This window comes from Coregonus clupeaformis, chromosome 11 (genome assembly GCF_020615455.1).
Source record: "Coregonus clupeaformis isolate EN_2021a chromosome 11, ASM2061545v1, whole genome shotgun sequence".
In the NCBI taxonomy this organism is placed as follows: domain Eukaryota; kingdom Metazoa; phylum Chordata; class Actinopteri; order Salmoniformes; family Salmonidae; genus Coregonus; species Coregonus clupeaformis.
In genome coordinates, this window is record NC_059202.1 from 37,375,766 (window position 1) to 37,447,854 (window position 72,089).

Below are 72,089 nucleotides of genomic sequence, written 5' to 3' on the forward strand. Positions count from 1 at the left end.
AAGAACCCTACAAAAGGGCTCTATATAGAAACTTTAGGGGTGCCATATATGAAACAAGCAATAGAACCCTTTTGGCGGTTTTTTAAGTGTGGGAAATAGTTTGTCAAAGCCAATTTTCCTGAACTACGCAGATGTCACATACTTTTGATTTATTCTTTAACCAGGCCAGTTGACATGGACAACATAAGAGTTCAAATACCATTAAAGTACATGGTGAGGACATGGGAACAATGCATGCATCTCAATCAGACATAGGCCTACACTTCTCCAGGGTGGGGAAGAGGTGCCCATGGTCCCATCAGCTAACTATCTGGGATGGCACTTGGGATCTACTCTCTCACACTCATATCAGGTCCAATGGAGATTAAATACTGTAGAATTTATATAGAATCTGTGGGAGATGGCATCAATGTGTCGATGCGGATGACACACCATTCAGTGGATGACCAGTTGGTTCACTACCCTTATCAGATCTGTGGAGTATGGTCATGTTCTGCTTGTGTGCTGTATATTCCACACATTAAAGCAACTCTGATTTTACTGTAATCAGAATTTTTCCTGTGTTTTTGTCTCTTGTAATGACTGTGGCGGCAGGTTATGGTTCTGAAGTCTCCCTTATATCCTCCAACCATTGCCTCTGTTGACTGACTTTGTGTGGCAGCTACTCCCTCTAGTGGCATTGACTTGCTGACCAGCAGGATCCTCACTTATCTTGAACTAATGATATTGGTGTTCATACTTCCGATGACTAACAGCAGAGCAATGGAGCTCCTTGTAAAATGCTGATGAAATCTGAATATGAGGGGAATACCGGAAATAAATACTGAATGTTTTTACATGCACTTGTAGAAAGCTTAGAAGGATACATGAGCCAGCTAACAGTCCAGAATAACTTCATGTTTTGGAGAAATATAGATTACCAACAACCCATATTAAAGCTTTGCGTTCTAAATGAAAGTGAAAAACAAACTTCACTCTCCATGGTTCTGAAAGACTAGGCTATGGTAAAAGGCAAGAAGCAAATCAAGATTGTGTGTTGTATGGGAGAGCACTTAACCAATAGGAACGAGACGCAGGTTTCATTGTACAAAGACAGAGCAAGACAAAAGGTGAGAATTAACAAAAAAGGCTTCATTCAATTTAGAATAGGAACATGCATAAAGCTCTCTGCAAGCATGCAAATAATCATCTTCTCCAAGCAACCTTCACAACAATGGTCAAATATATCAACATTGCCCTAGTGGAATAATTAACACCCACATGATTTACTTTCTTGCCTTCATTTTATGCGTAAAAATAATGAAATGTTCATTTATTTCCATTGATTTACACAACCAGCTCTACACTTTTAAAATGAAAGACAAAATACACAAAATTCATATGAATTAACACTGAAAGAAAACAGATGTATGAACTGCAATGTTCCCTCTAAACTGAGATTGAACTTCACTTGGTTCGCCCCATAAGTTTGCAATATATAGATAAAGGTTTCTTGTATCGAAGCAACATTTTATCAGCCCCTTTTTAAAGCAACAAAAGAAAATAAATCTAACTTTGCAAGATTGAGTCTATGATTTTGTTGTAGAAAGAGCCAGAGCGCAACGGAGTACAATTCTATTGCTGGGTAGCCCACAAGCGTCTTTCAATCACCCTGAAGTGAATTTGCTTCTCAGATCAGAGCGCAGAGCCATGGGTGTGCACATTTGTTGATATTCTTTGCTAGTTAGCGAGTTATAGGTACAGTGCATTCGGAAAGTATTCAGGCCCCTTCACCTTTTGTTATGTTACAGCCTTATTCTAAAATGGATTATTGTTTCATTTTCCCATCAATCTACACACAATACCCCATAATGACAAAGCAAAAAAAAGGTTTTATAAAGCACATTTATAAAATTAAATGGAAATATTACATTTACATAAGTATTCAGACCCTTTACTCAGTACTTTGTTGAAGCATCTTTGGCAGCAATTACAGCCTTGAGTATGACGCTACAAGCTTGGAAAACCTGTATTTGGGGAGTTCCTCCCATTCTGCTCTGCAGATCCTCTCAAGTTCTGTGAGGTTGGATGGGGAGCGTCGCTGCACAGCTATTTTCAGGTCTCTGCAAAGATGTTCGATCGTGTTCAAGTCCAGGCTCTGGCTGGGCCACTCAAGGACATTCAGAGACTTATCCCGAAGCCACTCCTGCGTTGTCTTGGCTGTGTGCTTAGGGTCTTTGTCCTACTGGAAGGTGAACCGTCGCCGCAGTCTGAGGTCCTGAGCACTCTGGAGCAGGTTTTAATCAAGGATCGCTGTTCTTTGCCCCGTTCATCTTTCCCCTCGATACGGACTAGTCTCCCAGTCCCTGCCGCTGAAAAACATCACCACAGCATGATGTGCCACCCCCATGCTTTACCGTAGGGATGGAATTGGCCAGGTGATGAGCGGTGCCTGGTTTCCTCCAGATGTGACACTTGGCATTCAGGCCAAAGAGTTCCATATTTTTTTTCATCAGACCAGAGAATCTTGTTTATCATGGTCTGAGATTCCTTTAGGTGTCTTTTGGCAAACTCCAAGTGGGCTGTCATGTGCCTTTTCCTGAGGAGTGGCTTCCTCTGGTCACTCTACCATAAAGGCCTGATTGCTGGAGTGCTGCAGGGATGGTTGTCCTTTTGGAAGGTTCTCCCATCTCCACAGAGGAACTCTGGAGCGCTGTCAAAGTGACCATCGGGTTCTTGGTCACCTCCCTGAACAAAGCCTTTCTCCCCTGAATGCTCATTTTGGCCTGGCGGTTCCAAACTGCTTCCATTTAAGATTGATGGAGGCCACTGTGTTCTTGGGGACCTTCAATGCTGCAGAAATTTTTTGGTACCATTCCCCAGATCTGTGCCTCGACGCAATTTTGTCTCAGAGCTCTACGGACAATTCCTTCAACCTCATGGCTTGGTTTTTACTCTGACATGCACTGTCAACTGTGGGACCTTATATAGACAGGTGTGTGCCTTTTAAAATCATGTCCAATCAATTGAATTTACCACAGGTGGACTCCAATCAAGTTGTAGAAACATCTCAAGGATCATCAATGGAAACAGGATGCACCCTGAGCTTAATTTCGAGTCTCATAGAAAAGAGTCCGAATACTTAAGTAAATAAGGTATTTCAGTTTTTTTATTTTTTATAAATTTGCAAAAATGTCTAAAAACCTGTTTTCGCTTTGTCATTATGGGTAATTGTGTGTAGATTGATGAGGAAAATAATTAATTTAATCTATTTTAGAATAAGGCTGTAACGTATTGATTTCAAACATACAAAGAGGAAAATGTATGGTGTGACTGTGTGAAAGGCTGGTGGACTCGCCTTTTATGCACAAGGTTCGAATCCAGCCAGGCCTCTCGGAAATTCTTGTTTGCTTTTAAAGTGGCAAGCAGCAGTTGTTAAATACATTTTTGGACATAATGATACCTACCCATTGATTCTTGAAGAATATAACCTTTCAATGCCTCATGAACTTATTTCAACTGTCGTACCCCATCAGAACCCAGAATATAAGCTTGTTTTACTCCAATGTTTGTCAACAAAGTAAATGTAAACAAACACTGTATAGCCTCAACATGGTTGAAACTATCATTTTGATACTTATTTTGTGTGCAGTTACTCCCTCTAGTGGCTTTGACTTGCTGACCAGCAGGGTCCTCGTTTATCTTGAACCTATGATATTGGTGTTAATATTACTAAATGCAGAGCAATGGAGCTCCTTGTAAAATGCTGCTGAAATCTCTGAATATTTGAGGGGAATGCCAGAAATAAATACATGGCTATGTTCTGAGTGTTTGTAGATTCATTTGTGGAAAGCTTGTAGAAAAGGGGGCTCACTGAAAATTTGCTCAGTATAATTTACCCATACTCAAATTTAGCTTTCTAAATGAAACAGAAAATCAAGAAGTATATCTAAATGTTCAGCTGGCTAACTTAATGATCCTGCTTTATGGAACAGCCAGGACATTGGGAACTGATGTCCTACACAGTACACACAAAACAATAGGACATAAAACACTTCACTCCATGGTTCTGAAAGACTAAGCTATAGTAAAAGGCAAGAAGCAAATCAAGATTGTGTGTTGTATGGGAGGGCACTTTACCAATAGCAAGGAGACGCAGGTTTTATTGTACAAAGACAGAGCGAGACAAAAGGTGAGAATGAACCAAAAAGGCTTTATTCAATTTAGACCAGAAACAACATGCATAAAGCTCTCTGCAATCATGCAAATGATCATATTCTCCATGGAAATAAAAAAACAAGCAACCGTCATAACAATGGTAAAATAATTTCACTAGGAAATGTATTCAAACCCACATTTGCCTTTAAATATAAAAATGCATTAAATTATGCTTTTTATCATTGTTGTACACATCTAGCTCCAACATTTTGAAGTGACATTTTATTTTTAGAAAATTGTAATTAATTAAACTAAAAAACATGTCTTGACATAAGTAACTGCGACCCTTTGTCAGTACTTTGATGGGGAAATTATTGGCGAATTCAGCTGTGAATGTTTTGACTTATTTCTGACTTTGTGACATACCCCTGATGTCAAATAAAGTGACAACCTTTGCAAAACAAGCAATCTAGCTCTGCTAGCTATAAAAACGCTAAGAAAATGACCAAATGTTCATCTATGTCAGGGTCTAACACAGAAATCCCCCCAGGTCATGCACCTGTCCTCATTCATGGTGACGTGAATGACATGGTCTTGGTTCAGCCCGCCAGCATCAGTGACCGTCAGATCAATGTAGAAGTTTCTCTGCTCCCTCATGGCCTTGAATGTCAATTCAACCACAGTTCCTGGGACAGAAGAAAAAGGGGACATATTTCAACCTTGAATGTGAAGAATATGTTGATGTTGTCAAAAGAACATGTAGACAAAATGACATACTTGGTCTGTTGATATTATGAATAAAATTGAACAGACTAATGCAGAGTGAATATGTGAAAAGCAATGAACTGTGCACCTGCAGTGCAGTTTTGACACTAAAGGTTGCAAAACCATTAAAAGACATGTCCCCCTATTTCTCACCTGTTTTGTCCATTTGGGCAGTGCAATACATCTTGGACCCTTTCAGAAGTTCTACACTGAAGGGTTCAGCAAAGTTTGGGCCATCTCTGTCTGTCACCGCCAAATGCACTAGACGGGGGTCTTGGTTGCAGAGCTTCAACGGGGTGTCATCAATAGTCGGAGCATTGTCGTTTACATCTTCCAGTTCTATCAGAATGGTTCCAGTTGCAGTTGCAGGGATTTCATCTGATAACCCAAAGCAAGATACGTTCATCAAAAGGAGTAATGAAGAAGTCACAACTAAATTAACCTTGTTCCCAGGCTGAAGCCTGCTGGTGAACGATATTACAACGAAATCAAAATACCACTTTCGATTGCGAGAATGAGAACTCTGTATTTGCCATCTTTGACAAAGGGAGATTCTCTGTCCAGAGGGTGTTTGGTTTTGATCATTCCAGTCTCGCTGTTGATGTCCAGCCATTTAGCAGGATCTCTGTACATGCGATACCTAGAACATACAGTATATTGAGTTAAAACATCGCCATTCACAAGTCTTCTTGAAATCTTAATGCATATGCATCTGATTGTACTTCATCATAAAGTGCTTGTTATATAATTGAATTGACTTATCTGCATAATGTATCTCTCTCCATTTATATACCAGGGCCTCAACTCAATTTAATCAATTGCAGATAAAAGAAAGATTCATGAACTCACATGAGTTTATGTGCCATGATGTCTGGATCAATAGCTGTATACAGAACCAAGTCACTGTCCACTGGCAGGTGTTCAGATATGGAAACAACCTTTTCCACTGGGTCAAAGACAGGGGCATCATTCAGATCCTCCACATTCACCTGGACTGTGGCAGTGGAGGTGGGCAGGCGGATGGCAAATGGGACCTCGTTCTCCACAGTCACCAACAGGGTGTAGCGATTGTTCTTCTCAAAGTCAAGGGGCTAAACGGGAACGAGATACAGCCAGGTTCATGACACAATGACAAAAACATCAACAATTTTGTCAAATATTTGTATGGTTTGGCTTCTACGATGAAATTCAGACCTCGGTCAAATACATATTTGCTGTAACTCAGTTCCATTCACATACTCATCTGAAAAAAGAAACAAAAAACCAAGCAGGTACCTTGGCTGTAGTAATGATTCCTTCCAGTCTGCTAGGCCCGGTGTTAACAGTGAACAATCCACCTGGGTCTCCATCTACAATCCTGTACTTGGTGGCCCAGTTGAAATAGTGTGGCTCATCTCCATCACTCACTGGCATTTTGACCACCAGAGCATTCACTTTATTCTCTGGGACAGACACCGTGTTCTGAAAAGAAAATACATTTTGAGAACATGTGAGAAGATGTGTTGTATGCCATTTATCAAGTTCATCATATTTTCCTCAAGTCAGATCCTTCAATCAAAATATTTCCCTCTTTAAGTCACCTTTACTGTTTAATGATCAGTACTGTTTGCTGATTGTGCACTTACCGAAGACATCACAAATTGAGGAGCTATGTCATTGACGTCCGTTACCGTAATTATGGATTTTCCGAAAGATGTCAGACCATCTCCCTCCATATCAGCAGCTTGGATTTCCAAGGTATATTTTGGAATTTTCTGGAAAATGACACCAGATGGAGCATGTTGAGAAATGTAGCGGTTAAGTTAAAATTGCATGCTAGTAGTATAGCCACTAACCTCTCTGTCCAGTCCAGCAGCATTGACCCGAATCGAGCCTGTGACACGGTTGATGACAAACATGTTGGGACTCGGCAGTTCAGGTTCTTGACTTATAATAGTGTATCTGACATCAGAATTGGCTGAGCCACGCTTATCTGCATCGGTGGCTGTTACCATCATGACCTCAAAGCCTGAGAATAAAATATTTCAACATAATACATTATTTTCATGGATGACATTAAGAAAAAAAAAGATTGAATATTGATACATTACTTTTATCCTAAACCTCAGCTTATGATATCTGACTAAATGTTGACTGAGACACACCTGGTAGGGATGCATCAGGGACAATCCCTGTTAAAGGATCTTGGGTGAATACCGGCTTGTTGTCATTCATATCAATTACTTTAACAATAATCTCCATGGGTTCTTCTGCTATACCCGAACCAACTGCAACAGCATAAGCTTCAAGCTAAAGGGGAAAATATTTAATCATTTAATCAAAATAACACATGCATTCAAAGTTCTAGAATTCAAAAGACAAAACACAAACAGACATTACCAGATATTTGTCTTGTTTACAAACATTAACATATATTTGTCTTGTTTACAAACTTTACTAGATATACGTCTTGTCTCTCTCTGTCCAAAGACTGGGTCACATAGAGAACCCCAGAGTTTTTGTCCACAGTGAACAGTCCCACAGGGGGTTGATCTGCTCCACTACCAGTGATGCTGTACTGGATCTTCACCTCTTTATCATTGCTGGACCTGATCTGAATGTAAATATTAACAATGTTAAAACCAGAGCAAAATCCTGAACCAACCATATTTCCTGCCAACATAAACCTACAATCACTCACCTTCGCCATCATCTTGGGGAAGGGGCCTCTGTCGTTCTCTGGGAAGTAAATGGGAGGAATGACCCAATCCCTTTTCCTTCTCACCAGACCTACCAAAGACTTTGGAAACTCCAGAACTGGAAGACTTGCAGGATATTTAGGCTGTCCGAAAAATATATTTACAAATTAGAAAAATAAGACCACCCCTATGGCACTTATGCAGATGGATGACAACAATGATTAGTTATTGAGGAATGAAACGGACACTAAGTTGTAAGATCCACATTCTCACCTGAGAGACAATGCCAGCATCCTCATGCCCGAAACCCTCTGTGAGGAGATCAAATGAATATTAACACTTTTAAAGCAAACAATGCCACTACAGTATGTTGCTACTACTCTGCATAATGCATATTAAAATAATCTTGATTTGACAAATCTCCTTTATTAGCCAATATTCTAAACAGTAAAATAAGTCACCCTCAGTTTCTTCCCCTCCTGTCAGTGGATAGTCAAAGCCATTGCCTGACTTTAAAGTCTCAGACATTCTCCCCAGGGCCCAACCCTGAGGTTTGAAGGAAAACAAATATTGTAAAACATGATCTACACTTCCCTCCATATGTTATTGTACAGTGAAGTTAAACGTTTTTATTTGGCTCTACACTCCAGCCTTTTACATTTGAGAGATAATGTTTAATATTAAGCGACAGTACAGAATGCCAGCTTTTATTTGAGGATATTTTCATACACATCTGTTCCACCATTTAAAAATGAAAGCACTTTATGTATCTAGTCCCTCCATTTGAAGAAGTCATAAGTATTTGGACAAATTCCCTTATAGTGAATTAAAGTAGTCAAACTGACACTACAAACTTGATGGATGAATTTGAGGTGTCTTTTGGATAATGTTTTGCCCAATAGGAACTGAAAAATATGGCTAGGTTGTAGAATCGAAAGATCATTTAAATACGTGGGTGCTGGTTTTAGGCCGGTAGCAACCACCACAGGGTGTCCATCCAGAACACGAGGAACCAACATTTCAGTTTCAGGGGGTTTAATAAATGATCCACACACACACACACACATCCAACACCAGCCTGAAACTAATTGTGTCGGACAATGATTGTGGTTCTGAAAACAGAGGTAAAACTTAGACTATAGCACTGATATGCTTAAAATGACTAACAAGCTAGAACAGGCTTGTGTATTAAAGAATGGGCTATACACTGTAGCAGGAAATGTGTGTTTACAGAGGCTATGGAACTTGTAGACATGGTAAACTTAGTAAATATACTAATGTAAACAGTGCAGTATTGTAAGTACATCTACACAACACCAGCACACCCCTTTCCTGCAGTCAAATGGCCAAATCGCCCTCTAGTGGCCTCATGGGTGTAATGTTAATATTTTCATTATTTCATAATGAATAAACAATGTTTCTGTATCAAATCAAATCAAATTTTACTGGCCACATGCGCCGAATACAACAGGTGCAGACATTACAGTGAAATGCTTACTTACAGCCCTTAACCAACAGTGCATTTATTTTTAACAAAAAAGTAAAAATAAAACAACAACAAAAAAAGTGTTGAGAAAAAAAGAGCAGAAGTAAAATAAAATAACAGTAGGGAGGCTATATGTACAGGGGGGTACCGGTGCAGAGTCAATGTGCGGGGGCACCGGCTAGTTGAGGTAGTTGAAGTAATTTGTACATGTGGGTAGAGCTAAAGAGACTATGCATAAATAATTAACAGAGTACCAGCAGCGTAAAAGGATGGGGTGGGGGGGCAGTGCAAATAGTCCGGGTAGCCATGATTAGCTGTTCAGGAGTCTTATGGCTTGGGGGTAGAAGCTGTTGAGAAGTCTTTTGGACCTAGACTTGGCACTCCGGTACCGCTTGCCGTGCGGTAGCAGAGAGAACAGTCTATGACTAGGGTGGCTGGAGTCTTTGACAATTTTGAGGGCCTTCCTCTGACACCGCCTGGTATAGAGGTCCTGGATGGCAGGAAGCTTGGCCCCAGTGATGTACTGGGCCGTACGCACTACCCTCTGTAGTGCCTTGCGGTCGGAGGCCAAGCAGTTGCCATACCAGGCGGTGATGCAACCAGTCAGGATGCTCTCGATGGTGCAGCTGTAGAATTTTTAGAGGATCTGAGGACCCATGCCAAATCTTTTCAGTCTCCTGAGGGGGAATAGGCTTTGTCGTGCCCTCTTCACGACTGTCTTGGTGTGTTTGGACCATGATAGTTTGTTGGTGATGTGCACACCAAGGAACTTGAAGCTCTCAACCTGTTCCACTACAGCCCCATCGATGAGAATGGGGGCGTGCTCAGTCCTCTTTTTTTTCCTGTAGTCCACAATCATCTCCTTTGTCTTGGTCACGTTGAGGGAGAGGTTGTTATCCTGGCACCACACGGCCAGGTCTCTGACCTCCTCCCTATAGGCTGTCTCATCGTTGTCGGTGATCAGGCCTACCACTGTTGTGTCGTCGGCAAACTTAATGATGGTGTTGGAGTCGTGCCTGGCCATGCAGTCATGGGTGAACAGGGAGTACAGGAGGGGACTGAGCATGCACCCCTGAGGGGCCCCAGTGTTGAGGATCAGTGTGGCAGATGTGTTGTTACCTACCCTTACCACCTGGGGGCGGCCTGTCAGGAAGTCCAGGATCCAGTTGCAGAGGGAGGTGTTTAGTCCCAGGATCCTTAGCTTAGTGATGAGCTTTGAGGGCACTATGGTGTTGAATCCTGAGCTGTAGTCAATGAATAGCATTCTCACGTAGGTGTTCCTCTTGTCCAGGTGGGAAAGGGCAGTGTGGAGTGCAATAGAGATTGCATCATCTGTGGATCTGTTGGGGCGGTATGCAAATTGGAGTGGGTCTAGGGTTTCTGGGATAATGCTGTTGATGTGAACCATGACCAGCCTTTCAATGCGCTTAATGGCTACAGACGTCAGTGCTACGGGTCGGTAGTCATTTAAGCAGGTTATCTTAGAGTCCTTGGGCACGGGGACTATGGTGGTCTGCTTGAAACATGTTGGTATTACAGACTCAGTCAGGGACATGTTGAAAATGTCAGTGAAGTCACTTGCCAGTTGGTCAGCACATGCTCGGAGTACACGTCCTGGTAATCCGTCTGGCCCTGCGGCCTTGTGAATGTTGACCTGCTTAAAAGTCTTACTCACATCGGCTACGGAGAGCGTGATCACATAGTCATCCGGAACAGCTGGTGCTCTCATGCATGCTTCAGTGTTGCTTGCCTCGAAGCGAGCATAGAAGTGGTTTAGCTCGTCTGGAAGTATTGTGTCACTGGGCAGCTCGCGGCTGTGCTTCCCTTTGTAGTCTGTAATCGTTTTCAAGCCCTGCCACATCCGAAGAGCGTCAGAGCCAGTGTAGTACGATTCAATCTTAGTCCTGTATTGACTCTTTGCCTGTTTGATGGTTCGTCGGAGGGCATAGCGGGATTTCTTATAAGCGTCCGGGTTAGAGTCCCGCTCCTTGAAAGCGGCAGATCTACCCTTTAGCTCAGTGCGGATGTTTCCTGTAATCTATGGCTTCTGGTTGGGGTATGTACGTATGGTTACTGTGGGGACGACATCATCGATGCACTTATTGATGAAGCCAGTGACTGATGTGGTGTACTCCTCAATGCTATCTGAAGAATCCCGGAGCATGTTCCAGTCTGTGCTAGCAAGACAGTCTTGTAGCTTAGCATCTGCGTCATCTGACCACTTTTTTATTAACCGAGTCACTGGTGCTTCCTGCTTTAGTTTTTGCTTATAAGCAGGAATCAGGAGGATAGAGTTATGGTCAGATTTGCCAAATGGAGGGCGAGGGAGAGCTTTGTATGCGTCTCTGTGTGTGGAGTAAAGGTGGTCTAGAGTTTTTTTTCCTCTGGTTGCACATTTAACATGCTGGTAGAAATTAGGTAGAACGGATTTAAGTTTCCCTGCATTAAAGTCCCCGGCCACTAGGAGCGCTGCATCTGGATGAGCGTTTTCCTGTTGATTTATGGCCTTATACAGCTCATTCAGTGCAATCTTAATGCCAGCATTGGTTTGTGGTGGTAAATAGACAGCTATGAAAAATATAGATGAAAACTCTCTTGGTAAATAGTGTGGTCTACAGTTTATCATAAGATACTCTACCTCAGGCGAGCAAAACCTCGAGACTTCCTTAGTATTTGATTTTGTGCACCAGCTGTTGTTTACAAATATACACAGACCGCCACCCCTTGTCTTACCGGAGTCAGCCGTTCTATCCTGCCGATGTAGCGTATAGCCCGCTAGCTGTATGTTATCCATGTCGTCGTTCAGCCACGACTCGGTGAAACATAAGATATTACAGTTTTTAATGTCCCGTTGGTAGGATAACCGTAATCTTAGGTCATCCAATTTGTTCTCCAATGATTGAAGATTGGCTAATAGGATTGAGGGAGCGGCAGTTTACTCGCTCGCCGTCGGATCCTTACAAGGCACCCCGACCTACAGTGGGGAAAAAAAGTATTTAATTGCAAGTTCTCCCACTTAAAAAGATGAGAGAGGCCTGTAATTTTCATCATAGGTACACGTCAACTATGACAGACAAAATGAGGGAAAAAAATCCAGAAAATCACATTGTAGGATTTTTAATGAATTTATTTGCAAATTATGGTGGAAAATAAGTATTTGGTCAATAACAAAAGTTTCTCAATACTTTGTTGTATACCCTTTGTTGGCAATGACACAGGTCAAACGTTTTCTGTAAGTCTTCACAAGGTTTTCACACACTGTTGCTGGTATTTTGGCCCATTCCTCCATGCAGATCTCCTCTAGAGCAGTGATGTTTTGGGGCTGTCGCTGGGCAACACGGACTTTCAACTCCCTCCAAAGATTTTCTATGGGGTTGAGATCTGGAGACTGGCTAGGCCACTCCAGGACCTTGAAATGCTTCTTACAAAGCCACTCCTTCGTTGCCCGGGAGGTGTGTTTGGGATCATTGTCATGCTGAAAGACCCAGCCACGTTTCATCTTCAATGCCCTTGCTGATGGAAGGAGGTTTTCACTCAAAATCTCACGATACATTCTTTCCTTTACACGGATCAGTCGTCCTGGTCCCTTTGCAGAAAAACAGCCCCAAAGCATGATGTTTCCACCCCCATGCTTCACAGTAGGTATGGTGTTCTAGGTATGGTGTTCTCTGTCCTCCAAACACGACGAGTTGAGTTTTTACCAAAAAGTTATATTTTGGTTTCATCTGAGCATATGACATTCTCCCAATCCTCTTCTGGATCATCCAAATGCACTCTAGCAAACTTCAGACGGGCCTGGACATGTACTGGCTTAAGCAGGGGGACACGTCTGGCACTGCAGGATTTGAGTCCCTGGCGGCGTAGTGTGTTACTGATGGTAGGCTTTGTTACTTTGGTCCTAGCTCTCTGCAGGTCATTCACTAGGTCCCCCCGTGTGGTTCTGGGATTTTTGCTCACCGTTCTTGTGATCATTTTGACCCCACGGGGTGAGATCTTGCGTGGAGCCCCAGATCGAGGGAGATTATCAGTGGTCTTGTATGTCTTCCATTTCCTAATAATTGCTCCCACAGTTGATTTCTTCAAACCAAGCTGCTTACCTATTGCAGATTCAGTCTTCCCAGCCTGGTGCAGGTCTACAATTTTGTTTCTGGTGTCCTTTGACAGCTCTTTGGTCTTGGTCATAGTGGAGTTTGGAGTGTGACTGTTTGAGGTTGTGGACAGGTGTCTTTTATACTGATAACAAGTTCAAACAGGTGCCATTATTACAGGTAACGAGTGGAGGACAGAGGAGCCTCTTAAAGAAGAAGTTACAGGTCTGTGAGAGCCAGAAATCTTGCTTGTTTGTAGGTGACCAAATACTTATTTTCCACCATAATTTGCAAATAAATTCATTAAAAATCCTACAATGTGATTTTCTTGAAAAAAATGTGTCTGTCATAGTTGACGTGTACCTATGATGAAAATTACAGGCCTCTCTCATCTTTTTAAGTGGGAGAACTTGCACAATTGGTGGCTGACTAAATACTTTTTTCCCCCACTGTACGTCCACGATATCTCCGTCTCTTCCTCATGCGAATGACGGGGATTTGGACCTTGTCAGGTGTCTCTAGGATATCCTTCGCGGCCGCCTCGTTGAAGAAAAAATCTTCATCCAATACGAGGTGAGTAATCGCTGTCCTGATATCCAGAAGCTCTTTTTGGTTATGAGACGATGGCAGAAACATTATGTACAAAATAAATTACAAATAACGCGGAAAAACACACATAATAGTACAATTGGTTAGAGGGCTGTAAAACGGCAGCCATCTTCTCCGGCGCCGTTCAGATTTTATCAAACGGTTTTGTTATGTTTCAGTTTTCTGTGATGTATATAAAGTGTAATATTGGTGAACAGGGAACTGAGGGCTAAGATGCTCTGGACCTACTGGGACTATAGGGGCTATAGACTGAGGACCTAGTAGGACAGAGGGTGAGGTGTCACCTACGACAGGATACTGAACACCTCGGTGAGGAGGGTCCTCCACGGGGACGTCAGGCTGGTCTTCCACGGGGACGTCAGGCGAGTCTACCACGGGGACGTCAGGCGGGTCCTCCACGGGGACGTCAGGCGGGTCCTCCACGGGGACGTCAGGCGGGTCCTCCACGGGGACGTCAGGCGGGTCCTCCACGGGGACGTCAGGCGGGTCCTCCAAGGGGACGTCAGGCGGGTCTTCCACGGGGACGTCAGCAGGGTCTCCTAAGGCTGGAACTAGCAGGACACAGTTCAGAGGGGCTAGCATAAACCCCAAGACTTGGACAGGCAGGTCACACCAGGCAGAGATTGACAGGGCCTGGACAGCAGACATGGACCGAGCCACTGCAGCAGAGATTGGAGGGGGCTCCCAGGGCGTCTTTGGACAGCAGCAGGCTGGATGTCAAAGGTTGGACTAGGTGGTTCCCACCAGACAGGGACCAGAGAGGTCTGAGTGGCAGGGCTGGACTTGTTGCCTTCTGCAGCTGCAGCAGGACTCCCACATTATGGACCAGCTGACATTCAGAGGCATCGGTTGAAGCACAGTGGTAGGGTGCTCTCCCAGGGTGAGCTCAGGTAGCTCCTCTGTTCATAGATAAGGCTGTAGGTCTTCCTGCTCCCGATCGGGCAGGGAGGTTTGGATTGATCTTGGGCACAGAAAAGGGGTCGTCAGAATCTCTGTCGCTGGAGACAGCGACGTCACCACTGTGGGAACCATTTGAGACTGCGGCAGTAGCTTGTTGTACCACGGTGGGGTGCTCCCCCAGGGTGAGCTCAGGTATCTCCTCTGTTCCTGGAGGAGACTGTGGAACCACTCTGGAGACTCCGTGGAAGGAGCTGGATGAAGCACAGAGGTGGGAGTGGCAAGCTGAGGCTCCATGGCAGGAGCGAGTGTAGTAGGCCCCACTACTATCTTGAACTCCATGGTCAAAGCAGGCTAGATCTTCACGGCTGGGGTCGGCTGGCGCACAGTGGTGGGGTGCTCCGCCAGGGTGAGCTCTGGTAGCTCTTCAGGCCTGGAGAAAGCTGTAGCACCACTGTGAGGGAGTCCATAGTAAGGGTTGGATCCGAGACCAGGGCTGATGGTGAAGCTCATGTGGAAGGGTCAAGTGACAACTGGCAGTGTCCTTCAGGTAAGTACTGGCAATGGTAGTCGGGTGGACTGTAGGAACCTTCCATCTTCCTGACTGCTTCAATGAGCTCATCTATCTCGTCACGCTGGCTGTGAGAACACAGTGCGGAACCCGGTGAATTTGCAACCGATGAAAAGGCTGAGGCTCTGTCCTCTATTCTGCTGGTCAGCCTGGGTGGGGACTTGGACCGGTGATGAGTCGTTGAAGGGGAAGATGGCCATTTTGAATGCAGAATGTCTCGAGTGCTCAAGAGAACCCTCTAGCTGCTCTCCCTCGTAGGAGTGGTATGTGGATGTGTGTGGTAGTCTGTTCCTTGACTCGTATCCAAGCCATAATTATCAAGAGATTGTGGCAGGTGAGCTGGTCGGCGAGGATGGATGACATCTTATGGAGGATCTTCTCTGTTAACTGGCATCCTTGGGCTGTAGCAGTTACTGGATCGGGCTCAAAAGGACCATGACAAATTGGTGGGAAACGTAGGTGCTGGTTTTAGGCCGGTAGCAACCACCACAGGGTGTCCATCCAGAACACGAGGAAACAGTATTTCAGTTTCAAGAGGTTTAATTAATTATCCACACTCACAAATCCAACACCACTCTGTCAGTAATTGTGTCTTAAGAATGATTGTGGTTCTGAAAACAAAGAGGTAAAACTTAGACTAAAGCACTGATATGCATGACATGACTAACAATAATAATAATAATAAATAATAATAATAATAAGCCATTTAGCAGACGCTTTTATCCAAAGCGACTTACAGTCATGTGTGCATAAATGTTTCACGTATGGGTGGTCCCGGGGATCGAACCCACTACCCTGGCGTTACAAGCACCATGCTCTACCAATTGAGCTACAGAGGAACACTAGCACAGGCTTGTATATAACAGCACAGGCTATACCACTGTAGCAGGAAATGTGTGTTCACATGGCAATAACCTACACAGGCTATGGAACTTGTAGAAATAGTAAATATACTAATGTAAACAATGCAGTATTGTAAAGACGTCTACACAACATTAACACATTAACCATGAAAGATATACACAGAAAATTGCCTAGCAGCACACATGAGAAATGCGGTTAATCGCTAACAGGAATGCTAAATACTAATGCATTCTGAATGGAAAATCTAATGCTAACGCTAGCGGGAGCATGAGCTAGCTAACAAGCTCCACATAAATGGTGATTACAACAATAGGCAATCTTGAGCTCCGAAAACAACAAAACATAAACATCTTAAGGCACTTACTTTTAGATGCACGCACAGTAAAATATCAGACAACAAATGTGTTGTGACCACAGGAGGCAGAGTAGTAGGAGTCCTCGTCAGGGTAGGGAAAGCATGTTTCTGACATCTGGCCTGCCCGTGCTGGGGTCCTCCACTGAATGTCCCGGCAATTCTACTGTTGATAGGCTGACATAATACTGATTGGTGTGACCTTGACCAATAAGACCTAAAAGAAGTTGGGTCTTGTGAATTAGGAGACTAGGAGCTGGCCGTTTTTACAGGAACTGAATGGTGAATAATGTTTTGTGCCATTTTGGAGTCCATTTTATTGTAAGTAAGAATATAATAGTTTCTGAATACTTCTACATTCATGTGGATGCTACCAGGATTATGGATAATTATGAATGAATCGTAAATTAGAAAAAGGTTACAGAGGCACAAGGATCATACCCCCCCCAAAATGCTTATCTACCCTGTTATTGGTAATGATGAGAGGTTAGCATGTTTTGTTGTAGCCTCTGAAAGGCATCTTACTCATCATTATTCATGATTTATTCATGATTTTTCTTAATCATGGCATTATCAGGACTTATTTTGAAATGTTCAGAAACATCTTAGAAGGAAATTATTCCAGTCACCATTTACAGTTAAGTTCCTATTGTGCAAAACATAACCCAAAACACAACAAAAACAAACTGCAAACGCATCCAACAAGTTTGTAGAGTCTCAAGCTTGATGTAGTCATTGTGTTCATGGAATATGGGACCAAATACTAAACTTTTGACTATTTTGATACACTATAAGGGAATTTGTCCAAATACTTATGACTTACTCACATGGCGGGGACTAGACAAATAAAGTGCTTTCTGTTCTAAACTGTAAAACAGATGTGTATAAAAGAAAAACTCAAATAAAAGGTGACATTCTGTACTGTCGCCTCATATGACAAATTTGATCTCAAATCCAAAATGCTGTAGTATAGAGCCTAATTTGAATTTTATATTCAATGTCCAAAAACATATGTAGGGGAGTGTACTTCACATGTCACACCAAAGAGGTACAGTATATGATATCATATACATGCATCTTCATATTTATAAATGTTGTTGTAAAGTATACACGCACAAGATATTGGATCATGCACTTGTTTGCCCCACATTCAGAAAAGAGTAAGAACTTCTCATCAACCAGTTTTGCATTCAGTGTCAGTTTGTCACGCCACAACTTCCTGATCAAAACTAGAAGTGACACTCTTCAAAAGACCACATGGTTATGAAGAATGATTGCATTGAGACTGAAAGATAAATTGCAAAACTATCACTACCACAGCATTGGAAACTACTTAGATTTGATCACTATGCTTTCAACCATTTTTAAAAGCATAACCAAATTCCAATGGAAATGTCTGATTTTTGGTTCAGTTGTCACCCAAATGTCTATCACTGCACTTTCAACCATTTTAAAAGTACAGAAAAGTTCAAATGGGAATACAATGTCAGATATAATGTATATTTATACAACAGATTAATGTGTTATTACTGTGCTTCATCTAATAGCAGAACCAAATGACCTGGATTGGACAACCCTCTGTAGCGCCATGTGATCGAGGCCGGTGCTACTGTCATACCAAGCAGTGATGCAGCCAGTCAATATGCTCTCAATGGTACAGCTGTAGAACCTTTTCAGGATTTGAGGGCCCATGCCAAACTTTTTCAACCTCCTGAGGGGGACGAGGCACTGTCGCGCCTTCTTCACGACTGTGTGTTTGTTTTTAGACCATTTTAAGTCTTTAGTGATTTGGACACCGAGGAACTTGAAGCTGTCTACCTGCTCAGCTGCCGCCCCGTCGATGTGGATGGGGGTGTGCTTGCCCCCCAATTTCCTGTAGTCCACGATCAGCTCCTTGGTCTTGCTGACGTTAAGGGAGAGGTAGTTGTTCCGGCACCACACTGCCAGGTCACTGACCTCCTCCCTGTAGGCTGACTCATCGTCGCCGGTGATCAGGCCTACCACCATCGTGCCGTCAGCAAACTTGATAATGGTGTTGGAGTCGTGCGTGGCCACACAGTTGTGGGTGAACAGGGAGTACAGGAGGGGATTAAGCACACACCCCTGTGGGGCCCCTGTGTTAAGGCTCAGCGTGGGGAGGTGATGTTGCCTACCCTCACCACCTGGGGTCGGCCTGTCAGGAAGTCCAGGATCCAGTTGCAGAGGGAGGTGTTTAGACCCAGAGTCCTAAGCTTGGTGACAAGCTTGGAGGGGATAATGGTGTTGAACGCTGAACTGTAGTCAATGAACAGGATTCTCACAGCATTCTCACAACAGCATTCTCACAGCATTCTCATCTTACCTAGGTGGGTGAGAGTAGTGTGCAGAGCAATTGAGATTGCATCATCTATGGATCTGTTGGGGCGGTATGCACATTGGAATGGGTCTGGGGTGGCTGGGATGGTGGAGTTAATGTGTGCCATAACCAGTCTTTCAAAGCACTTCATGATTACAGAAGTGAGTGCTACAGGGCGGTAGTCATTGTGTCATGAAGCCTTAGAGTTCTTAGGAACAGGGATGATTGTGGTCATCTTAAAACGTGAGGATTACAGACTGGGACAAGGAGAGGTTGAAAATTACCGTGAATATGCCTATCAGCTGTTCTGCGCATGCTAATTAAAAGACCCTTCTCACGTCAGCCTCGGAGAGCGAGATCACCCAGTTCTCTGGGTCAGTGACGGCCCTCACACCCGGCTCGATGTTGTTGTTGTCAAAGCGTGCATGAAATGTATTGAGTTTGTCTGTTGGAGAGGCATCACGGGGCAGATCACGGTTGGGTCTTCCTTTGTAATCCGTAACAGACTGTAGCCCCTGCCACATGCGGCGGGTGTCGGAGCCTGTGTAATATGATTCCACCTTAATCCTATATTGCCCTTTTACTCGTTTGATGACTCTGCAGCGGTCATAGCGGGCCTTCTTGTACTTATTCCTGTCTTTGGCCATAGCATCAGAGTTGTCTACGATAGCTCTGTGTGTGGTAGCCCTTGTCTTTAGTTTAGCGCCAACCTCTGTGTTAATCCAGGGCTTTTGATTGGGGGAGCAGCGAACCCTCACTGTGGGTACAATGTCACCGATGCATTTTCTAATGAAGCCGGTGACTGAGGTGGTTAGCTCGTCAATGTTATCGACGTAGTCTCGAAACATATTCCAATCAGCGCTAGCAAAGCATTCCTGAAGCATACCCTCTAGTTTGGGTGACCATTTCTCAACGGAGCGAATAGGCTCTATGCACGCATCACTTCCGCATTGGCGTAAGGATGCTTGGGCATTTCCGGTTACTGGAAAAAAACATTAGACAGTGACAGTAGACCGTTATGATGGCAGAGATGACGTTTACAAGGTGTTTGCTGGAGTTGCCTAAAGTATCTGTTAATGATATACGGAGGGTCGTCCGGACATCCAGTACGACACCACGTAGCAAACTGGATAAAGGCTTCAAATTTTACGTTTCTTCTTTTCTTTGCAACTTTGAAGGTAATATGCTAACGCTAGCTAGCCTGAGCTAGAAGCCTTGCTTTGGTGTTTTAAGTCATGACTCCATCCTGCTTCAGGTTAATCATGCTTTAAATAAAGTTGAATCATGTGTATATACCTCTCACTACATGTGTTTGTACTTTTATGAAAGTATCAGGTAAAAACAGGGCTAGAAATGAGATCTCTGTGAGAGCCCACTGCTACCGCCCAATGAAGAAACTAAAGCCACCACACCAGCTGAGAGTAGGACTAGATTAAGTGACACGTTCAAAGTTCTGTTGAACTTGTTCAAGGTTCCGTTCAACACATGTTTTACTCGTTTAATGTTACCACAGCTTTGATTGCCATTGCTAAGAGAACACTTTAGAACTTTAGTGGTTTTCACGATAGCTGAACAGTGGTAGCCTAATACAGACCAGGGTAGCTGAGTGGGAATTGCCATGCTTTGTTGTTGGGTCTGTTGTAAACAAATTGGAGTTTGGTTTGAAATGTAAACAATAATGAGATTACTACTTTTTCCTGACTTGATGACAGTAACATATTCCACTCAGCTATTCTTCAAACTGCTGATGTTCTACTCAAAACTGTCCTGTCATCTTTACTTCTTTCTTTATAAACATATGGCCCAACTTCCTTGCTTTTGTACTTGATGTTTCTACTTTTCAAGAGGAATTAGGAGCAAAACCTTCACTCTACTGTGTTATTGGTACTAGGCTACAATGTTACACCTCTCACCTACTGCTCTGCCAATACTGTTTGAAGGTAGGTAAATGGCACAAGACAATAGGTAAGTGGTGGGAGACAGTATAGCCAATTGGTGCAAGACAGTAGGAAAGTGATGCAGAAAGCACAAAAGTGACACGAGACAGTAGATAAGTTGCGTACACCAGTAAAAAGTAGAAAGAACAAGTTTTGCTCCTACTCCTGCTGCTGTAGACCCTCGTCTTTCAAAACCCATTAAATTATGCTTCTGTGTATTTCAGATGACATTGCGTGATTCACAGCCAGTTGTGCTTGTTAAAAGCTACTGTTCCTGTGTGGCTGGGTGTGGGATATGCAATAATTTGGTTGCATTACTATATCAGACTGCCCATTACTCTGAATGTGGCATGTCTGTCGTCCCTCCTGTACTTTCGTGCACTGAAACAGAGCAGAAGTGGCATAAACCACGAACAATGGTTTGATTGCCCCCCATTTGCCCCCCATTTATCCTCAGAGTTCGTACTGCTTGGTGACCTAAATTGGGATATGCTTAACACCCCGGCCATCCTACAATCCAAACTAGATGCCCTCAATCTCACACAAATTATCAACGAACCTACCAGGTACAACCCTAAATCCGTAAACATGGGTACCCTCATAGATATCATCCTGACTAACTTACCCTCTAAATACACCTCCGCTGTCTTCAACCAGGATCTCAGCGATCACTGCCTTATTGCCTGCGTCCGTAACGGGTCCGCGGTCAAACGACCACCCCTCATCACTGTCAAACGCTCCCTAAAACACTTTAGCGAGCAGGCCTTCCTAATTGACCTGGCCCAGGTATCCTGGATGGATATAGATCTCATTCCGTCAGTAGAGGATGCCTGGTTGTTCTTTAAAAGTAATTTCCTCTCAATCTTAAATAAACATGCCCCATTCAAAAAATACAGAACTAAGAACAGATATAGCCCCTGGTTCTCCTCAGACTTGACTGCCTTTGACCAGCACAAAAACATCCTGTGGCGTACTGCATTAGCATCAAATAGCCCCCGCGATATGCAACTTTTCAGGGAAGTTAGGAACCAATATACACAAGCAGTCAGGAAAGCAAAGGCTAACTTTTTTCAAACAGAAATGTGCATCCTGTAGCACTAACTCCAAAAAGTTTTGGGACACTGTAAAGTCCATGGAGAATAAGAGCACTTCCTCCCAGCTGCCCACTGCACTGAGGCTAGGAAACACTATCACCACCGATAAATCTACAATAATTGAGAATTTCAACAAGCATTTTGCTACGGCTGGCCATGCTTTCCACCTGGCTACCACTACCCCGGCCACCAACTCTGCACCCTCCGCTGCAACTTGCCCATGCCCGCCCCCCGCTTCTCCTTCACAAAAATTCAGACAGCTGATGTTCTGAAAGAGCTGCAAAATCTGGACCCCTACAAATCAGCTGGGCTAGACAATCTGGACCCTTTCTTTCTAAAACTAGCCGCCGAAATTGTCGCAACCCCTATTACTAGCCTGTTCAACCTCTCTTTCATAACGTCTGAGATCCCCAGAGATTGGAAAGCTGCCGCGGTCATCCCCCTCTTCAAAGGGGGTGACACTCTAGATCCAAACTGTTACAGACCTATATCCATCCTGCCCTGCCTTTCGAAAGTATTTGAAAGCCAAGTTAACAAACAGATCACCGACCATTTCGAATCCCACCGTACCTTCTCCGCTATGCAATCCGGTTTCCGAGCTGGTCATGTGTCACGGCTTCGGCCGAGGCTGCCTCTCTTCCTTGCTCGGGCAGGCTTCGGCGTTCCTTTTCTCCGGAATACTAGCTGCCACCGTTGCATGTTTCTATGTTCGTTTGCTTTTGTCTGTTTGTTGTGACACCTGTTATCGTTTAGTGTAATTAGTGTCCTATAAGTTTCTCGTTGTGTTTGTCTAGTGTTGTGTGTGATTGATTTATTTCTGTCGTGTGTTTGCTTGTAGGAATTACTTATTCGCTCGGTTGAGCTTTACTCCACTGTGTTGGAGCGTTTTACGCACCTGTGTAGTGCGCCTTTTGTTTTGTCGCCTACGTGCGTAGTTTCGCCTTCGGGCAAGTTTGTTCTATTTTTCCTTGTTGGAAATTTCACTAAAATCTTTTGGACTATACTTCGGTGTCCTGCGCTTGATTCCACCACTACACCCACCTACAGCATTACTGACAAAATCACACACCATCAAGAATGGAATCAGCAGGAGCCGCAGCAGCCCAGGCGACGCTGGAGGACAGGGTCCGTGAACAATCAATCAATCAATCAATTTTATTTTATATAGCCCTTCTTACATCAGCTAATATCTCGAAGTGCTGTACAGAAACCCAGCCTAAAACCCCAAACAGCTAGTAATGCAGGTGTAGAAGCACGGTGGCTAGGAAAAACTCCCTAGAAAGGCGAAAACCTAGGAAGAAACCTAGAGAGGAACCAGGCTATGAGGGGTGGCCAGTCCTCTTCTGGCTGTGCCGGGTGAAGATTATAACAGAACCATGCCAAGATGTTCAAAAATTTTCATAAGTGACAAGCATGGTCAAATAATAATCAGGAATAAATCTCAGTTGGCTTTTCATAGCCGATCATTAAGAGTTGAAACAGAGTGACCAGATCCTGCAGATGGGGTCCGCACTGCAGGAGGTGATCACCACCATCCGAGGCTGGGGGACTCCTCCACCGCCATCCTCTCTGCCAGCACCATCGGCAAGTCAGCCCATTCCCGCTCCGGAACCCAGAGGAGTTCGACTCTCGCTCCCGAGGGCCTACGATGGGACCGCGGCCGGGTGTCAGGGATTCCTTCTCCAGGTGGAGCTTTACCTGGCCACCGTGCACCCGGCGCCCTCGGGACATGAGAGCGTGTCCGCCCTGATCTCCTGCCTTTCCGGGAAGGCGTTGGAATGGGCCAACGCAGAGTGGAGGAGGATCGACGCGAACACCATCACCTACGACGAGTTCTCCCGCCGCTTCAGGGCGGTGTTTGACCATCCCCCGGAGGGGAAAGCGGCGGGGGAGCGTCTGGTCTTCCTCCGGCAGGGGAAGAGGAGTGCCCAGGAGTTCGCCTTAGAATTCCGTACTCTAGCGGCGGATGCAGGGTGGAATGAGCGGGCTCTCATCGATCACTACAGATGTAGTCTACGCGAGGACGTCCGTAGGGAGCTGGCCTGTAGGGACACCAGCCTCTCTTTCGACCAGTTGGTCGACATGTCCATCAGGCTGGATAACCTGCTAGCTACCCGCCGGACGTTCCGAGGGGGTCCGTCCATTTCACCCTCCAGCGCCTCCGAGCCGTGCCCCATGGAGCTCGGGGCGCTGGCGCTAGAGAGAGGAGGGGTCGGCTTACGAGGGGGTCCATCTCCTGCACCAACTGTGGTCGGGGGAGGACACACCGCGGCTAGGTGCTGGGGATGGCCTCCTAGGGGAGAGGACGACAGGTCCCGCACTGGGGAGTCCTTCCAGGTGAGTAGGCGCCCCCACTCACCCAGAGCTCTCTGTTGCACATTTCTGTATACCTGTGCGTTTTCCAGAGGTAGCACCTCATTCCCAGCATAAGGCGCTGGTAGATTCAGGCGCGGCTGGGAATTTTGTTGATAAGAAGTTTTGTTTAGCCTTAGGGATTCCCCTTCTCCCTGTTGATGTCCCTTTCCCCGTTCATGCCCTAGATAGCCGTCCGTTGGGTGCGGGCTTGATCAGGGAGGTCACTGCGCCACTTAGGATGTGTGCGCAGGGGGGTCATCAGGAGATGATTCAGCTATTTCTGATCGACTCGCCTGCGTATCCGGTGGTGCTGGGCATGCCCTGGTTGAGTACCCATAACCCATCTATTTCGTGGCAGGAGAGGGCTCTGATGGAGTGGTCTGCCCAGTGTGTGGGTCGATGTTTAGGCGTTTCCGTAGGGGCTACCTCGGTGGAGAGTCCAAACCAGGTGCCCGCATTGCACGTTCCCCCTGAGTATGGGGATTTGGCTATTGCGTTTAGTAAGTCGAGGGCGACGCGGTTGCCGCCCATAGGCAGGGGGATTGTGCGATAGACCTCCAGGCAGGAGCTGCGCTCCCACGGAGCCATGTGTATCCTCTGTCTCAGGAGGAGAAGAAAGCTATGGAGACTTACATAGACGAATCTCTGAGACAAGGATACATACGGCCTTCCACTTCCCCTGCGTCCTCGAGTTTCTTTTTTGTGAAGAAAAAGGATGGTGGGTTACGCCCGTGCATCGATTACCGTGGTCTCAATCAGATCACGGTGAAGTACAGTTATCCACTCCCGCTGATTGCGACCATGACTGAGTCATTGCATGGGGCGCGTTTCTTCACTAAATTAGATCTCAGGAGCGCGTACAACTTGGTGCGCATCAGGGAGGGCGATGAATGGAAGACAGCCTTTAGTACCACCTCGGGCCATTACGAGTATCTTGTCATGCCATACGGGTTGATGAACGCTCCGTCAGTTTTCCAATCATTCGTGGATGAGATCTTCAGGGACATGCAGGGGCAGGGGGTGGTTGTGTACATAGATGACATTCTCGTGTACTCGCCTACCCGAGTCGAGCATGTGGCCCTGGTGCGCAGAGTGTTGCGGAGGCTGGTGGAGCACGACCTGTATGTTAAGGCAGAGAAGTGTCTGTTTTTCCAGGAGTCGGTCTCCTTTTTGGGGTATCAGTTGTCTGCGTCAGGGGTGAAGATGGAGGTAGACCGGGTGTCAGCCGTGCGTAATTGGCAAACACCAACCACTGTGAAGGAGGTGCAGCAGTTTTTGGGGTTTGCGAATTACTACCGGAGGTTTATCCGGGGTTTTGGACAGGTGGCAGCTCCCATCACGTCTCTTTTGAAGGGGGGTCCGGTGCGTCTGCAGTGGTCGGCCGAGGCGGACAGGGCGTTTGGGAGGCTGAAGGACCTGTTTACCTCGGCCCCAGTGCTGGCGCATCCGGATCCCTCTTTGCCATTTCAGGTAGAGGTGGACGCGTCAGAGGCCGGTATAGGAGCCGTGCTTTCACAACGGTCAGGCGCGCCACCTAAACTCCGCCCCTGTGCTTTTTATTCCAAGAAGCTCAGTCCGGCGGAGCGAAACTATGACGTAGGGGACAGGGAGCTGTTAGCCGTGGTACAGGCCCTAAAGGTGTGGAGGCACTGGCTTGAGGGGGCTCAACACCCTTTCCTCATTTTGACGGACCACCGTAACCTGGAGTACATCCGGGCAGCGAGGAGGCTGAACCCTCGCCAGGCAAGATGGAATATGTTTTTGACCCGGTTTACATTTAAGATCACGTACATCCCTGGGTCACAGAACGGTAAGGCAGATGCACTGTCTCGGCGGTATGACACGGAGGAGAGGTCCGTGGAGCCCACGCCCATACTGCCGGAGTCGTGTCTGGTGGCACCGGTAGTGTGGGAGGTCGATGCTGAACTCGAGCGGGCGTTACGCACCGACCCTAGTCCACCGCAATGCCCGGAGGGTCGGAAGTACGTTCCGCTCGAGGTTCGGGATCGATTGATCTATTGGGCTCACACGTCACCCTCCTCTGGACACCCTGGTATCGGCCGGACAGTGCACTGTCTTAGTGCCAAGTACTGGTGGCCCACGTTGGCGAGGGATGTGAGGGTTTATGTTTCCTCCTGCTCGGTGTGCGCCCAGTGTAAGGTGCCTAGACATCTGCCTAGGGGTAAGTTACTACCCCTGCCCGTTCCACAACGACCATGGTCTCACCTCTCGGTGGATTTCCTTACTGACCTTCCTCCTTCACAGGGGAATACCACTATACTGGTAGTTGTGGACCGGTTTTCTAAGGCCTGTCGTTTGCTCCCCATGCCGGGCCTTCCTACTGCCCTGCAAACTGCCGAAGCACTATTCACCCATGTGTTCCGGCACTACGGGGTACCCGAGGATATTGTGTCTGATCGAGGTCCCCAATTTACCTCCAGGGTCTGGAGAACCTTTATGGAGAGGTTGGGGGTCTCGGTGAGCCTCACCTCGGGTTACCACCCGGAGAGTAATGGGCAGGTGGAACGCGTGAACCAGGATGTGGGTAGGTTTCTTAGAACATACTGCCAGGACCGGCCGGAGGAGTGGGCAAGGTACGTTCCCTGGGCCGAGATGGCCCAGAATTCCCTACGCCATTCCTCCACTAACCTAACCCCTTTTCAATGTGTGTTAGGTTACCAGCCGGTTCTGGCACCTTGGCAGCAGAGCCAGATCGAGGCTCCTGCGGTGGATGAGTGGGCGCGGCGCTCGGAGGAGACATGGAACGCTGCACACGTCCACCTGCAGCGGGCCCTCCGTCGTCATAAGGCGAGCGCCGATCTCCACCGCAGTGAGGGACCGGTGTACGCACCTGGTGATCGAGTCTGGCTCTCTACCAGAAACCTGCCCCTCCGCCTGCCCTGTCGGAAACTGGGTCGGCGGTTTGTAGGGCCATTTAAAGTCCTGAGAAGGTTGAACGAGGTGTGTTACAAATTACAACTACCTGTTGAATATAAAAGTATTAACCCCTCGTTCCATGTGTCTCTTCTCAGGCCGGTGGTAGCTGGCCCACTCCAAGAAAGTGAGATCAGGGAGACTCCTCCGCCCCCATTGGACATCGAGGGGGCACCGGCGTACTCCGTGAGGTCCATCTTGGATTCGAGACGTCGGATGGGGGGTCTCCAATATCTAGTGGAGTGGGAGGGGTACGGTCCGGAGGAACGGTGCTGGGTGCCGAGGAGAGACATTTTGGACCCGTCTCTCCTGACGGAATTCCATCGTGGGCACCCGACGCACCCTGCTCCGCGTCCTCCTGGTCGTCCCCGAGGCCGGAGTCGGCGCACGTCTGGAGCCGCGCGTCAAGGGGGGGGTACTGTCACGGTTTCGGCCGAGGCTGCCTCTCTTCCTTGCTCGGGCAGGCTTCGGCGTTCGTTGTCTCCGGAATACTAGCTGCCACCGTTGCATGTTTCTATGTTCGTTTGCTTTTGTCTGTTTGTTGTGACACCTGTTATCGTTTAGTGTAATTAGTGTCCTATAAGTTTCTCGTTGTGTTTGTCTAGTGTTGTGTGTGATTGATTTATTTCTGTCGTGTGTTTGCTTGTAGGAATTACTTATTCGCTCGGTTGAGCTTTACTCCACTGTGTTGGAGCGTTTTACGCACCTGTGTAGTGCGCCTTTTGTTTTGTCGCCTACGTGCGTAGTTTCGCCTTCGGGCAAGTTTGTTCTATTTTTCCTTGTTGGAAATTTCACTAAAGTCTTTTGGACTATACTTCGGTATCCTGCGCTTGATTCCACCACTACACCCACCTACAGCATTACTGACATCATGGTTGCACTTCAGCCACGCTCAATGTCCTAAACAATATTATAACCGCGATCGATAATAGACAGTACTGTGCAGCCGTCTTCATCGACCTGGCCAAGGCTTTCGACTCTGCCAACCACCGCATTCTTATTGGCAGACTAAATAGCCTTGGTTTCTCAAATGACTGCCTCGCCTGGTTCACCAACTACTTCTCAGATAGAGTTCAATGTGTCAAATCGGAGGGCCTGTTGTCTGGACCTATGGCAGTCTCTATGGGGGTGCCACAGGGTTCAATTCTTGGGCCGACTCTTTTCTCTGTGTATATCAATGATGTCGCTCTTGCTGCTGGTGACTCTCAGATCCACCTCTACGCAGACGACACCATTTTGTATACATCTGGCCCTTCATTGGACACTGTGTTAACAAACCTCCAAACGAGCTTCAATGCCATACAACACTCCTTCAGTAGCCTCCAACTGCTCTTAAACACTAGTAAAACTAAATGCATGCTCTTCAATCGAACGCTGCTGGCACCCGCCCACCCGAATAGAATCACTACTCTCGACGAGTCTGACCTAGAGTATGTGGACAACTACAAATACCTATGTGTCTGGTTAGACTGTAAACTCTCCTTCCAGACTCACATTAAGAATCTCTAATCCAAAGTTAAATCTAGAATCGGCTTCCTATTTTGCAACAAAGCCTCCTTCACTCATGCTGCCAAACATGCCCTCGTAAAACTGACTATCCTACCGATCCTTGACTTTGGCGATGTCATTTACAAAATAGCCTCCAACACTCTACTCAGCAAATTGGATGTAGTCTATCACAGTGCCATCCGTTTTGTCTCCAAAGCCCCATACACTACCCACCACTGTGACCTGTACGCTCTTGTTGGCTGGTCCTCACTACATGTTCGTCGTCAAACCCACTGGCTCCAGGCCATCTATAAATCACTGCTAGGCAAATCCCCGCCTTATCTTAGCTCATTGGTCACCATAGCAGCACCCACCCGTAGTCTGCGCTCCAGCAGAAATATCTCACTGGTCATCCCCAAAGCCAACACCTCCTTTGGCCGCCATTCCTTCCAGTTCTCTGCTGCCAATGACTGGAACGAATTGCAAAAATCTCTGAAGCTGGAGACTCTTATCTCCCTCACTAACTTTAAGCATCAGTTGTCAGAGCACCTTACCGATCACTGCACCTGTACACAGCCCATCTGAAATTAGCCCACCCAACTACCTCATCCCTATATTGTTATTTATTTTGCTCTTTTGCACCCCAGTATCTCTATTTGCACATAATCTCTTGCACATCTAGCATTCCAGTGTTAATACTATTTGTAATTATTTTGCACTATAGCCTATTTATTGCCTTACCTCCATAACTTGCTACATTTGCACACACTGTATATATATTTTATGTTGTATTTTTTTACTTTATGTTTTCTTACCCCATATGTAACTCTGTGTTGTTGTTTTTATCGCACTGCTTTGCTTTATCTTGGCCAGGTCGCAGTTGTAAATGAGAACTTGTTCTCAACTGGCTTACCTGGTTAAATAAAGGTTAAAAAAAATAATTTAAAAAAATACCAGACAGTTGTGTCACATGCATACTAGCATCTCTCCTAATACCATCTCATAAATGAATAGGGAGTGAAGACAGGACCTGTGGATGCCATGGTTGTAGTGAAGCCCAAACCAGATGCTACTCCGGCAGGCGGAATTAGGTATGCAGAGTCCAATTAAATAGGCAGACTACAATGTGTTGCGAAATAAATGTTTTTAATCGCTGTTAGATTCTGGTGTATTTCCTAGTGAGCCCTTTACTTTTCCTGATATTGTTATTCCAGATCTTCACTTTAGAAGGGCTACAGCGGTGAGCTACCAGACCCATCAACCCTCAACCCACTACCTGCCTTCTGTGTTGGGACGCTCGGTCCTTTCCCAAACTCCGGGCCGTGGGGCTGGAAGACTGAAATAGTTCCATTGAAACAGCACTGGAACAGCTCCCTTCTTCAGACGTCTGCGCCCAGCTGGAGTCGGAGGCTCTATCACATCTTCACTTAGAAAGTTTCGGCTGCAGACTCGTGTGTTTGTTGTAAGAAAGTTGACTTGTCGAATGTTAATCACCCACCGTTTATGTAATTCACTGTCTTTGGGAAAAGTAAAAAAAACTAACAGAAGAGATGCGGCACACAGCAGTGATGGCTGGAAGAGATGTCATCCCGTTTTTGAAAGGTCACTTTCGTACGTTTACACGTCATCGTGTTATAAGTCAAGACGAAGTATTACAAGTAAAAACATTAACATAAACATTAAGATAAACAACAACAACGACGAAAATTAACCGTTTCGGATGTTTTTGACGACAAGTATTCAACGCTAGCATACAGTAGCACAGCATTCTACGATAACCGGAAGTTTACATCCATCCTGAGATTTAATCGGAAATACGTCATGCTCGCCTGTGCATATCGCCTATCGTGGGTACTTTCTGTTTCAGCTTCTGCTTGTAAACAGGAAGCAAGAGTACGGAGTCATGATATGATTTGCCGAATGGCTTGTGGGTAGAATAGCAGTGATCTAGGACTTTATCGCCCCTAGTGGCGTTGGAGACGTGTTGATGGAAATTGGGCATCACGTGTCTTAGTGATGACGAATTAAAATCGCCGGCAACCAGAAAGGCAGCCTCTGGGTGTAGGGTTTCCTGCTTGATTATAGCCTTGTACAGTTCGTTAAGCACCAGATTGTTATTTTTATTGTCCTGAGATGTAATGTATACAGCAGTCATGATAACAGCTGAAAACTCCCTCGGGAGTGTAGTGTCTAAAAGACACACCTTTGCTGGTCCATGCTTGTGATGATAAGGAATCCGCCGACACTGTACTCTGTTTATAAAGGTTTATTATAACAAAGTGTATTCAGCATCGAAATTTACAAACACCTGCAGATGTCTGGGACAGCACAGCCAAATATGTAATTTGCTATTCCGCTATTCTATTGTTCAAGACATGGTTTTATATCATTTATGACGTAATATGGTGTGATTCTAAAAAACCAATCCCTGGCCTTTTCCACGTCTCTCCCCATATCATCTTTCCATGAACTACAGTAATGTTTTCCAGATGTTTCCAGCAAAGTAGAGTAAAGGTCATCTATTACACCATTTTGCCACATCAGCAAAATCTTAGGGCCAAGTTTCCTCTAACCCACTTTCTGCAACGGTCAGCATTTCTAGACTCTTAAGATACTACATATTTCCCCCCTTCGAGACTAATTAAGTCTCGAAAACAAAAAGAATAGGATTATGACAAATAACAATTCTTGTTCTTGAGTAACTTTAACAATAAACCAAAATTTATGGAGATTAAACACATGTTTATATAGACACATTTTTGTATGTAGTGTAAATACATTATTATGGAGTGTAAATAAATTGTCATGGAGTGTAAATAAATTGTCATGGAGTGTAAGAGCGAAAAACCTGTCTGGCAGCTTTCATTCCAAATATCCATCAGTCAGTCAAGACAGGAAAATTCTCTCACGGCCCTCTGCCCTAGGCGACCACCTAAGTACTCCAGATCAATTCATACATCTTCATGAATACATTTTAAGCTATGATGCAATTGAATACATATGAAAAACCCCAGCAAACAAAAATACAATCAAAATGTCCACATTCAGGCTGGCTCGACCCACGGACCCTCCTGTGGATTCTCTCTTTCCTTGCCTAGACCCCATATCCCTAAACTTCAACGAAATAAACAAAAACATCTGAGGTCCCCACATGTACCCAAAAACAGAAAACATAATTGTTCAAAAATTAATACAGAAAGAATATAACACTGGAATGTAGTCCACTACACTTCATCTCCTCCACAGTGTCGACTTTCAATGCGACGACGATGATGGAATCGGAACATTTCCACTCCTTCCTTGTTCACTTCCTCCAGTCCATTCATATGTCCATGTTTGAGTATTTGAGTCCTCTACATATTCCCCCATATGCTTCTGGAAGAAAAGAAAAATACCAAACAGTATCTTTTGCAAAACAACACATGCAAATTAAAGCATCAATGTCAACTAAAAATATAAGAATGTATATTTAAGATTATATATAAAATGAATCACATTCCATTTCCCCCTTTGATTCATCACAATAATATAATCATCCCACAATCAGATATTCCAAATTTCCTAGAGTTATTTCAACCCTAGTTCTCATAACATTTTAGTCTGACTTTTTCCAATTTTATTTTTTCTCAAATTTTTTCAAAAACCATTTGACTGATTTATTCACAAAACTCTTTCCCATTTTCTGAGGATATTACATTGGGAAATTCCCACCTGCTTATGACTTCTTTACACAACAACTTTGCAACCGACTGAGCATCTTTTAGCTTAGTTGAACATCTTATGCACCTCTTGGTATATGAATGTAACCAATAATAACAATCACACATTATTTATCAGACAGATTGTGCACCTGCCTATTGACATAGTCAATCTATTCAAGAAAATATGGTTCCCAAAAACTCTACTCCTTTGTGATTTTTATCCTAATCTCCCCTTTACAACATAAGCTAACCCATAGCTTACTAAATCATCATGGTTTCTCCAAAACAATATTTGATTGCTATTCTAACGATTTTTCTATTGTCTTCAAAACACTTGCTTTTGAAAGTCCTTCAATTTATGGTTCAATCCCTTGACTTGCTTCATCTTTCAATGAATACTGATTCTTCCAAGGAGGTTTTCCTCCTCAACTTTCACCTCAATTGGGCTGATTTCACAAATCCAATATCAGTACTACTTTGATATCACAAACATTCTTGAACTTTTTTCAACATCTCTTCTTCCATAGATTCTCAATTCATCTTCACACTTCAAACACATTCATTTATCTTCCGTATAGCTTATGACTCTCCTTGTCCTTGAGCCAAAATCATCATTTTCAGAAATCGCTGATTTTCACTCTTCCAAATCCTTCTCATAATTATTGATTTGACATAGTGAGATGTGTAACCTCTTCAGGCTGAACACAGATAAAAGCCTCTGCTATCCACATCACTTCCCATAGTCCATTGTTTATTTTCACTTCAATTGTTGGATCTTTTTCTTCTTTCTAATCGGAGCTATCAGTTGAAACTCCTCCTTTCGGATCTTCTGGGCACCTCTAGAATTCTTGCTCTATAAGGGTTCACCTGTCCTCCAGATGATCTTCACTTGCTCCTGTATCTTCCTCTGAAATTCTTTCTTTCCAGACACTATCTATGGATATGAAACAACTTGTACCACTAGTTGTGGCTGGTACAGTTGCATTTGATCTTGTTCAGTTGAAACTGTAGCAGTGATTGTTGATTTGGTTCACACTGATTCTGCATAACCAAAGCTTTCTTCTCCTTCTTCTTCTCAACCAGTTGTATTTGATTGAGTTTTCGGAGAGTTTCTTGGTCCTGTTCTTTCTGGTTGTGTTCCTTTTTCCGGTACAGATCCACTTGATGGGCTATATGATCTGTATAGACACCTTTTGTCATGCTCCCAAGTCCAACCACTTCTGCCAGTTTGTCCTTACGGTAAGGGCAGTCCCATCTGTAGTTTAGCTCTCAAGATTGACTGCTCAATTTGACTCACATCTGGATCATTTCCGGTAATATTTCTCCACACTTGATGAACTTTTGACACGTAGGCTCTCGGATTTTCTTGTTGTCCTAGTGGGTCAATCAGAATGTTGTCAGGATGCACATTTGTTGGAAACGTATCCTTCAGTGCTCTCACAGCCGATTCCTGCTTGCAGCCAACAATTCAGGATCATTCACAGCAGTTCCCACATATCTATGAAGTCCAGCTCTCTGAAAAAATTTCTTCCATACCTGGAATCCCAAGGAGATTAGCCAAAAGTCTCTTAATGTCTCCTATGGCAGACTGTGTTCCCACCGTAATTTCTTCCAACTTTGAAATCCAAGGATATGCTCCATCTTGAAGAGTAGGCAGTCAAGTATATCTGACATATCGGTATTCTGCAAAGGCTTATATTCTAGGTTTTGTCCTCGAATGATTACGGCATAATTTTTCTTACTAGTGCCATCTTTCCTTGGCCTCAATGTATATCTCTTCTCAGATTCTTGGGATTTTTTCTCAGCAGCTTCTTTTCCTTCGTCTTCAGCTTCTTGAGTGTCTTCCAGTTCTTTTACTTCTTCTAAATTATTGGCCTTATACAGGAATGATACGCATCGGTCTATATCTCTTTCTATTTCTTCTGTGTTAGTCATTGGAGGATAAAATCCTCTTGAATATGAAGCACCTTTAGTCTCCAAATCTTCACCGTTGTCTCCATCTTCGTTTTCATCAGAGCTCGAATCGCTTGTATTCTTCTTCTTCCAACTTCCATCACCCCTTCTTTCCGTCCGGCCAACCTCTGTCTGATGACAGGGTCATATCCACCCATGATCTCTTCTGAATCACTCTGATCATCATCATCATCATCATCATCATCGTCAAGTTCCATCCTCCTTGATCTCACTCTACCCTTAGTCTCCAGACATCTCGTTGTCTTCCTGCCTTTGGAGTTTGGATTCATCTTTATGGTCGTTTCTGCTTGTCCTCTCTCTATTATTCATTCATCCTCATCTCTGATGCAATAATCACCTTCCTGAATGATCACTGGAAGCTGAGGATAAACGTCCTTAAACTTGGCTTCTTTCTCATAAGGTGGGGGTGTTTTTGCTGAATCCATATATGAGAAAGGTGTATTGACTTCTGCAATCAGTTTTTCTGTCACCTTCACCTCTTTGGCCATTTTCTCTGTACCTCTGTCTCTCTTATCTTTTGTATCTTTTATCAGTTTTTGTCCTTCATTTTCAAAAAGCTTAAGAACACCCAGCTCTCTTTGTCTTTTTTCTTTACGAAGTTTTCCTTTCTTCCCCTTCTTTTGATCTGCCTTATACGTGGATACAAGCACTTGCATTATCTTGATGACGTCTGGGTTAAGAGTGCTTTCCAATGGCCATGGTTGTTCAATGTCAGGCCAACGTTTATTCCATTTTTCAGATAATTTTGCTATACCATTAACTAGAGGATTACTATTCTGTACTACATGAAGAGGAGTAATTGCTTTTGTAGTTTTGATGTCCTTTTTCCCCATTGTAATGACTATGTTATGTGTTTCCCTCTTGTTTCCCTTTTTTTTTTTTTTAAATAATTAATCAATTAATCCAATCAATCAATTAACCAATCAAATCATTCAAAAAAATCAACCAATCAATCAATCAACAAATCAAATCAATCAATCAATCAACTAATTATATCAATCAATCAAATCAATCCAATCAACTAATTAAACCAAATCAATCAATCAATTACTAATCAAATCAATCAATCAACTAATCCAATCAATCAACTAATCAATCAAATCAATCAATGAATTAACCAATCAACCAATCCAATCAATCAAGTAATCAATCAAATCAATCAATCAATCAGCAATCAAATCAATCAACTAATCAATCAAATCAATCAATGAATTAACCAATCAACCAATCCAATCAATCAAGTAATCAATCAAATCAATCAATCAATCAGCAATCAAATCAATCAACTAATCAATCAAATCAATCAATGAATTAACCAATCAACCAATCCAATCAATCAAGTAATCAATCAAATCAATCAATCAATCAGCAATCAAATCAATCAACTAATCAACTAATCCAATCAATCAAGTAATCAATCTGTGAATTTTATTTTACCAAATTATTGATTAGTGGCAGTCTTACCACATCCGATGAGGAAGAGTAAAGGAAAGTGGTCAACTTCAGAGCAATCCAAAAATAAAAGATCTGTAATCCAGCAACACTAGAGCACTCACGACCCAATTACTTAATAAGTACCTAATTACTTTAATTTTACAGAATAATGTTAATGCTGGATTTCCAAGACAACTCTAATCAAAACAAGTCATTCACGGAAACTGTAATGTGCAATTATCAATTACATAAATTCATCAGTCTGTTGCCAAGCTCTTGCGAAATGGTCACAACATGAAATATTCTATGTAAACACAATATATCAATTATATCCTGTAAGGGAAAGTAGATTTGTGAATAATAACAGCACTGGCCTTGATTTGGACTGGGTTGCCGTCTCTGATGTCAGTTGATGTCAGCCCCTCCTCTCTCTCTCTCTCTCTCTGTCTCCTCCTTCTCGTCTCTCATATTACAGAAAGACAAAAGCACAAAGAAGAGTTTAGTTTATTTTTATTTTTTTTCACATTCACGCTAAGAAATAAGCAAACAGCTTAACCCAGGAATATTATAAATAGCTCAATAACATTTTATTGTATTTATTTATTTTATTATTATTATTTTTAATCCGTCAATATATCTCTCATTCACTAACTCAACCGATTATCAACCAAACAGTTTTACAGTCAAGCAACAGTTAATTCAACAGAACATTTCACTTGTGTGCAAGATTCAGTGGAGGTGGGGGAGAGGCACATCTGTCGTGCGTAACTCTAAACTCCTGAAATCCTACGCGTGCGCAGTTCAGTCACCAATGTGATTTCAGAGTGGAAGGAGCGAACAGACCCGCTGTTGCTCCGTGCTCCCCTCCTATAGACAATAAGACTTAAGACATTAACAGAGCTCACAAACTGAACACATAGAACATACAAGACATATCCAACTTCGAAGTTTGTTATCACTTATCTGCAGATTTATAGTAATGATGTTATCAATTACAAAACATCTCTATACACTTTTAAAAAGTCCTCCCTGTAGGCTCATGATTAGTTAGTAAACGTTCTCTTTTTATAGAGACTCATAAGATTTTTAAACTTATTGTCCTTCCAGGGGGCTCATAGTTTATATAGTTTAAGAATTACAAACGTTCTCGCAAACAGAGACTCATAAGATATTTAACCTTAACTTCGTTGTAGGGGTTTTAACTTTTTACTCTAGGGGCTTAACTTTTGAAAACAAAAAATACCTAACACATTTATTTACAAGAGACTAAAAACCCCTGGTCCTTAGTCTTAGTCGACACACATCTGGAACTCATCAAGCACGCAGCCACACTCACTCTGTTTCACACACACACACGCTGACAGAGAAATGTGCTTTTCCTCCTCTCAGACACACACACACCGGATCCGTACACTCAAAGCATGCTTATCGCCGTTCCTAAATTTCTTTATATTCCATTCTAAATTTGTGCTACCTTAAGTTGCAGACATTAAATGAGAGGTCACTTTGGACATATAATTCGTCAACCATATTCCAAGAGGTAACATACAATTTAATATATCTCGTACAAACTCACTGTTCCCAGAACAGACCCGAGAGTCAATGTAATAACTCTCCTAGGATTTATGGCCATCATATTGATGCCTTGGTATCCAAGGGCTTGCTTAAATTAACGGCGCCCTAAAAGTATACTCATTTACTTATTTCCTGACCTTATTCCATCATGCTTTTCCTTGGACACTCTCTCACACTTTTTCCAAGGCAAAATATGTGTGTCCTATCGGTGTGCCCTATAGACACTTCCCCACTGTTTGCGTTGTTCTCAACGCAAACTAATTCAGAAAATTTAGAACGGAATTCCTATCACACAGCAAAAAGGAGCAAAACGCACACACAAGTTCTTTGACGGTACATCCCCCCAGCGCACACACACACAGCCACACGAACCGACCAGCGCCCAAAGTTTGTGAGAAAGCTCACCTTATTTGCATGCCTCTTGAGCGGGAGTCACTTCGTAGCCCATGAATGGAACGCCGAGAGAAGATGCAAGACGCCCCAATCCTCGTCGCCATTATGTAGTGTCTAAAAGACACACCTTTGCTGGTCCATGCTTGTGATGATAAGGAATCCGCCGACACTGTACTCTGTTTATAAAGGTTTATTATAACAAAGTGTATTCAGCATCGAAATTTACAAACACCTGCAGATGTCTGGGACAGCACAGCCAAATATGTAATTTGCTATTCCGCTATTCTATTGTTCAAGACATGGTTTTATATCATTTATGACGTAATATGGTGTGATTCTAAAAAACCAATCCCTGGCCTTTTCCACGTCTCTCCCCATATCATCTTTCCATGAACTACAGTAATGTTTTCCAGATGTTTCCAGCAAAGTAGAGTAAAGGTCATCTATTACACCATTTTGCCACATCAGCAAAATCTTAGGGCCAAGTTTCCTCTAACCCACTTTCTGCAACGGTCAGCATTTCTAGACTCTTAAGATACTACAGGAGGTAGTAGGGTCGGCATTTGACCATAAGGTACTCCAAGACGGGTGAACAGTGGGTCGACACTTCCACGCGCTGGAATTAGCACACCAGTTAGAGTTGATGAAGAGGCAAACCCCTCCCCCCTCGATTTCCCCGACTCCACTGTCCTGTCCGCCCGGTGAATGGAGAATCCATCGAGTTGGATAACCGTGGGGGGTATCATGTCTGAGAGCCATGTTTCTGAAAAGCAAAGAATATTGCAATTCCCGAGAGTCCCGTTGGTAGCGAATCCGCGATCGGAGGTCAATCATCTTATTATCAAGTGACTTTACATTCGCCAATAGAATGGAGGGAAGAGGTAGCCGGTTTTCCCTTCGCCTTAATCTCACCAGGATCCCCCCTCTCTTGCCTCTGTAACGCCAGCGTTTCCTATTGGGTAGCCCGAAGATTGGGTTGGAATTACAGAGAGAGCCCAGGGCAGATGAGTCGAAGTAGAAGCCGGAATTGGGGTAAGTAAATGCCGATCTGATGATCAAGAGTTCTTGTCAGTTCTAAGAAATAATAGCGGATACATTACGTGAAAATAGAGTAAAAATAAACGACAAAATAGCAAAGTTGGGTCGGAGCTTGCAAAACGGTGGCCATCCAGTACGGAGCCATTTTAACAACATCCAAGTAAAGAATGGACAAGTAATATTGAATTGTGTTTGGTTGACAACGCAAGCAAATATCAACATTTAAAGGGGATGGACGCTATCTACTGCTTGGATAGTTCCATCTGAGCCACTAGCTTTTTGGTTGAGTTGGAGTCGGAGACGTGAAGCCAAAATATGTTAACTTGTCCACAAGTTATTTTTTATTGTATTTCAAAATCTCCATCTCATCCTACCTCCTGAATTCACTACATTGGTGTCAGAAGTGAGACGGCGCCCATGAGGCCATCGGAGAGTCATGTACATTTTACATTTACATTTTAGTCATTTAGCAGACGCTCTTATCCAGAGCGATTTACAGAAATTACTGAATACTGTAGCGATATTAATCCAACACCTAGCCACCTAGTGTAACGATTAAACTGTTGGCTTGACAGTCACTGGGTCCTGGTTGGGGCTACCCCCCGAATTCGCTTTATTGGTGTCAAAAGTGAGGTGGCGCCCGTGAAGCCATCGGAGGGATGTGTACATGTGAGGGACTTGATTTAGAGAAGCGTGGGGACACGCTCTCCTGAAGAAAGGGGGTAGTTTTAGCACATTAATCCGCTTTATATCCAGTGTAGAGCCTAACTGGCATACATAGGCTGCGTGTGAGTTTCAAGTTTGGGGAAGATCATTTTCACCATAAAAATGCACCTTTATAATAAAGCATTACATACATAATCGCATTTGCCGTCACTTTCGAGAACAGTGTTATCCTGCTAATTGATTGCATTTTGGAACATTCACGCTTATAGCCTACTGCCGTGTGCGCACTGCTGCGCTTATAATGTGGAGAAATAGCCTAATAGTTCATCAACATTTTAAGCTGAACGTTCTGATCTGTTGCATTAGTCTCATTGAATTTAAACGTTTTTTTGATGCTAGTGGGTGTATTAATTTGGGATCTATCGCATCCCACAACTGTCCCAGAGTATGTTTGGAATATTTATTTATTGCACAGAAGGACAAGTTGACTAATAGAATAGGTCAACTTTTGTACTATTGGGGATAGTAGATTGACATAGGCTAGTGCTTTTGCTGTTCGTTAGGCCTACTCATCTTGTTGGCTGATGAAAAGTAGGCTAAATGTGGACAGTTCTAACATCTTCAATATGCACCTCGGAATTCGATAAGAGGGACGCGCGCAGTTGCGTCCCTTATGTGTCTGTCTTCATTCATTTGTAGCCTACTTCTTAGCTGAAATGCCTATGAGAAGGACCCGATCACGTGAAGGGCATTGGCCACATCTGAGAGAGCCATATAAGTGAGAGCACAGCAGCCGGGAGAAGGGAATTATAATTATTATGTTCAGCCCAAGGGCACAACGGCCACTTTGGCCTCAAAAGGCATGGATTTTTAGGGGGAATACGGCCACACAAGGGGGATGCCGCCGGGAAATTCGAGGCCTGGTAAGAATATTATCAAGTGCTTGTCAAATTGTGAACGAGAGACTGATGAAGTGTGTGCAGCTTGCAACTGTCATCATTAGAGTCCCATCATGCAGCCTTAGAATGTTTTAAAAATCAAAACATATAGGCCAACGTTTGTATCACAACTAAAGTTGCATAAATAACTCTACATTAAGCATATAGGAGGACCAGTTTCTTTGTTAACCCCTCAACACAGAATAGCAGCATGTTCACACTTCCTTTAAAATAATTTGGAGAAGATATCCTTTCTATTTTATTAAGCTATGTTCAATTGTATTCTTCATACTATAAAATAATAAAAGATTATGCCACGGAAGCCAATCTTGTCTGCTAAATGAACTAGTGTAGCCATATCAGGGCCTAACATAAGGACAATCTCCCCAAATGTGCTAAATTGGTATTAGACGTCTTAGGGCACTGTTGTGTGTGGCCATGAGAGGTGTTGGTGGATGAGTGGAGGAGCTTGAAAGAAAGTTGAAGCACAGGGATGCACTTCCCGAGTGAGGATAATGCAGTGAATTTGGCCCAAAAGGGGAAAGTGAACTATACTTTAAAATCAAAAGCACTATGTTATATTTACTATCTATGCCACATTATCACTACACTCAATCTAATTCAGAAAGTTTGTCCCATGCCTGATGTCTACCCAAGATAGCGTAGCAGTGCGGTCGTGTTTTTTTCTGTGTCCTTGTGTAAATAGCCAGTTTTTTAGTTTTTTGTCTATTTTTTATATATTTCTCTATTTTACTTTTCATTCTTTAACTAAATATACTTTCCTGCAACCCGCCTCACCCAACGTGGAAAGGATTATATTATTTCTTTATAACTTTTATCAAGAACCTTAAGCTGAAACTAGTCTAGCTGCAACCGAATGGCTACTTGCTATTAGCCACCGTTAGCGTCTTCACCATTGTCCGTGGCCTGCACTACCCACCAGCCAGCTCTAGCTCTAGCCTGGACAATTTGTCGGCCAGTCTGCACAGCGTGCTATCGACCCAGAGCATATCAGATTTTCTGCCGGAATCACTGGACCCTAGCGCCGGATCATCGCAACCAGCTAGCTGGAACCAAATGGCTGTTGTCGTTGGCTAATTACCATTGCCCCTTAGCAAGCACCAGTTAGCCTTGAGCTAGCTTCGAGCCAGGCCCATCTCCCGGCTATCTACCTCTCTGTCAACCGGACGGGACCTCCTTGTGTTGAAACGAAGCCCCGCCGATCCAACACAACTGGTTTGCCGACGAAATCGTCTGATGTGGTTTCAACAGGCTTCCCGTTACGACGTCGACCATGAAGATCCATCTGCTAGCCCCGGCCCGCTAACACACGCAAGCCAGGCCTCTTGCTCGCCAGTGCTGTAGCAGCCCCCGAACTACCTCTGAACTCTCCTATTGCTGTTCACCGGACCTTATGATAACTCAGCTATACAGCTGATGCCTGCTGGACTGTTCCTTTATACGGTACCGCATCCTGTTTATGTTTAGCCTCAGCCCAAACTTTGTCGCCATTACCAGCTGTTGTCTTAGCTCTCTCGAATAACACCTGTGATTGCTTTATGCCTCTCTCCCATGTCAATATGCCTTGCTTATTGCTGTTTCGGTTATTTCTTATTGTACTATTTTACTGTATAGCCCCCAGCCCAGCTCAACCTGCCTTAGACAGCTCCTTTGTCCCACCCCCCATACATGCGGAGACCGACTCAATCGGTGCCTCCAGTGATGCTATCGCTTTCATCGTTACCCAACGCTTAGGTTTACCTCCACCTTATTCATATCCTTCCATATCCTTGTCTGTACATAATGCCCTGAATCTATTCTACAACGCCCGGAAATCTGCCCCTTTTTTTCTCTGTACCAAACGCACTAGAAGACCAGTTCTTAAAGCCTTTAGCCATATCCTTATTCTACTCCTCCTCTGTTCCTCTGGTGATGTAGAGGTTAACCCAGGCCCTGTAGCCCCCAGTATCACTCCTACTCCCCAGGCGTTATCATTTGTTGACTTCTGTAACCGTAAAAGCCTTGGTTTCTTGCACGTTAACATCCAAAGCCTCCTCCCTAAGTTTGAGTTATTCACTGTGTTAGCACACTCCACCAACCCTGATGTTCTAGCAGTGTCTGAATCCTGGCTTAGGAAGGCCACCAAAAATTCAGAAATGTCCATCCCCAACTACAACATTTTCCGTCTCGATAGAACAGCCAAAGGGGGTGGGGTTGCAATCTACTGTAGAGATAGCCTGCAGAGCTCTATCATACTATCCAGGTCTGTGCCCAAACAGTTTGAGCTTCTACTTCTAAAAATCCACCTTTCCAGAAATAAGTCTCTCACTGTTGCCGCTTGCTACAGACCCCCCTCAGCCCCGAGCTGTGCCCTGGACACCATATGTGAACTGATTGCCCCCCATCTATCCTCAGAGTTTGTACTGCTTGGTGACCTAAATTGGGATATGCTTAACACCCCGGCCAACCTACAATCTAAACTAGATGCCCTCAATCTCACACAAATTATCAATGAACCTACCAGGTACAACCCAAAATCCGTAAACATGGGCACCCTCATAGATATCATCCTGACAAATTTACCCTCTAAATACACCTCCGCTGTCTTCAACCAGGATCTCAGCGATCACTGCCTTATTGCCTGCGTCCATAATGGGTCCGCTGTCAAACGACCACCCCTCATCACTGTCAAACGCTCCCTAAAACACTTTAGCGATCAGGCCTTTCTATTTGACCTGGCCCGGGTATCCTGGATGGATATTGACCTCATTCCGTCAGTAGAGGATGCCTGGTTGCTTTTTAAAAAGTGCTTTCCTCTCAATCTTAAATAAGCATGCCCCATTAAAAAAAAAACAGAACTAAGAACAGATATAGCCCCTGGTTCTCCTCAGACTTGACTGCCCTTGACCATCACAAAAACATCCTGTGGCGTACTGCATTAGTATCGAACAGCCCCCGCGATATGCAACTTTTCAGGGAAGTCAGGAACCAATATACACAATCAGTTAGGAAAGCAAAGGCTAGGTTTTTCAAACATACATTTGCATCCTGTAGCACTAACTCCAAAAAGTTTTGGGACACTGTAAAGTCCATGGAGAATAAGAGCACCTCCTCCCAGCTGCCCACTGCACTGAGGCTAGGAAACACTGTCACCACCAATAAATCTACAATAATCGAGAATTTTAACAAGCATTTTGCTACGGCTGGTCATGCTTTCCACCTGGCTACCACTACCCCGGCCACCAGCTCTGCATCCTCCGCTGCAACTTGCCCATGCCCCCCCGCTTCTCCTTTACACAAATTCAGACAGCTGATGTTCTGAAAGAGCTGAAAAATCTGGACCCTTTCTAAAATTAGCCGCCGAAATTGTCGTAACCCCTATTACTAGCCTGTTCAACCTCTCTTTCGTAACGTCTGAGATCCCCAGAGATTGGAAAGCTGCCTCGGTCATCCCCCTCTTCAAAGGGGGTGACACTCTAGATCCAAACTGTTACAGACCTATATCCATCCTGCCCTGCCTTTCGAAAGTATTTGAAAGCCAAGTTAACAAACAGATCATCGACCATTTCGAATCCCACCGTACCTTCGCCGCTATGCAATCCGGTTTCCGAGCTGGTCATGGGTGCACCTCAGCCACGCTCAAGGTCCTAAACTATATTATAACCGCGATCGATAATAGACAGTACTGTGCAGCCGTCTTCATCGACCTGGCCAAGGCTCTCGACTCTGTCAACCACCGCATTCTTATTGGCAGACTAAATAGCCCTGGTTTCTCAAATGACTGCCTCGCCTGGTTCACCAACTACTTCTATGATAGAGTTCAATGTGTCAAATCGAAGGGCCTGTTATCTGGAACTTTGGCAGTCTCTATGGGGGTGCCACAGGGTTCAATTCTCGGGCCGACTCTATTCTCTGTGTATATCAATGATGTTGCTCTTGCTGCTGGTGACACTCGGATCCACCTCTATGTGGACGACACCATTTTGTATACATCTGGCCCTTCATTGGACACTGTATTAACAAACCTCCAAACGAGCTTCAATGCCATACAACACTCCTTCTGTAGCCTCCAACTGCTCTTAAACACTAGTAAAACTAAATGCATGCTTTTCAACCGAACGCTGCTTGCACCCGCCCACCCGACTAGAATCACTACTCTCGGCGGGTCTGACCTAGAGTATGTGGACAACTACAAATACCTAGGTGTCTGGTTAGACTGTAAACTCTCCTTCCAGACTCACATTAAGCATCTCCAATCAAAAGTTAGATCTACAGTGAGGGAAAAAAGTATTTGATCCCCTGCTGATTTTGTACGTTTGCCCACTGACAAAGAAATGATCAGTCTATAATTTTAATGGTAGGATTATTTGAACAGTGAGAGACAGAATAACAACAAAAATATCCTGAAAAACGCATGTAAAAATGTTATAAATTGATTTGCATTTTAATGAGGGAAATAAGTATTTGACCCCCTCTCAATCAGAAAGATTTCTGGCTCCCAGGTGTCTTTTATACAGGTAACGAGCTGAGATTAGGAGCACACTCTTAAAGGGAGTGCACCTAATCTCAGCTTGTTACCTGTATAAAAGACACCTGTCCACAGAAGCAATCAATCAATCAGATTCCAAACTCTCCACCATGGCCAAGACCAAAGAGCTCTCCAAGGATGTCAGGCCCGTCTGATGTTTGTCAATGAACATCTGATGATTCAGAGGAGAACTGGGTGAAAGTGTTGTGGTCAGATGAGACCAAAATTGAGCTCTTTGGCATCAACTCAACTCGCCGTGTTTGGAGGAGGAGGAATGCTGCCTATGACCCCAAGAACACCATCCCCACCGTCAAACATGGAGGTGGAAACATTATGCTTTGGGGGTGTTTTTCTGCTAAGGGGACAGGACAACTTCACCGCATCAAAGGGACGATGGACGGGGCCATGTACCGTCAAATCTTGGGTGAGAACCTCCTTCCTTCAGCCTGGGCATTGAAAATGGGTCGTGGATGGGTATTCCAGCATGACAATGACCCAAAACACACGGCCAAGGCAACAAAGGAGTGGCTCAAGAAGAAGCACATTAAGGTCCTGGAGTGGCCTAGCCAGTCTCAAGACATTAATCCCATAGAAAATCTGTGGAGGGAGCTGAAGGTTCGAGTTGCCAGACGTCAGCCTCGAAACCTTAATGACTTGGAGAAGATCTGCAAAGAGGAGTGGGACAAAATCCCTCCTGAGATGTGTGCAAACCTGGTGGCCAACTACAAGAAACGTCTGACCTCTGTGATTGTCAACAAGGGTTTTGCCACCAAGTACTAAGTCATGTTTTGCAGAGGGGTCAAATACTTATTTCCCTCATTAAAATGCAAATCAATTTATAACATTTTTGACATGCGTTTTTCTGGATTATTTTGTTGTTATTCTGTCTCTCACTGTTCAAATAAACCTACCATTAAAATTATAGACTGGTCATTTCCTTGTCAGTGGGCAAACGTACAAAATCAGCAGGGGATCAAATACTTTTTTCCCTCACTGTAGAATCGGCTTCCTATTTCGCACCCGCCCACCCGACTAGAATCACTACTCTCGACGGGTCTGACCTAGAGTATGTGGACAACTACAAATACCTAGGTGTCTGGTTAGACTGTAAACTCTCCTTCCAGACTCACATTAAGAATCTCCAATCCAAAGTTAAATCTAGAATCGGCTTCCTATTTCGCAACAAAGCCTCCTTCACTCATGCTGCCAAACATGCCCTCGTAAAACTGACTATCCTACCGATCCTTGACTTCGGCGACGTCATTTACAAAATAGCCTCCAACACTCTACTCAGCAAATTGGATGTAGTCTATCACAGTGCCATCCGTTTTGTCACCAAATCCCCATATACTACCCACCATTGTGACCTGTACGCTCTTGTTGGCTGGCCCTCACTACATATTCGTCGCCAAACCCACTGGCTCCAGGTCATCTATAAATCACTGCTAGGCAAATCCCCGTCTTATTTTAGCTCACTGGTCACCATAGCAACACCCACCCGTAGTCTGCGCTCCAGCAGGTATATCTCACTGGTCATCCCCAAAGCCAACACCTCCTTTGGCCGCCATTCCTTCCAGTTCTCCGCTGCCAATGACTGGAATGAACTGCAAAAATCTCTGAAGCTGGAGACTCTTATCTCCCTCACTAACTTTAGGCGTCAGTTGTCAGAGCACCTTACCGATCACTGCACCTGTACACAGCCCATCTGAAATTAGCCCACCCAACTACCTCATCCCCATATTGTTATTTATTTTGCTAATTTGCACCCCAGTATCTCTATTTGCACATCATCTTTTGCACATCTATCATTCTATCACACCAGGGGGGGGTTTAGATCAGCTTAATATTGCAGATAGATTGTAACTTCCATCAATGTAATTGTCTGCATCACTTCCAATCCCCCATGTTTTGTGTGTGATATTAATATATATATATATATATATATATATATATATATATATATATATATACATACATACATACATACATACATACATACATACATACATACATACATACATACATACATACATACATACATACACATATATATACATACATATCCTTTAAAAATATATATATATTCCCCTTTATTACTTTCCAACCCCGCCACCCTTTCCCCACTTGGAGTAAACTAGTGAACAACAACGCCTAGGCCTCTACTTCCAGCCCATACCCACTATCTACATTTTATGGACACAGTCAATTTTACAGTAATTACATTTTGTTTGTTCTTTCTCCTGAACTTCTTCTACTCTCAACCTCTCCGATCATTTTCATGATGTCCATCCGGTTTGCTTCTATATGCCTTATCTTTCTAACTGTGCTCCTTCACAAAATCTCCCAACCTACAACCCATACACTTATTATGGACACAGCATGCCTACATTATTAGTTATCTTGTTATTTTTTGTTGTTAGTTGTTATTAGTCCCATCCTTCAATTCCATTCAACACCTCCCATCTATCTTTTAACACCATCCATATAGGATTTCTATTTGCCATAAATATTTCAACTGTACTGTGATGTTTTACAAAAGCTCTGAACCTTTCTATTCTCATTGTTTCTACAGATTGTGAATTGAAAATAAACATTTTTGCTAATAGTATTATTATGTTATTGATCGATTGACTATGAGTTTTCAGATCACCCAGTAGTGCTATCTGCAGGGTTAGCTCCAGGTAAATATTGCAATCATTTAGCCATTCCTGGACCTGTGTCCAAAAACAAGCTACAAATGGACAGTACCAAAACAAATGATCTAATGATTCTGTCTCTTCGCAGCAAAATCTGCAGAGCTGGGAAGATTGTATCCCCCATATAAATAACATTCTATTGGTAGCAAGAATTTTATATAATTTAAATTGAAAGATTCTAAGTTTTGCATCCGGTGTCGTTTTGCGTATCAGTTCATAAACACTATGCCATGGGATCGGTACGTCAAAAAATCTCTTCCCAACTATTTTGCAATCTATATGGGACGGCTGTCAATCCTTTGGTCCTTAAATGAAACTGATATACCTTTTTATTTATCACAGTTTTCCTTAACCAATTATGTTCTTTAATGCAAGGCCGACAGACAAGTTCCTTACTTTCTCCTCCTTCCACTTTCCTCTTCCATTTTTGCAGTAAGGCTGCAATTATTAAATTGAAATTGCAACCAACTTTCTATGGCTTGTTTTAGAAATAGTGATATCTGGGAGATGATTTCCTTTTCAAATAACTGAAAGTGAGTGGTTGTAATCTGAATAAAGGGAAAAAGGCCAGTCTTGAACATTGGGTGAGACAATCTTACTAATTTGCTAGAGAACCAGTTCGGATTTTAGTATAACTTTTGTATGACTGAAGCTTTTAGTGATAGGTCTAATGTTTTAATATTTAATAATTTCTGTCCTCCGAATTCATATTCATTATATAAATAGGCCCGTTTAATTTTGTCTGGCTTTCCGTTCCAAATAAAATGGAATATTTGTTTCTCATATAATTTTAAAAACTGTTCGCTAGGCGTAGGCAAGACCATAAGCAAATAGGTAAACTGGGATAATACTAAAGAGTTAATCACGGTGATTTTTCCACAAATTGACAGGCACCCGCCTTTCCATGGTAGCAAGATCTTATCTATTTTTGCTATTTTGCACTATGGCCTATTTAATGCCTTACCTCCATAATTTACTACATTCGCACACACTGTATATATATTTTCTGTTGTATTTTTGACTTTGTTTTGTTTTCCCCATATGTAACTCTATTGTTGTTTTTATCGCACTGCTTTGCTTTATCTTGGCCAGGTCGCAGTTGTAAATGAGAACTTGTTCTCAACTGACTTACCTGGTTAAATAAAGGTGAAATAAAAATACAAAATAAATGTGTGCACCTCTGAGTGCGAGCTCATGGCGAGACACAAAGCTCTGCAGACTAACACTATGAACTGTGCCAATTGTCTGGGGTATTGCTGTTCAGCATGTTAGCCAATGGTCAGTTGTTTTATAACTCATTTAAGGAGGCTACTTGCAAATGTATTTTATGTATTTTGAAAATAGAAAATACATGTATTGTAGCGTAATTAAATACTGTTTTTGGCACCAGGATTTTGTGGTTTGTTTTGATTTATTGGTCTTTAAGGTATTTTTTAACAAGATACATGGTGATGTATCTTTGCCCATTTCTGCACACAGGCTTTAATCAAGTGTCTGACAAATTGTTTATTAATGGATGAAATAGCTTAAAATATGTTAGTTGTAAGATCCACATTCTCACCTCAGTGAGAAGGCCTGCATACTCATGGTTAAAACTCTATGTTTTGACAGCAAATGGACATTAAACAACGTTTTAAAGAAAATAATGCAGCTATCTTGTCAATACGCTGCACATGCATATTATTTCAAATCTAATTTGGCAACATTTAAAAAATAGAATCATTAAAGTTACCTCCAGGTTGTTGACTTTCTTCCTCTTTAGTTAGTTGATAGTCTGACTGGCTAGGTGGATTCTCAGACATGATACCCAGAGCCCAACCCTGAGGTTTGGAGAGAAATAAACATAGTAAAACATGTTCTATTTCACAACAATGTACCCGCGGGGGTAATGTATATGGTATCATTATACTATATACAATAAATATTGTTTTATATTAAGTTATTATTCTTTAAAACATTTATATGTATATAAGGTAAACTTGAGAGTAATAAAGTAAACTTGAAAACATTGTTGCCATTTTATCTTCTTTTTGTATCTGTTCAAAAATAGACCATTTCATTTAAATAGTATAATTTGGTAACAGAGCTCACCCAGATGAAGAAGATGGTGATGTAAGATACCATGGTAAATCCCTTCAGTTGAAACAGATCATTTAAGGAGCTGGTTAATATTAAAAGTTAACCATTATAGTCAAGGTGTTGCTATCACTGCATTTGGCTGTAAATATGATCTTCCTGCCTGTCTAACTCTGGAGTCAGGGCCAGATTGTCTAGCCACAGTTTCCTGGTGAAATCAGGAAGTGACATGGCAAGCCACAACTCTGGTTGAGAAGGATGGTTGAACTACACACAGTGTGACGATAGAAAATGCTTTATTAAATCTATTTGGCCAGATCATCTCAGCATGAGAAATGTAGTTGTTTTCTAAAATGTTCCTTTAATAAAAGCTCTCTCTTACATGCCAACCTCCATGCCATCCAGTTTGAAAACACCAGCAAGACCTCTGAGTTATTATCCTATGTTATATTTAAAATATTAACATTATTGAATAATTTGATTGCTGGCATGCACCAGCATGTCAGTGGATGACCTCTTCCTGGTTCTCTGCCCTATCAGATATGTGCTGGAGTAGGTTCATGTGCAACATGTTTTCTGCGCTGAGCTAGAGGGGCAGCTGAAGCAGAGCAAAGCAAGGTGTGCATAGGCACCACCCTTTGCCAGCTTTGAAGGATCGAACTCAGAGAGGAAGTTGCAATCTCACTCCATCACACTCAATAATCTCACTCCTCTGATTTGACTGCAATCAGACTTTCAACTGACAAATTGTAACATGCAATATGTAACATGATTTTGTTTTACCTTCCAACATAAATTGTAAATGTATACATTTATTAGGTACACATTTTGAAGTTCAACAGTTATCAAACTATATTCAGTGCCTAGTGAAAGTCTACACACCCCTTGCACAGTCTTCACATTTTGCTACTTTAAAATTAAAGGGAATAAAATAAATAAAAATTAACAGATCTACACAACCTACTCTACATCTTCAAAGTGAAAGAAAGTTATAGAAGATTTTCTAAACGAATACAAATAAAATAAAAACGAACATGTCTTGATTGTGTATGTCTTCACACCCCAGAGTTAATACTTGGTGGAAGAACCTTTGGCAGCCATCACAGCTGTGAATCATTTGGAAGACTATTCTACGGACTTTGCACTACTCATTACATTTGGTTGGTAATCATTGATGGACAGCAATATTCAAACGTTGTCTCTGATTTTCAAGCAAATTTAAGTCAGGACTGAGACTGGACCACTAAGGAACACTGAACACCTCAGCTATGTCTAGCAGCTTGATCATCTTGGTGCTTTTTGGTAATAATGTTACAGGCATGATTTATGACAAGTATACTTGAAGCGTCCATCTCATTATGGTAAGAGGTGAAATAAGTATAGCTAGTTATAATTGAAATGACTTAGCAGATAAGAAAATACAATCAAACAGATTTGGATCATTAATCTATATGATGATCCACACTTTTTCGAAGATATTTATAACAATCTATTGAGCTCACAAGCAACAAACGATCCTATTATTATGGTGGGAGATTATAACACGGTTTTACAGTGCATTCGGAAAGTATTCAGACCCCTTCACTTTTTTCCCAAAAAAAATTACGTTACAGCCTTATACTAAAATGTATTAAATTGTTTTTTTCCCTCATCAAGCTATATACAATACCCCATAATGACTAAGGAAAAACAGGTTTTTAGAAATGTTTGTAAATGTATTAAAAATTAAAAACGGAAATAACATTTACATAAGTATTCAGACCCTTTACTCAGTACTTTGTTGAAGCACCTTTGGCACGTTCCTTGAGTCTTCTTGGGTATGACACTACAAGCTGTCACTTGTATTTGGGGAGTTTCTCCCATTCTTCTCTGCAGATCCTCTCAAGCGCTGTCAGGTTTGATGGGGAGCGTTGCTGCACAGCTATTTTCAGGTCTCTCCAGAGTTCTTCGATTGGGTTCAAGTCCGGGCTCTGGCTGGGCCACTCAAGGACATTCAGAGACTTGGCCCCAAGCCACTCCTGCGTTGTGTTGGCTGTGTGCTTAGGGTTGTTGTCTGGTTGGAAGGTGAACCTTCGCCCTAGTCTGAGGTCCTGAGCGCTCAGGAGCAGGTTTTCATCAAGGATCTCTGTACTTTGCTCTGTTCATCTTTGCCTCGATCCTGACTAGTCTCCCAGTCCCTGCAGCTGAAAAACATCCCCACAGCATGATGCAGCCACAACCATGCTTCACCGTAGGGATTGTGCCAGGTTTCCTCCAGACGTGACGCTTGGCATTCATGCCAAAGAGTTCAATCTTGGTTACATCAGACCAGAGAATATTGTTTCTCATGGTCTGAGAGTCCTTTAGGTGCCTTTTGGCAAACTACAAGCGGGCTGTCATGCGCCTTTTTTACTGAGGAGTGGCTTCCGTCTGACTCTACCATAAATGCCGGATTGGTGGAGTGCTGCAGAGATGGTTGTCCTTCTGGGAAGTTATCCCATCTCCACAGAGGAACTCTGGGGCTCTGTCAGAGTGACCATTGGGTTCTTGGTCACCTCCCTGACCAAGGCCCTTTTCCCCAATTGCTCAGTTTGGCCGGGTGGCCAGCTCTAGGAAGAGTCTTGGTGGTTCTAAACTTCTTCCATTTAAGAATGATGGAGGCCGCTGTATTCTTGGACCTTCAATGCTGCAGATTTTTTTTTGGTACCCTTCCCCAGATCTGGGCCTTGACACAATCCTGTCTCGGCGCTCTACTGACAATTCCTTCGACCTCACGGCTTGGTTTTTGCTCTGACGTGCACTGCCAACTGTGGGACCTTTATATAGACAGGTGTGTGCCTTTCCAAATCATGTCCAATAAATTGAATTTACCACAGGTGGACTACAATCAAGTTGTAGAAACATCTCAAGAATGATCAATTGAAACAGGCTGCACCTGAGCTCAATTTCGAGTCTCATAGCAAAGGGTCTGAATACGTACAGTGAGGGGGGAAAAGTATTTGATCCCCTGCTGATTTTGTACGTTTGCCCGTTGACAAAGACATGATCAGTCTATAATTTTAATGGTAGGTTTATTTGAACAGTGAGAGACAGAATAACAACAAAAGAATCCAGAAAAATGCATGTCAAAAATGTTATAAATTGATTTGCATTTTAATGAGGGAAATAAGTATTTGACCCCTCTGCAAAACATGACTTAGTACTTGGTGGCAAAACCCTTGTTGGCAATCACAGAGGTCAGACATTTCTTGTAGTTGGCCACCAGGTTTGCACACATCTCAGGAGGGATTTTGTCCCATTCCTCTTTGCAGATCTTCTCCAAGTCATTAAGGTTTTGAGCCTGACGTTTGGCAACTCGAACCTTCAGCTACCTCCACAGATTTTCTATGGGATTAAGGTCTGGAGACTGGCTAGGCCACTCCAGGACATTAATGTGCTTCTTCTTGAGCCACTCCTTTGTTGCCTTGGCCGTGTGTTTTGGGTCATTGTCATTCTGGAATACCCATCCACGACCCATTTTCAATGCCCTGGCTGAGGGAGGTTCTCACCCAAGATTTGACGGTACATGGCCCCGTCCATAGTCCCTTTGATGCAGTGAAGTTGTCCTGTCCCCTTAGCAGAAAAACACCCCCAAAGCATAATGTTTCCACCTCCATGTTTGACGGTGGGGATGGTGTTCTTGGGGTCATAGGCAGCATTCCTCCTCCTCCAAACACGGCGAGTTGAGTTGATGCCAAAGAGCTGGATTTTGGTCTCATCTGACCACAACACTTTCACCCAGTTCTCCTCTGAATCATTCAGATGTTCATTGGTAAACTTCAGACGGCCCTGTATATGTGCTTTCTTGAGCAGGGGGACCTTGCGGGCGCTGCAGGATTTCAGTCCTTCACGGCGTAGTGTGTTACCAATTGTTTTCTTGGTGACTATGGTCCCAGTTGCCTTGAGATCATTGACAAGATCCTCCCATGTAGTTCTGGGCTGATTCCTCACCATTCTCATGATCATTGCAACTCCACGAGGTGAGGTCTTGCTTGGAGCCCCAGGCCGAGGGAGATTGACAGTTATTTTGTGTTTCTTCCATTTGCGAATAATCGCACCAATTGTTGTCATCTTCTCATCAAGCTGCTTGGCGATGGTCTTGTAGCCCATTCCAGCCTTGTGTAGGTCTACAATCTTGTCCCTGACATCCTTGGAGAGCTCTTTGGTCTTGGCCATGGTGGAGAGTTTGGAATCTGATTGATTGATTGCTTCTGTGGACAGGTAACAAGCTGAGATTAGGAGCACTCCCTTTAAGATTGTGCTCCTAATCTCAGCTCGATTACCTGTATAAAAGACACCTGGGAGCCAGAAATCTTTCTGATTGAGAGGGGGTCAAATTTGTTTTTCCTCAAAATATAAATATTTGTCAGCTATGACAATAATGTAATAAAGGAATTTGAATGTGTAGCAAGAGAAATGGATGTAAATTTAACTTGTTTGACCGCTATGATTTAAGCAATAAGGCACAAGGGGGTATGGTATATGACCAATATACCACGGCTAAGGGCTGTTCTTAAGCGTGATGCAACGCTGAGTGCCTGGATACAGCCATTAGCTGTGGTATATTGGCCATATACCACAAACCCCCCGGGTTCCTTAATGGTATTATAAACTGGTTACCAACATAATTAAAAATATAATATAATATGCCCTTTAGCAGACGCTTTTATCCAAAGCGACTTCCAGTCATGTGTGCATACATTTTTACCTATGGGTGGTCCCGGGGATCGAACCCACTACCCTGGCGTTACAAGCGCCATGCTCTACCAATTGAGCTACATAGAACAGTAAAATACCTGTGGTATATGTTCTGATATACCACGGCTTTCAGCCATTCAGCATTCAGGGCTCTAACAAGGTTTATAATTGTAAATAAATCCCCTTTTGCGCATGTGCATAACTATAGATAAATCCGACAGGAGAGTTTGAATGATGAAAGTTGGACAGAGGATCATGAAATCTCTGAGCAAGAAACACTTGGAAGAACATTAAAAAAATGTTAGGCTATTTTCTGGCAATTGTGCTGTTATTATGTGCCAGATGTTAAGACTACAAACCATTATAATTGGCCCATTTGCGAGATTGACTTGTCATTTCAATAGGCATAGGCTACAGATTCAAATCGGGGTTTATGATTGTAATTCAACTTTGCCATGATTTGCTTAGATAAAGGCAGGTAGCCTATAGCCCCTGATAGGTCTACATCTAATTTAAGATGTAGTCAAGATGTAAACTGAACGATTTAGCAGCTTGCTTAGTTCAAATTAACAGACTAATATCGAGGTAAGAAGTGCTTGTTTCCCTATAGCCTGCTGGAATAGGCTACTGAGGATCGGGTCATCATTTCAATCACTGAGTTAAATATTAGCCTAATAATATGTATATGAACTGAAGATGCTTGTAAACAACAGCCAGTGTTTCCGACCTGAAGATCACTGACGTCATGATTTGACCTCGTATTTATCCGAGTTCCCAGTTGTTTTGAACGCGGCAATACGAGGTCAAATCATGACATCAGTGATTTTCAGGTCGGAAAGTCTGAGCTCTCGAAAGAGTCCCGAGTTGGAATTCCGAGTTGGATGACCTTTCAAATCGATTTTTCCCAGTCGGAACTCGATTTTTTTTCCGAGTTCCCAGTTCTTTTGAATGCATAAATCGGAAGTCTGAGATTTCCAAATTCACCGTTCCCAGTGTTTTTGAACGCGGCATAATCTTTGATAGCGGGTACACGGACGTTAGAAAATCGTATGATGAGACGTCATTACGTTTTAATGATGTTTTTGCAAAGATGGCGGTGGTTGAGTGAATGGACGAAACAGCCCTTTTAGTTCGAAAATTGGATTTATTCCTTTTCTTTTCCAACATAATCTGATTTAAATAGTTTATAAAATTTCTTAACAAATATATTCCTATTAAACAAAGAACTAGAATGGTAATATGACACAGAGTAAAAAGAAGAAACGGGCGAATCGCAGTCTTCTGCTGGCGAAAAAAATTATTATCAAGGATGGAGGAACGGTGAGTTTACACCAAAATGACAGTATTTGGCATCGTATTTCTTGAGATGAGTTTTCAGCATGTGGTATGTCTGTCTACAATGTGTGACATTTAACGCGCTAGCTCGTTCTGCTTGCTAGCGCCCTGGGGAAGTTCCGATGCCTCTTCCTAGTCCTCTCAAAAACAACATTGCTAGCTACGTTAGCTAGCTAACGTATCTGCTGGTGCTAACATTAGCTACCTAACTGGATACCAGATGTGTGGCGCTAACTAAAATATCAGTCTCTTTGACAGTAACTTAGTATTCGCAAGCTAGCTGACTAGTAAGGTAACGTTAAACATTATTGTTAAAAAGGTGGCTCTAGTACAGGCAAGCTTGCTAGCTGTTTGTTTAGTTCTGTGTAACGTTAGCTAGCCTCTAGTAAAGGTATAACCACAGATAGAACAATGAGACAGATATTCCACGGGATGTTTTAAATGTGAAGCATCCGCTTGGCGTTTCCACTCACTACCAAATATGGTAGTGAGAGGAAGCCCACTGGCGGGCAATACAGTTTTCTGTTCCCAAAACTAGAATCTATTATGCACAGAGTGGACTAAGGTTTGTAGACTTTACCCTTTGCAAAAACATTTAAAAATCCTGTTGTTTAGAAGGAGTGCAAAGGCGAATTTAGTTATTGCAAACGTGCACTTCACAGTAGGCGTTCCCTAACGGAAATATGTAGATTATGCTAGAACGCGCCAATAGGATCCCGCTAGCTCGTGCTTGGCTCTACCCGCCTCCTTGCTTGTTCTGCCCACTATGGCTCATTTGTTCCCATTGGAAACGACAGCAATATGGTAGCTACATTACATGAACAAAAGTATGTGGACACCTGCTCGTCGAACATCTCATTCCAAAATCATGGGCATTAATATGGAGTTGGTCCCACCTTTGCTGCTATAACAGCCTTCACTCTTCTGGGAAGGCTTTCCACTAGATGTTGGAACATTGCTGCAGGGACTTGCTTCCATTCAGCCACAAGAGCATTAGTGAGGTCGGGCACTGATGTTGGGCGATTAGGCCTAGCTCACAGTCGACGTTCCAATTAATCCGAAAGGTGTTTGATGGGGTTGAGGTCAGAGCTCTGTGCAGGCCAGTCAAGTTCTTCCACTGATCCCGACAAACCATTTCTGTATGGACCTCGCTTTGTGCACAGTGGCATTGTCATGCTGAAACAGGAAAGTGCCTTCCCCAAACTGTTGCCACAAAGTTGGAAGCACAGAATCGTCTAGAATGTTATTGTATGCTGTAGTGTTAAGATTTCCCTTCACTGGAACTAAGGGGTCTAGCCTGAACCATGAAGAACAGCCCCAGACCATTATTCCTCCACTAAACTTTACAGTTGCCACTATGCATTCTGGCAGGTAGCGTTCTTCTGGCATCTGCCAAACCCAGATTAGTCTGTCGGACTACCAGATGGTGAAGCATGATTCCTCACTCCAAAGTACGCGTTTCCACTGCTCCAGAGTCCAATGGCGGCAAGCTTTACACCACTCCAGCCAACACGTGGCATTGCGCATGGTGATCTTAGGCTTGTGTGCGGCTACTCGACCATGGAAACCCATTTCATGAAGCTCCCGACGAAAAGTTGTTGTGCTGACGTTGCTTCCAGGGGCAGTTTGGAACTCGGTAGTGAGTGTTGCAGCTGAGGACAGACTATTTGTACGCGCTTCTGCACTCGGCGGTCCCGTTCTTTGAGCTTGTGTGGCCTACCACTTCGTGGCTAAGCCGTTGTTACTAATAGACGTTTCCACTTCATAATAACAGCACTTACAGTTGACAGGGGCAGCTCTAGCAGGGCAGAAATTTGACGAACTGACTTGTTGGAAAGGTGGCATCTTATGACAGTGCCAGGTTGAAAGTCACTGAGCTCTTAAGTATGGGCCATTCTACTACCAGTGTTTGAGCACACAGCAATGCAATCTCCATAGAAATTGTTATACACCTGTCAGCAACGGGTGTGGCTGAAATAGTAGAATCCACTAATTTGAAGGGGTATCCACATACCTTTTGGCCATGTAGTGTATAATCATACACAGGGGACCATATTCCTGCAAACAGAAGTCAATAAAAGTCAAATTTGGCAAGACTGCCACTGCTGGCTCTTCCAATGTGGGAAATGTAACTTTAGAAGAGTCAGTGGTGGCAGATATGAATTCTGTTGTTGATGACTGTAAGCAGGAAGTTGCCACACTGTGTATGATGATGTCCTATTGCTGAGTTTACCTTTTTTAATATATCTTATTTGAAAGTAAGACAGTTGAGTATTACTTGTTGCTTGTTGACATACTTACATAGCGGTTCCACTCTGTTCACCAGGCACAAGGTTTTGGAGCTCCCAGCGTGTACCATGCTGTAATTGTCATCTTTTTGGAATTTTTTGCCTGGGGCCTGCTTACAGCACCCACTTTGGTGGTAGGTTGTCGTCTTTATTACCTATTATTTCATACAGTATGATTTGTTGGCTGCTGATGAAACTATGTTTAAGCAAAAAGGCCAGAGGGGGTGTGGTATACAGTGGGGAAAAAAAGTATTGAGTCAGCCACCAATTGTGCAAGTTCTCCCACTTAAAAAGATGAGAGAGGCCTGTAATTTTCATTATAGGTACACGTCAACTATGACAGACAAAATGAGAAAAAAAAATCCAGAAAATCACATTGTAGGATTTTTAATGAATTTATTTGCAAATTATGGTGGAAAATAAGTATTTGGTCACCTACAAACAAGCAAGATTTCTGGCTCTCATAGACCTGTAACTTCTTCTTTAAGAGTCTCCTCTGTCCTCCACTCGTTACCTGTATTAATGGCACCTGTTTGAACTTGTTATCAGTATAAAAGACACCTGTCCACAACCTCAAACAGTCACACTCCAAACTCCACTATGGCCAAGACCAAAGAGCTGTCAAAGGACACCAGAAACAAAATTGTAGACCTGCACCAGGCTGGGAAGACTGAATCTGCAATAGGTAAGCAGCTTGGTTTGAAGAAATCAACTGTGGGAGCAATTATTAGGAAATGGAAGACATACAAGACCACTGATAATCTCCCTCGATCTGGGGCTCCACGCAAGATCTCACCCCGTGGGGTCAAAATGATCACAAGAACGGTGAGCAAAAATCCCAGAACGACACGGGGGGACCTAGTGAATGACCTGCAGAGAGCTGGGACCAAAGTAACAAAGCCTACCATCAGTAACACACTACGCCACCAGGGACTCAAATACTGCAGTGCAAGACGTGTCCCCCTGCTTAAGCCAGTACATGTCCAGGCCCGTCTGAAGTTTGCTAGAGTGCATTTGGATAATCCAGAAGAGGATTGGGAGAATGTGATATGGTCAGATGAAACCAAAATATAACTTTTTGGTAAAAACTCAACTCGTCGTGTTTGGAGGACAAAGAATGCTGAGTTGCATCCAAAGAACACCATACCTACTGTGAAGCATGGGGATAGAAACATCATGCTTTGGGGCTGTTTTTCTGCAAAGGGACCAGGACGACTGATCCGTGTAAAGGAAAGAATGAATGGGGCCATGTATCGTGAGATTTTGAGTGAAAACCTCCTTCCATCAGCAAGGGCATTGAAGATGAAACGTGGCTGGGTCTTTTAGCATGACAATGATCCCAAACACACCACCCGGGCAACGAAGGAGTGGCTTCGTAAGAAGCATTTCAAGGTCCTGGAGTGGCCTAGCCAGTCTCCAGATCTCAACCCCATAGAAAATCTTTGGAGGGAGTTGAAAGTCCGTGTTGCCCAGCGACAGCCCCAAAACATCACTGCTCTAGAGGAGATCTGCATGGAGGAATGGGCCAAAATACCAGCAACAGTGTGTGAAAACCTTGTGAAGACTTACAGAAAACGTTTGACCTGTGTCATTGCCAACAAAGGGAATATAACAAAGTATTGAGAAACTTTTGTTATTGACCAAATACTTATTTTCCACCATAATTTGCAAATAAAGTCATAAAAAATCCTACAATGTGATTTTCTGCATTTTTTTTCTCATTTTGTCTGTCATAGTTGACGTGTACCTATGATGAAAATTACAGGCCTCTCTCATCTTTTTAAGTGGGAGAACTTGCACAATAGGTGGCTGACTAAATACTTTTTTCCCCCACTGTATAGCCAATATACCACGGCTAAGGGCTGTTCGTATGTACGACGCAACGCGGAGTGCCTTGACACAGCCCTTAGCCGTGGTATATTGGCCATATATCACAAACCCCAGAGGTGCCTTATTGCTATTATAAACTAGTTACCAACGTAATTAGAGCAGTAAAAATAAATGTTTTGTCATATCCGTGGTATACATTTACATTTACGTCATTTAGCAGACGCTCTTATCCAGAGCGACTTACAAATTGGTGCATTCACCTTATGATAGCCAGTGGGACAACCACTTTACAATTTATTTTTATACGGTCTTATAAACTGGGTGGTTCGAGCCCTGAATACTGATTGGCTGAAAGCTGTTGTATATGAGACCGTATACCACGGGTATGACAAAACATGTATTTTTACCCTTCCAATTACATTTGTAACCAGTTTATAATAGCAATAAGGCTCCTCAGGGGTTAGTTATATGGCCGATATACCACGGCTAAGGGCTGTGTCCAGGCACCTCCACGTTGCGTCATGCATAAGAACAGCCCTTAGCCGTGGTATATTGGCCATATACCACAACTCCTTGGGCCTTATTGCTTAAATATACCATGGCTGTCAGCCAATCAGCATTCAGGGCTCGAACCAACAAGTTTATAATCACAATTAAGTCTCCACTATCTGTCCTTATCCCCTTGTTATCCAGGTCCTACATGAGACGTTCCCGAAGCATACGTTTCTAATGAATGGCTTGATCCAGGGGGTAAAGGTAAAGTGTTTGAACAGGTGTTATTATTTTGAACAGCACATCTAGTTACACTTCAATTCTGTTTCCATTCATTGGATGTGTCTTCTTATTGTGTTTCAGGGCCTGCTGTCTTTCCTGAGTGCTCCGCTGATTGGTGCCCTGTCTGATGTGTGGGGTCGGAAGTCTTTTCTCCTGCTTACCGTTTTCTTCACCTGCGCTCCCATTCCACTGATGAAGATAAGCCCCTGGTACGATGGCACCCAACCAGAGAGTCCATAGTTACTGAGGTCACCATTCAAATGAATCATAGTTCTATGGAATCTATCGTGGTTAAACGAATTAGGAAGATCTGAACTTCATACTGTTCTACTCTACACTATTCTATATTTTATACAAGATGCATTAGCTAATATAATGTGCCCTTGTGACGTGTTGAGATGGAACTGAGAGTCAAGTCAAATAATAACTGAGTGCCATGTCCTGCCTCTGTTTCAGGTGGTATTTTGCAGTTATCTCAGTGTCCGGTGTGTTTGCTGTAACCTTCTCCGTGGTCTTTGCCTATGTGGCTGACATCACACAGGAGCATGAGCGCAGCATGGCCTATGGACTGGTGTGTATCACACATTACCTACACTATTTTATTTTAATCTTCAACTTTCAAGTTTACCTTGTCACCTTTTTGATTCAGTGATTTGTGGTCCATTTGTGGCTAAAATAGTTATATCCTTTAGAACCTATTTGCAATTTGGTCCCACTTGACAAAGCAGAAATGTTGCACACACTCAAAGTGAAACTACTATTTTATTTAAAGACTGGTAGTTGAAAAGTTAGTCAGTAAACCTCCTCTACTCTTGTCCGTTAGGTGTCGGCCACCTTTGCTGCTAGCCTGGTGACAAGCCCTGCCATCGGAGCCTACCTGGGCCGTGTGTATGGTGACGGCCTGGTGGTGGTGCTGGCCTCGGCCATCGCTATGCTGGACATCTGCTTCATCCTGGTGGCTGTGCCCGAGTCTCTGCCTGAGAAGATGAGGCCAGCATCCTGGGGGGCTCCCATCTCCTGGGAACAGGCCGACCCCTTTGCTGTGAGTACATGGTCCACTTCTAACGGCTCAGTCAGTTTGTGTACCCCATTAATCACCCAATTTGTATGTTTATGTACCCCATTAGTGTGCTTTTAGAGGGGAGGGGGGGTCCGTTTCCAAAAGCTTGAAGGGACAATGGTATCAACGTAATTGGTGGCAGCGGTGGAGGTAGGTATTGTTCCTGGTAAAAAAGCGGGCTCAGCAATAGAATGTGTTGAGAATGGCTGTGCTGCAAGACCTCGTCCTCTTGACTGACAGCCATGGTTTCCCTTAGGGAAGCATTATAGCATCTGTTTGTGTGTTGACACTTTCAACTAGCTACTCATGTTACAAGTGGTCCTCTTCAGTCTTACCATTTGCCTCCACAATAGCTCCATCACTTACTATTTTCACTAGATTTCATAAAAGAACAAGACCAACTGAGATGTCGAATGCATTTGGGAAGAGAAACTGATAAATTGTAATGTGGTTAGTTGCAAGAGGTTACACCCTTACAACTAACCACATTACAATTGGTCAGGTTCTCTTCACAAATGCATACGACATCTCAGTTGGTCTTGTTCATGTATTTGGACTGAATTGTTGGGTACAGGCCATTTTAGTGTACCTCAGCTTTTAGTTCTGAACAATGTCTTTCTAATTGGGCATAGAAACCAACAGTGCCCAAAACAGGTTAACAGTGCAGTGCAGTGTGCACACAAACACAATTTTTGAAAAACACAATGGGATTTACCCAGCATAAGGAACAAACATTCAGGAAGCGTTTAGACCAGGGTGTGGTCTACGTCAGGCAAACCTGAACACTCCTAAAGTGGGTTGTTTGACGGTCATAACTTACTATATACGAAGAGAGGCGGCTGAAAAGCACATTTCATAATACTCCAAATCCCCTAGGGGCTGCACCACTAAATGTTTGAAGATAAATTACACAATGTACAGCAGCTACGCATGGCACAACTAAACAGGTCTTCCTCTGGCAATGTTGAGCGGGAAGGCTGTGTTGATAAAATTAATCAACATCACACAGGGCTCGACATTAATGCTTGTCTGGAATAAGAAAAGAAAATAGTCGGACAAGAAGAATATAGATTTGAGTTGACCAAATGGACAAGTAAAACAAATCTAAAATCATATTAAACAATTACTCTGATCAGAATTGGGGGGGGGGTACATTTTGCTGAGACATTTTGCAGTTTAAAAACTAATTTCCTGCAATTCTACACACTGTCATGGGGCTGAGAGAGGAAAAAATGCTATTTTTAAAGCTAATTTCCTGAAATTCTACACATTTTGCCATGGCTTATGCCGTGTTCGTATGCTGAGTGACTCAAACATAACAAAATCAATGCCATAGCATTTTTGGAATTTTATATTCTTCCTGACCGTCAATTTTTTATTATTTCGGTGGTTGTTAGTTCTCAAAGATCTTATTTAAAAATATATAGTGCCTTTATCTTTTTCTACATACATTATATCTGGTTTTAGTCATTTAAGTTTACACTGAAAACGTTTTACCATCTCGAAAATGATTTAATATATATATATATATATATATATATATATATAGAGAGATTTTATGGAGCGGTCCGCTGCTTCTAAGTGAATATAGGGGCAACACTGAGACCCACTTGTAGCCGTGTGTGCACATTTGTTGGTATTTCTTGCTAATTAGTGAGTTATTTGCACAGTTATAGCACATAATTGGTCAGCAAACAGGCTTCGTACGGTCATGAAATTCTTAGAAAAGTATTGGTGTGTGCATCAGCTGCATGTGTGCCAGAGGAGAGAGTTAGACATTACAGCAGGTAGGCCTAGCCCATAAAAAATGACAGCCTAACTAGATAGCCAATTCAACACACATCGTGTAGCCTGGCTAGTTATTTCGGTAGTTAACTATTTAGTACAGCGGGAAAATGAAATGCCAACAGTTACTGTAGTTCATTTTTATTTATTTAAGAAAATACAGGGGCCTCCCGAGTGGCGCAGCGGTCTAAGGCACTGCATCGCAGTGCTAGAGGCGTCACTACAGACCTGGGTTCGATCCTGGGCTGTATCACAACCGGCCCTGATCGGGAGTCCCATAGGGCGGCGCACAATTGGCCCAGCGTCGTCCAGGTAGGGGAGGGTTTGGCCGGGGGGGCTTTACTTGCCTCATCGTGCTCTAGCGACTCCTTGTGGTGGGCCGGGTGCCTGCAGGCTGACCTCAGTCATCAGTTGAACTGTGTTTCCTCCGACACGTTGGTGCGGCTGGCTTCCGGGTTAAGCGGGTGGGTGTTAAGAAGCGCGGTTAGGCGGGTCATGTGTTGGAGGACGCATGACTCAACCTTCACCTCCCGAGCCCGTTGGGGAGTTGCAGCGATGAGACAAGATCCACATTTTTTTTAAATAAACATAAATAAATCAATAAATGCAAAGTGTTGGTATTCCTGATTCCATATATGATCATGATTCATATAATGCCTGATGAGAGCACCATCAGGAATAACAACACGTTTCTTAAATTAAAACGACACTAAAATAAAGTGCAATATGCGTGTGAAATCAATATGTAAACATGGTTCAGACATTGGATAGGCATATACTATAAGGTTTTCTTACTAAGCAAGAAATATGCACAATTGTGACTCTCATAAAGGGGGCATGTCTGTATCACAGTACTTCTCATCTCCCACTCTGAGGCAATGCGATGGGCCATCACTAAAGCCTTGTTCACACTGCAGGCCTTAATACTCAAATCAGTTTTGTTTTTCAAATCAGTTTTGGACTACTGACTGTCAAAACAGCAAGTTACAAGTGACCAAATCAGATTTGTGTGTGTTCAGACAGCAGTTATTTGCTGACAATGCTAGTTGTCATAGTAACGACAGGTGTGTGTGCGGTGGTGTAGGCTGATTGGTGGTGCTTCCTGTCACTCAGAAGTTATAATAATATCAAGCTAAGGTGACAACCATTCCTGCCATGGATGTTTCCCAGTTGCTTTGAATGTTCAAAATCATAGTGTAAGAACACATTTAAAGCCTCAAAGGATAAGATGATCCAACTTTCAAAATGAGTCCATTTTTGGCTAGCCACAGCAGTCCACTAGCTAGCTGTTTCGCGTTCTAGCACATTCACTAATTTGTTTGTAAACAATTAACTGTGGCTTGAAATATCAGATTCCATGTGCTTTTTGTCTATTCAGACTGCAGGAAAAAGAACAGATTAGAATCAGATATGCAAATAAATAGGATTTGAGTCACTTCAAACTTCCAATGTGAACATGGCTTAAGTAGCTCTTTGTAGCCCTGGAGTTCCATCCCTTTGTAGTAAGCACAACAGGTTGGCCAAGTCATTGACGACTTCAGATGTAGCTTGCTTAGAGCGGGTACTAGCTGTTTGCTGAAATGGGTGTGAGAGGGCGAAGTTCGTAACTTTGCTCGAGCACTTTCTCAAGGTGCTGAAATCCCCTTTTCTCAACCACTGAGAATGGGAGCATATCCGCGGCTATAGGCTAAACATACCTATCGCTATTGTAATTTATTTGGTCAGAATCAGCTGCGAAGGGCTGCTTGAATGCAGAGGGGAGATTATTTTTTATTTTATTTTTTGCATTTCCGTCTTGCTCCGGTGGTAAGAATACTTGGGCGTAAATGTGTCAGTATGTTTGAGGTGTTGGGAGCTGCATAGGCTATTCTGGTTGAGCAGTGGCTACATAGTGCTGATAACTGTCTGTCCATCGCCATTGTAATCTACTGGGAAGTCAAAAGGTTCTCAAACTGGAGATTTAAACAAGGATGGATATGTTAGATGAAATGGCTTACTTTTTTAATCATAGGCTACCATCTCAGTTGTCTTGTCACTGATAAAATAGTCTCCCGAGTGGCGCAGTGGTCTAAGGCACTGCATCGCAGTGCTAGCTGTGCCACTAGAGATCCTGGTTCAAATCCAGGCTCTGTCGTAGCTGGCCGCGACCGGGAGACCCATGGGGCGGCGCACAATTGGCCCAGCGTTGTCCAGGGTAGGGGAGGGAATGGCCGGCAGGGATGTAGCTCAGTTGGTAGAGCATGGCGTTTGCAACGCCAGGGTTGTGGGTTTGATTCCCACGGGGGGCCAGTATAAACAAACAAACAAACAAACAAAATATTGTAAGTCGCTCTGGATAAGAGCGTCTGCTAAATGACTAAAATGTAAAATGTAAATGTAAAAAATGGTCTACTGGCTACTGTTGATAGTCTATCAAAAGAACTACAAAAATACTCATAGGATTGGTCTTGGCTAGCCTACTGTAGACATACAGTATCAATATCTCTTTTCAAAAGTCGTAAAGGGGCAACGTCCTATTTTGAGATCTAAAAAATAAATAAATAAATTACAGGCCTACTTTAGAAACAAACATTTATGCAATTAATGCAATGCAATTCTAACAAATAGAGTAATGTCTTGTATTGTAAAATGATATCATACAGCTTTTTAATACATCATTAATTAATAACCAAATGTAGCCTATCACTAGCTGAATATAGAGAGAGCATGCGCCCCAATACACACAAACTGCCAGTGAGAAAAAAAGTTAGCGTTGAACCCTGAGTAAATCGATCCAAATCAATGTAAGAACAGAAGGGCATGCTAATTTAAAAGATGGCTTGTCATTATTAGTCAGGTCATTAAAAATGGGTGCGACCAAGTCATGTGCTGGTGCCATCAACTGAAAGGTTAGTGGAAAAAGCTAGTCTAGAGCCCTGGATTGACCTACAAAAATGAGGCTAAATGATTATTTTTTTGAGTCAGAGAAATCTCTCCTCTCCTCTGTCTGTCTGTCTGTCTGTCTGTGACCCAGTTCTCATAGAAGGCCTCCTTTCCGCCATGAGACGTGTGAAGGAGTGGATGGGTGTTCATTGTACATCATATTGTATCACCAACCTAACCCCTTTCTTTCTGTCTCCAGTCTCTAAGGAAAGTGGGCCAGGATTCCACTGTGCTGCTCATCTGTATAACAGTGTTCCTGTCCTACCTCCCCGAGGCTGGCCAGTACTCCAGCTTCTTTCTCTACTTACGACAGGTCTGTCTACACTGTATTCTGTCAAAAGAGATGTGTCCACCTCCTTCCTGTATTAAAATATTACATTCTACTGCCATTTACTTTATGTATTCTTATATTCTATTATTTCTTATTGTTTTTGCATTGTCGAGAAGGAACCTGCAAGTAAGCATTTAATTGGACGGTGTATACCATGTGAATCCTGTACATAAGACAAACTTCCCTTTGAGTTGTTATTGCCTTGATCAATGCCACTGAGGTCAAGTCTCCTTCATAGTCAAAGTATTTGGCAGACTTGTCGAGGGGGTTTGACTATAGTTAATTTGAAGTATACTGCAAAGTAATTCCACAAATGGTCCGTTACTCCGTTCATTGCTGTTCTTTGCTGCTTGCAGCTACACCACCTGTTCGTCGAATATCTCGCTCCAAAATCATGGGCATTAATATGGAGTTGGTCCTCCCCTTTGCTGCTATAACAGCCTGCACTCTTCTGGGAAGGCTTTCCTCTAGATGTTGGAACATTGCTGCAGGGACTTGCTTCCATTTAGCCACAAGAGCATTAGTGAGGTCGGGCACTGATGTTGGGCGATTAGGCCTGGCTCGCAGTTGGCGTTCCAATTCATCCCAAAGGTGTTCGATGGGGTTGAGGTCAGGGCTCTGCAGGCCAGACAAGTTCTTCCACACCGCTCTCGACAAACCATTTCTGTATGGACCTCACTTTGTGCCCGGACCATGAAAAACAGCCCCAGACCTCCTCCAACAAACTTTACATTTGGCACTATGCATTGGGGCAGGTAGCGTTCTCCTGGCATCCTCCAAACCCAGATTATTCCGTTGGGCTGCCAGCTGGTGAAGCTTAATTCATCTCTCCAGAGAACGCGTTTCCACTGCTCCAGTGTCCAATGGCGGCGAGCTTACACCACTCCAGCCGACGCTTGGCATTGCGCATGGTGATCTTAGGCTTGTGTGAGGCTGCTCGGCCATGGAACCCATTTCTTGGAAGCTCCCGATGAACAGTTATTGTGCTGACGTTGCTTCCAGAGGCAGTTTGGAACTCGGTAGTGAGTGTTTCAACTAAGGACAGACTATTTTTACGCGCTTCAGCACTCGCCAGTCCCATTCTGTGAGCTTGTGTGGCCACCACTTCGCGGCTGAGCCGTTGTTGCTCCTAGACGTTTCCACTTGAAAATAACAGCACTTACAGTTGACCAGGGCAACTCTAGCAGGGCAGAAATTTCACGAACTGACTTGTTGGAAAGGTGGCATCCTATGACGGTGCCACGTTGAAAGTCACTGAGCTCTTCAGTATGGGCAATTCTACTGCCAATGTTTGTCTATGGAGATTGCATGGCTATGTGCTCGATTTTATACACCTGTCAGCAACAGGTGAAATAGCCAAATCCACTAATTTGAAGGGGTGTCTACATACCTTTGGCCATGTAGTGTATATTTAGCTAAATCATTATTTGCTTGATGATGGGTGTAGTTACTTTGGTCTCACTGGCAGTACAATCACATGAATGTTCTTTATTTTATTTTTTTCTCCAGATTATGGGATTTTCACCTGAAAGTGTTGCAGCTTTCATAGCTGTTCTAGGACTGCTTTCAATCGTTGCACAGGTTAGTTGTCATTTAATGAACATGTACAGTGCCTTCAGAAAGTATTCATACCCCTTGACTTATTCCACATTTTGTTGTTAAAGCCTGAATTCAAAATTGATGAAATTGATTTGTTTCTCACCCATCTACACACAATGCCCCATAATGACAGTGAAACATGTTTTGATAATCTTTTTGCAATTGTATTAAAAATTAAATACAGAAATATTATTTACATAACCATTCACACCCCTTTGCTATGACACTCCAAATTGAGCTAAGTTGCATCCAATTTCCATTGATCATCCTTGGATGTCACTACAACTTGATTGGACTCCACCTGTTGTCAATTCAATTGTTTGGACATGATTTAGAAAGAAACACACCTGTCTATATAAGGTCACACAGTTGACAGTGCATGTCAGAGCAGAAACTATACCATGAAGTCTAAGGAACTGTCCGTAGAGCTCTGAGATAGAATTGTGATGAGGCATATATCTGGGGAAGGGTATAAAACGATTTCTACAGTGTTGAAAGTTTCCAAGAGCACAGTGGTCTCCATCATTGGGAAACAGAAAAAAATATGGAGTTTGCAAAAAGGCATGTGAAAGACACAGAGCATTAAGGCAAAATATTCTGTGTTCTGATGAGACAGAAATGTAACTCTGTGGTCTGATTTGCAAAGCGCTATGCAAAGCTAATCACCATCTAAAACCATCCCTACCGCATGGGTGGTGGCAGCATCATGCTATGGGGATGCTTTTCAGCGGCAGGGACTGTGAGACTGGTAAGGCTCGAGGAAACAATGAAAAACAGGCAAATCCTTGATGAGAACCTGCTTCAGAGTGCAAACGACCTTAGACTGGGGTGAAGATTTACGTTCCAACAGGACAATGACCCCAAGTATACAGCCAAAGCAACGCTGGAGAGAGTTCAGAACAAGAATGTGAAACTCCTTGAGTGGCCCAGCCAAAGCCCAGACTTGAATCCCATTGAAAATCTGTGGAAAGACTTGAAGATTGCTGTTCACCGCCGCTCCCCATCTAACTTAATGGAGTTTGAGAAAATACGCAAGGAAGAATGGGAAAAAAATCCCCAAATCCAGATTTATAAATATAAGCAAAGGTGATACAGACATACCCAAGATGACTGAAAGTTGCTTCTACAAAGTATTGACTCTGTAGCTCAGCTGGTAGAGCACGGCGCTTGTAACGCCAAGGTAGTGGGTTCGATCCCCGGGACCACCCATACACAAAAATGTATGCACGCACGACTGTAAATCGCTTTGGATAAAAGCGTCTGCTAAATGGCATATTATATTATTATTATTATTATTATTATTATTATAAATGTATGTAAATGAGATTTCAGTATTTCATTTGAAATTAATTTGCAAACATTTCTAAAAACATGTTTTTACTTAGTCATCATGGGGTATTGTGTGTAAATGTGTGAGGAAAAAATCTATTTAATCCATTTTGAATTCAGTCTGTAACACAACAAAATGTGGAACAAGTCAAGGGGTATGAATACTTTCTGAAGGCACTATAATCCCAATCTCTGCCATGTTATGTTAACCTGGTTTGGGCATTAATGAGAACATTCATTATAGGCAATATTAACATTCAAAATAAATGGTTTCCAATTATATTATATTATTTTTCTTTCTTTCCTTTGTCAGACAGTAGTATTAAGTTTACTCATGCGTTCCATCGGGAACAAGAACACCATCTTGCTCGGCCTTGGGTTCCAGATACTACAGCTCGCCTGGTATGGGTTTGGCTCCGAGCCATGGTAAGCCTTTTTAAGATCACTCAAACCATGACCACATCTGATGATTCAGTTCAATGAAGAGATACAGTGGGGAAAAAAAGTATTTAGTCAGCCACCAATTGTGCAAGTTCTCCACTTAAAAAGATAAGAGAGGCCTGTAATTTTCATCATAGGTACACGTCAACTATGACAGACAAATTGAGAAAAAAAATCCAGAGAATCACATTGTAGGATTTTTTAATGAATTTATTTGCAAATTATGGTGGAAAATAAGTATTTGGTCACCTACAAATAAGCAAGATTTCTGGCTCTCACAGACCTGTAACTTATTCTTTAAGAGGATCCTCTGTCCTCCACTCGTTACCTGTATTAATGGCACCTGTTTGAACTTGTTATCAGTATAAAAGACACCTGTCCACAACCTCAAACAGGCACACTCCAAACTCCACTATGGCCAAGACCAAAGAGCTGTCAAAGGACACCAGAAACAAAATTGTAGACCTGCACCAGGCTGGGAAGACTGAATCTGCAATAGGTAAGCAGCTTGGTTTGAAGAAATCAACTGTGGGAGCAATTATTAGGAAATGGAAGACCTACAAGACCACTGATAATCTCCCTCGATCTGGGGCTCCACGCAAGATCTCACCCTGTGGGGTCAAAATGATCACAAGAACAGTGAGCAAAAATCCCAGAACCACACGGGGGACCTAGTGAATGACCTGCAGAGAGCTGGGACCAAAGTAACAAAGCCTACCATCAGTAACACACTACGCCACCAGGGACTCAAATCCTGCAGTGCCAGACGTGTCCCCCTGCTTAAGCCAGTACATGTCCAGGCCCGTCTGAAGTTTGCTAGAGTGCATTTGGATGATCCAGAAGAGGATTGGGAGAATGTCATATGGTCAGATGAAACCAAAATATAACTTTTTGGTAAAAACTCAACTTGTCGTGTTTGGAGGACAAAGAATGCTGAGTTGCATCCAAAGAACACCATACCTACTGTGAAGAATGGGGGTGGAAACATCATGCTTTGGGGCTGTTTTTCTGCAAAGGGACCAGGACGACTGATCCGTGTAAAGGAAAGAATGAATGGGGCCATGTATCGTGAGATTTTGAGTGAAAACCTCCTTCCATCAGCAAGGGCATTGAAGATGAAACGTGGCTGGGTCTTTCAGCATGACAATGATCCCAAACACACCGCCCGGGCAACGAAGGAGTGGCTTCGTAAGAAGCATTTCAAGGTCCTGGAATGGCCTAGCCAGTCTCCAGATCTCAACCCCATAGAAAATCTTTGGAGGGAGTTGAAAGTCTGTGTTGCCCAGCGACAGCCCCAAAACATCACTGCTCTAGAGGAGATCTGCATGGAGGAATGGGCCAAAATACCAGCAACAGTGTGTGAACCTTGTGAAGACTTACAGAAAACGTTTGACCTGTGTCATTGCCAACAAAGGGTATATAACAAAGTATTGAGAAACTTTTGTTATTGACCAAATACTTATTTTCCACCATCATTTGCAAATAAATTCATTAAAAATCCTACAATGTGATTTTCTGGATATTTTTTTTCTCATTTTGTCTGTCATAGTTGACGTGTACCTATGATGAAAATTACAGGCCTCTCTTATCTTTTTAAGTGGAGAACTTGCACAATTGGTGGCTGACTAAATACATTTTTTCCCCACTGTACACTTTCAAGTTACTTAACCTGTTCTCTCTCATCTCTCTACAGGATGATGTGGGCGGCAGGTGCTCTAGCAGCCATGTCAAGCATCACTTTCCCAGCGATTAGTGCTTTGGTTTCCCGCACGGCAGAACCAGACCAACAAGGTTTGTACTTTGTTATAGTTTTATTTTGCATCTATGCATAGTCACTTTACCCCTACCTACGTATACATATTACCTCGACTAACAAGTACCCCTGCACATTGACTCTGTACCGGTACCCCTTGTATATAGCCTCTTTATACTGTAGTTATTTTGTATTACTATTTTTCATTTAGTTTATTTAGCAAATGTTTTCTTTCCTACTTTTAAAAAACTCTGCATTGTTGGTTAAGGGCTCGTAAGTAAGCATTTCACGGTAAGATCTACACCTGTAGTATTCAA

The 72,089-nt window shown here is 43.3% G+C and overlaps 2 protein-coding genes across 2 annotated transcripts in view; one reads left to right on the plus strand and one right to left on the minus strand.

Moving 5' to 3' along the window:
- Window positions 1-4,552: 4,552 nt before the first annotated feature.
- LOC121577427 (B-cadherin-like) lies at window positions 4,553-19,630 on the minus strand. The gene is made up of 14 exons (XM_041891177.2): window positions 19,359-19,630; window positions 14,734-14,914; window positions 14,052-14,456; window positions 9,758-9,779; window positions 7,583-7,707; window positions 7,340-7,495; window positions 7,047-7,191; window positions 6,738-6,910; window positions 6,528-6,656; window positions 6,178-6,363; window positions 5,752-5,993; window positions 5,400-5,542; window positions 5,056-5,280; window positions 4,553-4,823 (listed from the first exon to the last, which is right to left on the minus strand). The coding sequence occupies exons 1-14, from the start codon at window positions 19,628-19,630 to the stop codon at window positions 4,660-4,662; spliced, it is 2,568 nt and encodes an 855-aa protein (XP_041747111.2). The 3' UTR covers window positions 4,553-4,659.
- Window positions 19,631-55,283: 35,653 nt separating this feature from the next.
- Window positions 55,284-72,089, plus strand: part of LOC121576474 (hippocampus abundant transcript 1 protein) — a gene marked incomplete at its 3' end in the record, with an annotated part of 17,215 nt that continues 409 nt past the window's right edge. The window contains 10 exon segments of the mRNA XM_045223627.1: window positions 55,284-55,645; window positions 57,987-58,082; window positions 60,472-60,534; window positions 60,634-60,761; window positions 61,009-61,123; window positions 61,376-61,594; window positions 66,519-66,632; window positions 68,160-68,231; window positions 69,892-70,004; window positions 71,713-71,810. Coding sequence (XP_045079562.1) covers window positions 55,565-55,645; window positions 57,987-58,082; window positions 60,472-60,534; window positions 60,634-60,761; window positions 61,009-61,123; window positions 61,376-61,594; window positions 66,519-66,632; window positions 68,160-68,231; window positions 69,892-70,004; window positions 71,713-71,810 — 1,099 coding nt within the window.

Excerpts from the sequence above, each read along its gene's own strand:
- LOC121577427 (XM_041891177.2), bottom strand. The coding sequence starts at position 19,630 with ATGTTTCGAGACTACGTCGATAACATTGACGAGCTAACCACCTCAGTC. Across the intron at positions 7,708-9,757 it reads TGAAGAGGGCACGACAAAGC|GTCTTCCAGTTCTGGAGTTT; the intron begins CTATTCCCCCTC and ends AATATCCTGCAA. Across the intron at positions 6,364-6,527 it reads CTCAATTTGTGATGTCTTCG|AACACGGTGTCTGTCCCAGA; the intron begins GTAAGTGCACAA and ends TTTTCTTTTCAG.